The 70,192-nt window shown below is 55.3% G+C and overlaps 1 protein-coding gene across 1 annotated transcript; it reads right to left on the bottom strand.

The window, feature by feature from the left end:
- Positions 1-40,725: 40,725 nt before the first annotated feature.
- Positions 40,726-62,165, bottom strand: QRFPR (pyroglutamylated RFamide peptide receptor). The gene is made up of 7 exons (XM_054561987.1): positions 61,826-62,165; positions 56,011-56,169; positions 53,336-53,397; positions 48,297-48,532; positions 46,821-46,918; positions 45,780-46,098; positions 40,726-40,741 (listed from the first exon to the last, which is right to left on the bottom strand). The coding sequence occupies exons 1-7, from the start codon at positions 62,163-62,165 to the stop codon at positions 40,726-40,728; spliced, it is 1,230 nt and encodes a 409-aa protein (XP_054417962.1).
- Positions 62,166-70,192: the final 8,027 nt, after the last annotated feature.

Raw genomic sequence — 70,192 nt, 5'->3', positions numbered from 1 at the left:
ACCTGAGCAGCCTTCTGTCACCCAGAAATGTTCACGGGCGTGGCGGGCGGGACACAGAATCATTGCATGCTGTCGCCGTGGATACGGGATGTAACTCTAATACAGCTGCTCTTCGCCAACAAAGCAACTGTGAATTACACTCTGAGATCCCTCTTCTGACGTCACTTCTGGCTTCTACAGCATGTTCTTTGGAAAATGTTGGAAAAGACCTACATTTTCATGTTGAAGTTGGATGAGTAAGGTAAAGAAAGTAAAGCGAAGGAACAGCAGTGGCATAAAACTACCGCAGGGTGCAAAATCACAGAGCTGGCTTCCTTTTCCTGTTTGCAGGTGTTCAAAACCCCTTCTCTGTGCATCCACAGAAGCAGAGTAGGGGAGCGGTGAAGAGGGGCCGCGAAGCCAGAACTTCCTGCCTCTCTAGTGACCCTTGACCTTTCCATGCCTGTTTCTTCTTCGGGTGAGATGGGGATAATGACACCGGCTGCCTCGTTGGGGCTGAATTGCGACTCAAAATGGGGCACAGATGTTAAACATAAAAGTCATACAGCGGCGCTCGGCGCGCGGCGAATACCATATGCACGTTAACGGTATGAAATCGGTATGGGTATGACTTCCGAGGCCCCTTTTGACTCGAAGAGTCTACGATTCTAAGACTCCAAGTAAAGAAATAGGTGTTGGCCCTCAGGGAAGTCACCATCCTGCGAGAAGCCGGGGTGCCTCGGCGGCCCCGAATCCCGGGGTGTTTGTTTTCACGTCCCCAGCACGCGGCACGGGCCGGGGCACAGGGTCGCCTCGTAGTTTAAGGGTGGCGGAATGACAGCAGGGTGCCTGACTGTACAGAGAGAAGATGTTACCGTGGACATCCGGGGGCACCGACGGTCACGCGAGAGGACAATAAGCCGTCAAGCTGTGTGGCCCGCAGCTTGAAGGCGCGTCTCTGTTGTCACATGGAATCCCAGAATCAGCATGTCTGAGAGGCCGAGAGGGACTCGGAGGTCATACCTAGGCTGCCCCCCATACGCTAATGCTTGTTATTTACATTATTTTATTTTTGCCTTTTTTATAACCCCCCCCCCAAAAAAAAATCTGAAATCAGGAGGGCTTAAAATTTTACTTAAAGATGTTTTATAATTTTGTTTTCCTGGGGGAAGGCTAGCGTAACCCACATCGAATTTCTGGGAACCAAAGACTTCAGAAGTCAGAGCCCCCAACTGGCTCGCAGCTGAGGGGAAACCCACTTCTTTGTTCCCCTGGCTTGGTTTTCTCCTCCTGCTCCCCTCCCCCTCCCCTCTCCCCCAAGGCTTTCTTCCTGCGGAAGCAGCAGCTGTTGCTCTCTGGTTAACGTCACCAGGAGATGTCCCGGAGTCTCGAAGGAATTCCAGGACATCGGTGAAGATCATCCACCGTTTGATTGTTTGAGCAGAAGTTTACACAATCCACAGCTCCAAAGTCACCCAGCTTGAAAGGGTAAATATGCTTTTGGAAGTAAACCAAGTTCTGTGAGCTTTTCTCCATCCACAGTGACAGCTTTTAATACACTTGGATTTCTAACGTCAGGTTCAAGGGCTGGTGTGCATTACCAACCACAAATAGGTTTTACAGACCTTAGGACTGTCCCATTGAAAGTTGCCACGGCATTTTTCTACCCGGTGCATGTCCATCATGCAGGGCAAGGCTGCGCCGCAGCCCTGGAATGTGTCAAACCAGCAGTGGACCGAGGCAGGAGAAAGCCTCGCTCAAGGCAGAGGGAGCCGGAGGCTGACCAGTGCTTGTTTTAGAAAATGCCCTTCCCTTGGGGCGGACAGATTGAGAAGTCAGAACTTTACGAGAAACTGTTTCATCCCAAGATCCTCCTTTACTAAATTCACAATCAAATCTGTCTGCCCGGCTTGACACGCCGAGGAGGAAATGTGTTAGGTAAGTACTAAACCACAACGGAAATTATCACCCTTCTATCTCCACAGAACACATAATAAAGATCTGGGAAGGCAAGGAGAGGAGACGCACACGCCTCTGCTCACACACGCGTGAGGGCACGTACGCAGCCGCCTCACCGCCCCCTGCAGTGTCCTTCACACCTGCAACTTCACTATTTTGGTGCATGTGCCGTTCTTCTTCGCAAGACTGAAAGTTCTATGATTTTACGGGTTTCTGTTGTTCAATTCTCACTTGAGGACACTTTTTCGTTGATTTTATAGAGAGAGAGGAAGGTTGGGGGTGGGGAGACGCATCGGTGTGAGAGAGAAACGCCAGCCGGTTGCCTCCTGCACGCGCCCCAGCCGACCAGGTATCGAACGCACGCCCCCTGGTGATTGAGATGACGTTCCAACCAGCCGAGCCCCCAGCCAGGGTGCTCTTTCCCGTTTTGTCCACGGCGCCTGCCTGGCGCCTCGGGCTGTGCCTGTGTTATGCCAGATGCCCCACGGGTGGAAGAGGGGGGGTTACGGCCGCGCCTGCTCGTGCACAGAGCTATGCACCCCTCCTAGGGAATCTTACCCATGGGTTTCTCATCGCACCTTAGTTTAGTCTAGATTGCTTTTTATACAGGCTTGTAGGTTCAAAACGCTTTATCCCTGGAGCCCCCTATCAAAGTTCTTGTAGTTCAAAAAAAAAATTTTTTTTTAAATAAAAGAAAAAGGAATCCTCTTAGTCCAGAAACAGGGAAATTACAAGCAGCATGTCCTATTACACGGCTTACTAGGGAAAAGTAACCTAAACTTATAAGCGCCAAGCTAGGACTCCATCAAAATACTTCAGATAATGTCTATTAATATTAGGCAAATGCTCAAGGTTTTTAAAATACAGTGTCATTTTAAAAACTAAGCATATGTTCTAAGTTTTTATTCACGTATTTCCTCTAGCTAATCAGGTTCCTGTATCCAGCAGGTACTTAAGGCCCTTCAATCGCACGTGGCAGAAACTGAAGGAGGAAGTTACACACCTTTCCAGTTACAGTCCTGGCTCGAGGGAAATTGAGAAAGAGAAAGAGATTGTTGGCTACACATTTTGGGCTACACCAAAAGACAGAAATACCCCAAAGAACTGTTGTTGGTGTTTAATTGTTTTCCATTCCATATTTCTGAGAAAAGTGTCAGATCAGGGGACTTTCATCACCCATTTCCTTCTGAGAAGTCGTTGTGTATAAGAGTGATGAGGTAAAATTCTTTGCCATCTCAGGTTCTCTGTTGCTCGGTTACCCCAGGGCACCTGTGTGACTTCCGCATGAAGAACTTACACCTGGGGACCGAAGTAAGAACAGTTCCCCAGCCAGGGCTCGGGAGGCCGTGATTCTGCCGCCAGGGCTGCCTCTAAACGTGCTGGCCCTGCCTGTCGCCACCATCTGCGAAGCAAGGGAAGGCGGGGCTGCCCACTGAGGGCCCCCCGGCGCGGGTGTAGGGAAGCCGGCCCCCCAGGACAAGAGGCTCCGGGCTGTGGCACGCGGCGCGTGTGCCTGGGTTTCTGGACTGTGGCCAATTCATCCCCTGTAGAGGGCCTCGCCCCCAGCTGGGTCCCTCGTTCTGCAGCGAGGCACGCACGTGCCTGCCCAGGTCTCCGTGGAGCTCTGTGTGGGGACTGTTCTCGTACAGTGGGTACCCACTGAAAGCTTCCTTAAGGTCCCCCAAAGTGTAAAGTCCCCTTTCTGAGCATGTACATTGGAGAGATACTTGGAGTAAGAGTAGAAACATGGGTCCCCACCTGTCCCTGACTCTCAACAAGCTTTGTGACTTCTGGCAAATGATCGAAACGGGCTGAGCCCCGCTGTCCTCACCCACGAGGCCAGGACAGCACCCCCTGGGCTTGGGGGGAAGACGCAAAGGGTGAGTAAGGCTGCGTTCGGAAGCGCCTCTCCTTCGCCGGCGCTGCGAGGAGAGGGGCCTACAGCAGCCTGCTGGGCAGCGGGCTCCATAAAGGCAGTGGGATCTAAATCTTCAGCATTCGACACCCACTGGAAAGCCTGTAGAGAAAAGGATGTTTGTGGGACAGGAATGTTGTTGTGTGTGTCATTATTTATGGATGTTGATGGTTTTGCTGATAATCATGAGAATGTGAGATTTAGGGCACGCTGCTTGTTTTATGGGAACAGCGTCAGGGGAGAATATTCTGGCTTGAACCAAAATCTTAGAAACAGAAGCCATGTTAGAGACTGTACATTAAAAAGAATAACAATACTGATAATAAATATACCAACATAAATAATATGTACACTAATGTAGTCGTATTAAAATCTAACAATTGTGAAACTCTAAGTACCTGTGACTACATAGAAATCACCCTGGAAATTTAACCCCCAGCTGGCTGTCCCCAGATCAACGAACATAAATATATAAGGAACTAGGCTGTCTCAATATGACTCAAATGAAAATAAATGAAAGACATTTGATTATAGGACCAGTTTACAATGAGTGAGCTCAGCTCAGGGATTTGAAGAAATGCTTTCTGTCGGTCCTGAGAAGTTGAGATGAGGCTCGACCCACAACGCTGGATTTCAGATACAAAATCTGTCTTTCGGTCTTTTCATGTGAAGTTCAAGATCCTCTCAGGCTAATTTTATAGTCTCTACCTTAGTTTTATCTTAATCTTTATGGTTATAGATGGGACATTCTTCCCATTTTTAAACAAGCAGTAGAACAATCTCTGATTACATCTTAATCTTTTCTGATACACATTTAGAAAGGATTAAATCTGTCTACATTAAACACTTTAAAGTTGAGACTCTTCCTACTCATTTTTTTTCAATTATAAATCAAATTTGATCATGTTGGTACTGTTCCCATATTTTTATCTTCTTCTCTACAAGAAAAATTCAAAAGGGAAGCACTTTCTTCTGTCGTTTAGCTAAACAATTTTTTGCTTATTTTAACATTTACAGTTGTTTCACCTTTTGTAATTCAAGAACTGTAAGCTCTCTTCCCAGAAGACTTTTGAACAGCTTCTCCAAGGGAAGAGCGAGTGGGAACTGATCGTCTGTTCTCTGAGGTCGGAGGGGAAAGTGAACACGGCAGCCCACGGAAGCGTACAAGGGCGCTGCGTCCTGTCAGTGTGCGGCCTATCGGGACGTGATGTGTTCCGCCATCAGTACTCACTCACACCAGAAGGAAACAGCTCACCATATTTGCAGTGCAAGATGTTATTTAAAACAGAGAATTACACTGCTTAATATATTTTTATCCTGCAGAATTTACACATCAGATTAGCAAAAGAGTAATATAATTAAAGCTTGATTATTTATCACTCTCATCTCTGAACGGTGCCCTAACTGCCGCCTTGGGACTATCTCTCTGTCCTCCAAGGTTTTTACATCTTAGACCAACCAAGGGGGCTGTTCGTCGGGATGGTGCTTGGCAGCCACCAGGCTAATTTTTCACCCATATGTTGTTTTTATTTTAAAACCATGGGAAGAGTTCATCTTGGCAGTGTTTTCAAATAAAGTTAATTTTTTGCTTGCTGTGTGCAATTTCAGTAGACAGATTTCTTTAAAAAACATTCTTGCCTCTTTCTTAAAGACTTGAAGGCATACGTGTGGAAAGCACGTTCCTTTCACCCTAAGTCCTCATCCCCCGGGAAATGAGAGCAGCCGGGCCCAGACCATCACAGCCCCCACGGGCGTGGGGCGGGGGCAGCTGCGGGTTGGCTCCCTCGCGAAGTGCCCCCTCTCTCTGCCTCCGGGGAAGCGGAGCTCAGGGGCCGACAGCCAGTAATTCGCTGAGGGGGCGCCTCCCTGGGCAGGTTCGAAGGGAGCCATGGAAACGGGGCCTCGGGTTCACCCCCAGCAGGAAACACACGCTCACAAAGAACGCGGTGCCTCTTGGATCTCTCTCGCCCGGAGGGGCCAGCCCCCGGGTCAGGGACAGCAGGGGCCAGGGCGTGGTCCTGGAGGCTTCAGGCTCCCTTCACAGAGGGATTCCGTTTAAAACTCAATTTCACAGGTTTAAGAACTATCAGGTCCCCCTCATTCATACCTCCTCTATCTCAAAACTGGGAAGTGGCCAGGGGCTGCGAATCTCAGTGGAAGCCGGTGACACAGCGGTTGGGGCATGGGCTTCGGGGACAGAGGGAGCAGGAGCCCGCGGAGGTGGCGGTGGGGAGGAGGAACCAAGGGGGTGGGTTTCTTCTTATTTTCTGGACTTTAGACATGTATTATAGTTCTGGGGTTTGTTGGAGTTTTTTTTTAATAGCCTCAGAAAGTTGAGAACACAGCACCTGGAAACAGCCAGCCCACACTGACCCACCCACGAGGGCTTGCCTCTGGCCCACCCTCTCGAGGCCCCGGCAGACCCGAGTCCCCCACGCCCCACCCCGCGCCGCATGTCACGGCAGGAGGCTGTGGCCGAGCCAGAAGGGGCACCGGGCCGCAGGAGCGAAGCCCTGCCTTGCGCTCAGAGGCCCCTGCCCGTCGCCCCCGCCGCCCTCCCCAACGCCCCTCCCCCAGGGCGGCTGGCCGCAGCGCTGCCGGCCCACCTTGGGGACTTGGTTGTGTGAGCTCCTGTGGACACTGTGACTGTGTAAAGCATCCAGTGACTTTATATTTAGAAATACATTCTTTTAGGACATTGATACTTCCCATGGACATGGGGCCCCCGTCCCTAGGGGACAGGAGGAAGGAGACACAAGCCTCCCGCGTCCTACCCCGCCTCCTCCAAGCAGTCAGACGGGCGAGCCCCGGGGCCACCGAGAGCGCAGGGAAGCCGTCCCTGTGACTCACGCCGTCAGCAGTCACAGAACTGCCCGAGACCAATCAGCCAGCCGGCGAACACTCCCTCAGCTACACGCCTCCTTTCCAAAGCTTTTCATCTGATGGCACTAAGCGGCCACGCGGCAAACGCTATGCAAGTGTCAAAGGAGACCACGACACGGGGCTGCATTGTACAACACGAGTCCTGGCCCCTAGTGCACCCAGAACCCGCGAGGCCCTCCCTCAGTTGCTCCCATCACCCACCTCGCAGCCAGCCACCCGCGCAACTTTAGCCCGAGAGCTGGAGGCCCCGCACAGCGCAGCGAGGCCCCGCCGCCCGGGAAGCCCGCGGAACGAAAGCACGGCCCGGCCGGGCCACTCACCATGCTCCCCCTGGGGCCCCGCTTGGGCTGGGGGACGCGTCCTGCGCGGTCTGCGAGGGACATGGAGAGTATGCCTGGGTCTCTCAGTCAAACAGCAACTCCGTGGTTTAAGTAGAGACACATTTTGAAAGGTTAATCCACCCATACACAGGGAAACCCCTGCTCTGCAGCCCACGGGCGCTCAGGGCTCGCCCCCAAGCGCCCCAGGCAGCCCACGGTGAGAGGCTCGCCGCCGTGCGAAGCCACGGCAGAGGATTCCCTCTCCTGCTGCTGTAATGGAACGGCACACGGGGCCCCCAGGCAGCGGGGCTCCAGGGAAGGCACCTGCCTGCCCACTGAGCGGAAAAGTCCCGTCAGCCGACAGGGCGCCGCACGCAGCCGCCAGAGCAGGAGCGGCCCCGTTTACTGTAAGGACCAGGGGGCCACGCACTCATTTCTAGGAATGTTCCTCTGGTTTACCTTCCTATTTCTTTCCCCGAGAGAATTCGCACCCAGGTTAACATTTAAACCCTTGTCCTTTAAAGTAATTTAGAAATGAGCCCACCACCTTTAAGAAAGCGGTGGCTGAGTGTTTTCTTACTAAGAGGGGAAGTTATATTTATAGTCTCTGTTGCTTCGCTGACCTTATACGATAGGAATTATGTGTACTTTTCTCCTCATACTAGAAAATAGTCGAGAAAAATATTAGCAGCAGGAAACCTCCCCAAAGTGATAAAGAAATGTGTACCCGTTCAGGAACAAAATCATTTTTGATGAAGTTCCCATCAGCAATCATCAATGGCTGTTTTTACCACTTGTTTATATTGAAGTAGTCAGTTTTCAGGCAGGCGGGTGAGGTTAACAGCAAATAGCACGCTGGCGACAGCCGGGAGGAGATGGGGCGCCCGGGGGCCCCCATCGGCTGTCCTCTCAGCACGCGCTGGCTTTCCTTCAGGAGAACAGATCGGCTCGGTCCATCTGCGAGGACCCCGCTGCCACGGGCAGGCTTCGGGAAGTGGGCAAATCCCACAGGGAACGCACATGTTGACCTTCCTATGACCAAGTGTTCTAAACGTCCGTGCTGGGCAGGGCGGTCCTGAGCGTTTGGTTACAGTTTTCTCCACGCCATTTAGTATTGCCAAAAATGTCTCGGAAGACGAAACAATCCCTCGTGCACTGTAACTGCACAGGTGGTCACCCTAAGATATCAAGAACCTACAGGAAGCCGGGGTGGGGGACGGGGGGGCGGGGCCAGGGAACAGTCTCCCCAAGCTGAATATCAAAGCAATAACTGTATGTGATGCGGAGATACCAGGCTTTCAAGTCTCCTCGCAGGGGCTGAGCATGGCTTCTAAAAAGGCTTTTGAATTGAGGAAAGTTGACATTTCCTCTCTCAGCTTCTCTCCGCGGGAGAAGAACAATGTTTCGCAGAGGATGCCATCTGAGTGATAACAAAAGAGCAAAGAGAAACTCCCCCACCAGCAGCAGTGAGGTGGAATCCCGCTGCTAACTCACGTCTCCCTGTTCTGAAATTCATTTTACAATTACGGAGTGTCGTACAAATGCACAATGGAATTGTCGTCATCAAAACTTTGACGCGTCCCCATGCTGTGCGTGCAGACCGGTCCTGTCTCTGGCCACCCCCTCTTGACTTGCTGACGCTGTAAATTAAAGGGCGTGGAGACAGCAGGGGACTGTGTTTGGAGTCCGGTGGAGGTCAGGCAGGGAGCCCGTTCCCGTTAAAACTCTGGGGGAGCCGGTCGGACAGTGGGGCCAGCCGGTGGGAAATGGAACGAGGCGGCCTAAGAACGTTGGCGAGGGCAGAGTCGGTGAAACACAAGGACCGATCTCGCCCGCCTGCGCGCCCGCCCGCCTGGCGCAGTGCCGCGGAGCACGTCATGAACGGAAGGCCTCGTCGGTCCACAGAGCCCCCTGCCTACGGCTGCATCCCCGTGCGCGGCCGAGCCACGTGCACCAGCCATGGGGGGCGGGGGGGGGGGGATGCTGGCGACCTGCCCGCCAAACAGTTTTGACTGTCACCAAAGAGCATTTTGTTTAGTGATTTACCTTCAGGGAAAAATAAGGAAATGCGGTGAAAAAAATGTAATAAATCTCAAAGACTGCTGCCTAAAGCGATGGATCCAAAATTAATCTCACGTGGCTTGGCAGGCACACGTGGGCGAGGGAAAAGGAGAAAAGGCGAAAAGTGGACTGGCCCAGTGAGACAAAGCCACTGCGGTGGACCTTTCCTCCTTTATCGGGAAGTAGTATGGAGAGGGTTACAGAGGCCTCCCGCTCGGGGACCGGAGAGGGCGGATCCAGCCCGTCCCCAAGGGGAGCTGCCCTATCCCTCAGGAGCGAGGCTCCATGGACCTCAGGCCCTGGGCCTGGGTCTCACCGGCGTCCTGGGGAGACGCGCCACGTGCGGGCACCTCCGTGCTGCCTGGCTCGCGCCACACCTGCCTGCTCCGCCTCCGCCCACCAGCCCCCAGACCCAGACCGGGGTGCGGGGGCAGAGCAGGTCCAACGGAGACAGGAGTGTCCATGCTGGTTGGGGAAGTGCCTTTCAAGAGCTGCACCCCCCACAGATTTTCTACAAAACGTGGGGAAGCCAAGCCGGCCACCCCTGCCCCGCTCCCCCGGCCATGTCCGCGGGAGTTGCTCAGGTTAGAGTCTGTCTGCGGGTGAGCGCTTTCTGAGAGCTGGGGACAGCGGGTGGCCCTCCAGCCCGACGTTGGTCCTTCCTCTTTCCATGAGACAGTCACTCTGGAGAGTGTGCTCCCACGGCGCCCTGCGCACAACACCTGCAAGGTCACTTGCCTGTTGCACCAGCGGCCGCGGGAGGCGGTGCCCGGAAGCTGGGCGCACAGCGCGAAGCTCCGGACGGCCCGCCCCGCTGACGAGGAGCACAGCTTGGCGTGGACGCGGGCTTGCTGCCTCCTTTCGAAAATGGCTTTTTTTTTTTTAATCTCTGATTCAAACTCTCATAACAACGAGGACCATCGCTGATTTCACTATTCGATGATTCCATCTGGATGAAAATGGACAGAGATGGGATCATGTGTCATCATTCTGCAAAACTGAGACAATTTCATTAAACTCTGGAAACAGGTATACCTGTGCCATGATGGTTATATTTGAATTTTTGTCCCTTTTGCCCTAATAGAACTATCATTTCAAGGACTTGAGTAGCTTTATGCATTTCTGCTGAGTATCCTCATTGCTGTGTGTGACGAGCACACACTTAAAAACAAAAAACTCTAGCCTGGATTACAAAGGGCTAAACAGCACACGATTTAAACCATTAAAATATCACAGCTCTGCTTTTTCCTAAGGACTGGAACAAACTTTTGTTCTAAAAATTCTGTCGAAAAGAGGATTTATCAGACAAACAGTTGGGAGGGAGAAAGAGCACAAATCTCCTTTCTAAAGAGCATGAAAGGAGGGGTTCCCATCCCGGAGGAAGGTAAGTCGGAAACGCGGCTGTTGGGGACCGAAGTCCAGCCCTCGCTGCACGCCAGGCCTGAGGGCGCGGCGACCTGCGGAACACAGCCCGGGCGCCTCCGCGTCCCGGGGGACACTCCGCCCTCTGACTTCCGCCCTCGCTGAGTCCATGTCCTTTCCTGCTCTCAGTGCACAAGCATCTACGTTCTCGTCCAAATTCAGGAACCAAACCTGGTTTCAACATTAAGTTTGCTTTTGATGATGTCCATCTGATAGGAATTACCACCCAAAGAGCATTCACTCAGCAGTCAGGCATCTTGGACCCAATTCTACAGGACCAACACTGAGCGGGGCACACGTCCCCATCCGTGGAAGAGACGACGCCAAGTACTGGAAGCCCCCGCTTTCTATGTGAGGGGCCACTTTTCCCCTAGTGGTTTCTTCTGCTCAAGATCAAAAACAGAACAGTAACTTCTGACCTTCAGCTGTGGTCCCCACCCTCTCGGACCCTCCTTGCAGCCGCCGGCCTACGCCGGACCTTCCGATCTCAGCTCCCGACCGCAGCGTCGTGGGGCTTGTGTGCCGAGGGACAGGCCAGAGCTCTGGAGCTGCAAAAGCAGTCACTTAAACGGTTCGCCTACGGATGTTTAAGGAGAAGCCATTTACGGTGCTGGTGGGGCGGGCGCCTCACTTCCGCATCCCAAGGGACCCAGAAGATCACACAACTGTGCAATTTAACCTCCACCCCTTGAAACTCACAAGGATAATGTTCAAGCTGCACCGGAGATCACCTTACACACCAAGGGGAAAAGCCGCTGAAGTCCGTGCAGAGGAGTCTGATCTCAGACCAGCACGTTCACTGCCCACTTCCGTCCCTTCCAGCCTCGCCGCACACCCAAGCCATCAGGCCCCTCGAGCTCCCATTCCTTCGCCTAAAAATGCAATCGGGACAGGCAAGGCCTAAAAGTCCCATCTGGGTGGAAGATTCTAGAATTTGGTGTCACTCCCAAAGAGCAAACAGCGCATTCCCATATGTCCATTTTGCTTGGTTTCACAGTTTTCAAGATTCCTCATAGAGTGGAGGGAAAAATATCTCAAAATATGACTCACATTGTTCCACAGTGTGTCTTCGTGAGGTATGAACTTTTTCAGCTCTTCAACCAAAATATCAAAGACCTAGCAGAGCTGGGCTGCCAGCACAATTAAAAAATTACACTCCCCAAGGCCCGCTTCGCCGCCAGCGACTGCCGAGGCCTGGGACAGCCTGCTCCCGCCTCGCCCCGCCTCCGGCCCCTGTCCTGGGCAGGCGTTTGACAGCAACTGGAGTTTTTCACGCCGGAGAAAACGAGCTGTTTTACAAAGAGGCAGCAAGCCAGAAAGGTCACAGAAGCCAAGGGCCCAAAATAATTATTATTTGTATTAATTTTTAAATTGCAAATGTCAAACATAGGAGTCATGCAAAATTTAATAATATAAAACTAAGTTATAGGGAAATAAGAAATGGGCAAGTGAGTTCTGATGTTAGGCTGTGATCTCCCAAGTTAACACCACTTTTGGGTAATGTGGCATATAGGTTTCTACAGGGTTTTTTTTTCTCTATATACACTTAACACTTGGTGTCGTTAGGTGTACTATTCCGTTACTGGATCTGAAGCTACCAGCTGCTGCTATTGGTAATAATACTTCCGATCGGGAGAAGCTAAGGATACTTCTTGCAGCCCAATAAGTTACAGTATCTTCTTTATCCACGAAAAGGGAGGGAGATCATACAAAAGAACGTCAAAAATGCAAGAGGCTTTTAAGGTCATTCTCTCTGGTTTTTAAAACTGTGAATCCATGAGCCATGAACTAGGAAGAATAAACACACATGGACAGAGCCCTTTGCTGAAATTAAGCCAAGCTTATCATACAAATTAGTTTGGATAGTTTAATAGCTGAGAACTGTTGTTCTGCGGCTGCTCGTTAGCCAAACATGGGAACAGCTCACACACAGGAGCCTGACGGGCGCGATGACTGGGACCAGAGGCCACCCGCCGCGGCCGACCGCCTGTCAGGCGCCGGGAGCTTGACAGACAGCGCCTCCTGGCTGCTTCAAGCGAGGCCTCTGAACCAGCAGGAAACGCGCTCGAAAGGCACAACCCCAGACTGAATGCGTGAAAACCTGCGTTTTCCCAGGGTCTCCAGGGCAAGAGGGACCCTCACTCGTGGGCACTGAATTTGGGGACCTGGTGTTAACGCACGTGTGTCACCAGCAACGAAGGGATCGCGCACCCCTGCTCCCCGATGAAGCTCAGGCAGGCCACGGTGGCCTCCCGCACGCCTGACAACGGCCGGACGCGGCCCCAGCAGGACAAGGGGACACTGCAAAGGGGCTGGTGCGTCCAGGGTCGGCCCTGCCGAGCGCTGAGCCGGGGAGGGGACTGCCCTCCCCCAGCGGCCGAGGGGGGGGCGGGGCGCCGGGGTTGGGACGCGCGCACACCCCGCTCCTCCTGCACCGCAGGGTTGCCGTGGCGCCGCACCAACAGCCCGGACGTCGCAGGCCCACCCCCGCTCTGTCAGTGGCCTCCCCGTGTCCCTGGGAGGCGCAGTTCCCGCTGGCCCCGAGCCAGGTCTCCCCGGTGCGCAGCCCGCTCGCCGGACAGCCCTCGCGTCTCCTTCCCAGACCGGGGACCCCTGTCGGCGTTGGATCTGTGGCGTTGGCAGCAACCTTTGTTAACTCTCGTTCTATTTTTGTCTTTTGGAAAACATTAAAGGGCCTCGAATTCTCAGCCCGTAGCCCCACTTCTGAGGAAACAAACGCCAGGATTGGAGCAGGCCCTGGGCTTTGCTCTGCGGTCCCTCCGGCAGGCCTCATGCTGAAGTCACTCCTGGAAGTTCTGCCACGTGATACCCGGCCCCCCAGGGCCCTCACACCTGTGTCTGCAGAGCATGCCCAGCTGCCCCAGGGTGTGACTCGGGCCTGTCCCTGTCCCCAGCACAGCCAGAGGGTCCAGCAGCGGCCTGATCCCTGTCCTGGCTCCCCCACGGAGACAGCTGGGGCCCAGGCTCCCTGAGACCTGGGCTCCTTTCTCACGGGGATTGCCTTTTTTTCTCTTATAACAAGGCACCCTCTAAAAAAACCTTCCAAAGCAAGTCCATCTGGGCTGGATGAGTGGAAGGAAAGAGGCCTCACAGTGGGGTAACCACCCACTCCCTCGCACGGGCTGACCGTACTCTGCCCGCGAGCGCCCGAGGCGTCCCTGGAGATGCCCCAGAGCTGAGTTTGGATGGAGAAACGCAGCGAGGCGAGGCTTTGTGCAAACAGAGTTTACGATTCAAAGGTAACTTTTACTAAATAGGGATGCCTTCCTCACCCTGCCGTGGAAAGGGCTAGAACAGCGGGCCTCCCCCAGGCCACCGAGGGAGCCCCTGCTCAGTCCAGCTGGGGGGTCCACCAGCTCCCCGCAGCAGCCGAGCGACTGCAGGACAAGTCTGCTGGAGTCTGACAACCGGAGGCCTTTGTCCTGGGAAACCCATGGGACGTGGGCCCCTCGGGCCCTCCGAAAGCACTGGGGTGATCCTCGGAGGGGGGCTCATTTCTGGAGCTGAGGCCACAGTTGTGGATGAAGAGAAAGAGACGAGCCGCTGAGACCGGGGAAGGGAGCGCAGCCCGCGGCCAGGCCGCGCCGGTCGACCAGCAGCAGAGGCCCCAGCGGGCCGAGAGGCGCCGCGCGGGAGTGAAAGCCGGGGCCTGCCCGCGCCCCCACCAGCCCTGCCCGCCGGGCGCCTTGTCGGTGCGGCCGGGGCCTGAGAGTGGCAGGAGGCGTGTGAAATGCCATGCGGCGCTGCGACCTCTGCGTGCGTGTAGGTCCAAGCACAGTGCTCACAGACACGGACACACACATCAACACATTTCCACAAAACACGCCGAATGGGGACTGCTTGGTCTTTGACAGCGAGCCAGCGAATTTAAGATCTTTCATAAAGATACGAAAGCTGATTCACCCACATCGAAAAGAAAGAAAGAAACTCAGATCTCCGCTTGGCCTGGGAAGGGCTCCTGAGGCCAGGTGCGCTTTCTGCTCAGGCCGCTGTGAGCCACCGCCTGCCGCTGGACGATGGAGAGACAGAAGCAGTTCCTTTGAGGGAAGCCGTGAGCACGGCGGCCCAGGGCCCAGGGGAATTTCAAATGAAGCGCTGAAGGCAGCGTTCGGAATGACACGGCATCTTTATTTCTCAGTGGTACGGCTCAGTGAGGTATTTACAGGAACACAGGTTTTGAATAATAAAATGTGTGTGAATAAGGGCTTAATAATTTATTCCATTTGCTGATGCAAACTGATACAAAACCGTGTTGTTTTCATAAGAACTGCAAGCTGGGTTTTGAATATATGTGTTGGATTCCGGGTGGGGAGAGGGGGGGGGGGAAAGACCAACTGACTATTCAAAAGCTGCTGGTGGGTGCGGAAGCTGCGTGAGTGGGAGCCCCCGCCTGGCAGTGGAGCTTCCCCGGCAGCCTCCGGCCTCCCACGCAGATGGGAACCTCCCCCTCCTGCCCCAGCGTGCCCTTGCGTGGGAGTGTATCTTTTCTAGCTATCGCCACGGGCAGGGTAAAAACTACTTTTCTCAAAACTGCCTTCCTGGTTCCAGAGAGCTGAGGAGGACTGCTTCACCAGCTGCCTTGACTCAGAGTTGAAAGGCTTAGCTAGGAAGCATTCACAGGTTGCCTTGGGGCTAGAGTTTTCTCATTGTGCAAAGATTGCTTTCATTTCATTTCAGCTGCATCACAGCAGCGCTTCCAGGGTGAAACTAGTCCCCGAGCGTCGGGAGCACAGCCAGTGCAGACGTGGAGAGTTCCGGCGGCTGTCGCGGCCGTTCCCCTCCAAAAAAGCGCTTCAAAGGAAACGGTCCCGAAAAGTCGGCCTCAGTGTGAAAACACTCCAAAGAGTTTAGTTCATAAAGATTGTCAAAGTAACTGAAGACATCTATGGCAGAAAAGCACACCCACCCTCCCTCGCAGCTGCGCGTGAGCAAGGCGACATATCAAGGACAATTCCAGAACCGGGGGAGGGGACATGCCCGGCGCTGCCGAGGCCCCAGACCAACGCGTGAAAAAATTGTGGCAAGGGGCTGACTTTGGGGAAACTTTTCCACACAACTGCCTCTCTAGCCCTTCCACCTAGGCAGACAGTTTTACAAAGACCCCATAGGAGAAAGGGCCTGATAGTCATACATGAGGACACGTGTGTCCCGCCCCCTGCAGGTGAGGATGCGGCCCCAGCTGGTCCCCACAGCGCAACGGCCCCGGCGGAACATGAGCTGTGCCGCGCGTCCCACAAACAACCCCCGCCAGCCGGCCTTGCCTTCCCAGCGCACATGCTAAAAAGCTCCTAATATGCTCACCAGCTGGTTGAGTAAAACAAATGGCTACAGTTTTCAGAAGGCAGAGGACACAAAGGAGCTGAAGAAAAAAAAAAAATCCCGTGAACCAAATTAATAAGAGGAAGGAAATTGAAACCCTCCAGAAAAAATATTTTCAACAAATAATGTGCTCAAACAGATCATAGTCTATCACTTATTTGTATGCCCTAGCATATAGTATCACTTCTTCAATGACCTGTAAACAAGGTGCACAGAAGTTAAAATCCTGCCTTGATTGATTGATTGATCTTTCAATCGGAAAAATATGTGTTTTGTTTTTTCCGCTTTATCGAGGCATAGCTGACAAATAAAATTGTAATACGTTAATTTAATGTTTCATTTTCAGCTCTTGCCAATGTTGATCTTAGGGTCTATAAACTAGTTTATTAGCGCTGATCTTTATAGAAGTACCACATGTAAATATAGTATGAAACATATATCTGTGTAAGCAAAAGATAGGACTTGTGTGTGAGCGGCATTGTGTGTGGCTGTATTTGTCTGTGTCTTGTGTGTGTGAATGTATGTGCAAGCGGCAGTGTGTAGAAGTGTGTTGTGTGTGCGTGCATTGTGTGCATGGTGTTGTGTGTCTCTGTGCGGTTACGTGTGTGTACAATGCATATGTCTTCTGGAAAGGCATGATCCGGCGAGGCAGGGAAGGGCCGAGTGAGAGGGGGGAGAGCCAAGGCTGAGACAGAGGAGGTGGACGGGCCGCCGGGCGCTGCCTCGCGTATCCCAGGGCTCTGCATTCTTGGGAGCCTCCGGGGCGGGAGACGGACACAGCAGCAGACCACAGACGTAGCGCCAAAAAGGAGGCGGGACATCCGGGGACACGCTGCTCTGGCTTATCTGCCACCTGCCCCTCGTGTCCTTGTGATCCTCAGCAAACCTAAGCCTCCAGCGACCATCTCAGCCACGGAGGTTTCTCAGCACCAACCTCCAACTATTGAAAATGAGTCCTTTCAGGATAATCTTAAATATTCCTTTTGTGGCAGAAAAAAGTCCCTAGGGTATATTGTACAAAATCATATTTGAAAATCTCAAGGGACTTCCAGTCAAGATGGCGGCATAAGCAGACATGGCTCGCCTCTTCACACAACATCAAAATTACAACTAAAATACAGAACAGTCATCACTCAGGAACATCAGGAATCGAGCTGAATGGAAGTCTGACAACTACGGAGTTAAACAAACCACATCCATCCAGACTGGGAGGAGGGGTGCAGACATGGAATGGACTGGTTGCACCCACGTGGATAAAAATTCGGGAGGGATATCTTGGGAGCAAGGAGTCCCAGACCCACACCAGGCCCCCCAGGCCAGGGTTCCAGTGCCAGGAAGACAAGTCCCCACAACTTCTGACTGCGAAAACCAGCGGACACTGAGTAGGTGGAGGAGGCGGCTGGAGCCCCAAGCACTTCCTCTTGAAGAACCCACCCACAGACTCTGAGCTTTAGCACTAGGGTGGCAGCTTGAAGGACACCAGTGGTATAGAAAGAGGAAATAAGTGTCTGGAATCGAGGCAAGCAGAGGTCATTGTCGCTTTGTTAAACCCTCCCCCACAGAGCCTATGGGCTGGCACCATATCTGAGACGCCATCAACCTGGCTAACACTGTGTGACCCACCTTGGAGATCCCCAGAGGCTCCACCCCACCCAACTTACAGGCCCACCCAAGCTGCTTTTCCATACGAATGCCTGGTCTTGGCTCCCAAATCCTTTCAAACGAGCAGCAGCTGGCTGCGGTGAGCCCCAGCAGCCGCCAGATCGGAGTCACAGCTTGGCTCCACCTGGGAGTCTCCAAGCCCAGCACAGGCAGCAGCCACGTCAGATTGCTTTACAGCTCAGGCAGGGAGCCCCGGGCAAAACACAGGCAGGGGCTGGACTTGGCCTGGACTTGGCCTGCACCACCCAGGAAACCCCTGGGCTAGCGCACCCAGTGGACACCTACAGACCACGTCGGAGCACCGCCACCTTGCCCCTGCCCAGCTGATCCTCCATGGAGGGTGGAGGTTGGGGGTCAGTGGTCACAGCCAATCCTTGCAGCTGACTGGCCTGGGTAAATCCCTGTCATTGATCTACAACCAAGACCAACAGCAACCAAGACTCAACTACAAGAGGAGGGTATACTCAGCCCACATGAAGGGCACAGCTCGAGTACCAGTGTGAGTGATGCGGAGGCTGTGCCACTGGACCCTACAGGACACCTACTACATTAGGCCACACTACCAAGACATGGAGTCAAAGCAGCTCTCCCTAATATATAGAAACAAACACAAGGAGGCTGCCAAAACGAGGAGACACAGAGACATGGCCCAAATGAAAGAACAGATTGAAACCCCAGAAAAGGAGCTAAATGAAATGGAGATGAGCAATCTATCAGATGCAGAGTTCAAAACACTGGTTGTAAGGATGCTCAAGAAATGTAGCAGCATAAAAAAGACCCATCAGAAATGGAGGATACACTAATAGAAATAAAGAACAATTTACAGAGAAACAACAGGAGAGCGGATGAAGCTGAGAATTAAAGCAAAGATTTGGGACATAAGGAAGCAAAAGACAACCATGAAGAACAAGAAGAAAAAAGAAGAATCCAAAAAAATTAGGTAGTGTATTATATGCAGCCTCTGGGACAACTTCAAAAGGTCCAACAAACATTCACATCATGGAGGAGCCGGAAGGAGAAGAAAAAGAGCAAGAAATTGGAAGTCTATCTGAAAAAATAGTGCAAGAAAATGTCCCTAATTTGGTGAAGGAAATAGTTACGCAAGTCCAGGAAGCAGAGTCCCAATTATGATGGATGCCAAGAGGCCACTCCAAGACACATCGTTATTACAAGGCCAAAGGTTAGAGATAAAGAGACTCATAAAAGCAGCAAAGGAAAAGAAGTTAGTTACCAGATGGTTGCCAGGTTGCAGCGGGTGGGTGGGGGGAACGGGTAAAGAGGTGAGGGGATTAAGAAGTACAGATAGGTAGTTACAGAGTAGCCATGGGAAGGTAAAGTACAGTATAGGAAATGGAGCAGCCAAAGAGCTTACACGCATGACCCATGGACATGGACAAGGGTGGGGGGGTTGCCTGAGGGAGTGGGGGGAGCTGAATGGAGGGGGCAAAGGGGGAAAAATCGGGACAACTCTGATAGCACAATCAATGAAATATAATTAAAAAAAAGAAAATCTCAAACTGATTTAATTTGTTCATAAATAAATTATTGACGAAATATATTCCGTAAGCTAATTTTAATATCACAAAGTAAATTTTCATGTCTCCATTGGTTAAAACGACCCTTTCCTGGAATTGCCCCAGTCGACGCTGAACTTGGTGCCTGGTGCCTTGGCTTACGTATCGCTAACGTTTCATCGGGAACATGGCGAGTGTCTCTGAGAGATGCTCCCGCTTCGTCCATGTCTGTCAAAGGTGTGTTCTTATAATTAGGAAAGACACTCATCTTCTGAAATTTGTTTTTATTATTTAGGGGGAAAAAGGTAAAAGGATTTTGGAAAGTATCATAGACTTTTTGGTTTGTCTCTTCGTTTTCTTGAAGGTGACTCAAATTCATTCCTAATAAGTTAATGTAAATTCTTATCTGGTTTTAATGGAAGTTGGCATTATAAACAGATCACCTGGGTTATAAAAGATACCTTTACTTATGACAGTAAACCCTTGTTATGGCTATGTAGGTGGGGCGTTAAGACGTCAAGATTAAAATAGGACGTTGCATTATGTGAGATCTGTGAATTAGTTGCCCTTTCGACCGACACATAACAGGTGGCAAGAGTTTGGGAGGCTTAATCCAAATCCATCCGGGTCCCACCTTCAGTTTTGCGCCACCTGGTGGCAGCTATCGGTAGCGGTTGAACTGCGGGGTGATCGGAGAGACCCCGTGATCCCAGGCACCGCCTGTCTCCGGGCTGGGACTGGGGAAGCGGGCTCAGGAGGGTACTGAGGCTGCAGGGGGCGCTCTTCACTCACCACCTGCTTTGCTTGTCACTTCCAAGGTAGGAACCGTCTACCTCTTCTTTAGGAACATGATAGGAAGCAATTGTCAATAACTTCATACAGGAGTCTGCATTTTCTCGGTCCCATAGGGTGAAAAGATTTTGCTTTCATTTGAAACGTATGAAAAGTAACAGAGGACGAGAGCGAGACACCGGGGCACGGTCCCAGCGGATTCTTCCCGGCAGCCTCGGCTTTACCATCTGGGCGAGAGGCCCGGCCGGAGCACGCCGGGCCCTCGCACAGGGAACGTGGCTGCTTTCTCTTCGTGGGAAAGGCGTGTGTGAACACCGCTGCTCGCCGCCCGGGGACGCGCACTGAGCCTGCTCCCCGCCGCCTCCTGCGGCTCCCGGCGGGAGAGCCTGTCCTGGCGGTGGGCAGTCCAAAGCGCTACTCCCCTTGGAATACACCAAATCACAGAGAAAGTGAAAAGTACCCACAGCCTCACCTCAGCCCCAAAATCGTGATTTTTTTAAAGAAATACATCAATGTGTTTCAAAATTGAAATCGTATTAAGAATACTCAAATGAAAATTAAAAAGCCTTTCTTCCCTTCACCAAACAGCCAGTATTAACTATTAAGTTTCTTTCGCATTCTTTCAGCTGCGTGTGTCTACCACCACGGCTCTGCGTTTTGCTTTTTGCCCAGGATTTGTCCGGGAAATCTTTCTGAATTCATCCATGCACACAGACGTCCACCTCATTAAAAAATTACCGGGAGAAAATCATTCATTGTTTTGGCCTCGTTTCTGCCCAAAAGCGGAGCCTGCGATGGAGGCTTCTGTGCAGCAGTTTGTTGGAGGTGACTCCAGGGGCCCTGAATGAGGGGACAGGGAGCCTGGTGCCCGCCTCCCAACCAGGGCTCCCGCCTCCCAGTCTTCACACCTGTGTGGTCTGCAGGTCACACTCAGGGCCTGTCTGTGTCGCTGAGAGCTTCCAGCACCGCCGTGACGCTGCGGGGACACCGTGGCTCCCTGCTGCCCCTCTGCCCCCAGGCCGGGGCCACACCAGCTGCCGGGAGGGGAGCGGCCGTCCCCGCAGCCCTGGCTGCTGTGCGGCCGCGTCCTAGGGAAAGGCCCTGAGGCTGTGCCTGCCGGCGCAGCGGCTCTGATGCGCTGACAGAGGAAACTGCGAGGGTGGGTGCTGTGGTTTCAGGTCCCCGAGCTTGGAGGGCACTGGCTGCACAGCGTGGGCCACTCGCATGGGGAGGACAGTCGGAGAGGCAGGAAGCCCAGGTGACAGGGACGTGCTGGCTGCTGCCACCGCGGGGACCGGCACTCCCTCCCCCGGCCAGGCAGCAGCAGGCGGGGCGGAGGCCCCCGGTGTGGCCGTCCACGGCCGCCCCGCACCCTTCCTTTCCGCACGTTGGCGCTGCACCTCCCGTGTTTAACACGGCAATGCTCGGGGGGGGGGGGGGTGTAAAATATTGACACTGGATGCATGCACCACAATTAACTTTTTACCTTCTGTAACAAAGTCAAGGTTTTATCATTAATGTGTGTATTGCTTCAGTCCCTATGAATGTGTAAATTAATTGTTTTAACTAAGAACGTTATCTTCCTTTTCAGTTTGCAATCCACTACGTTAATAAAGGGCCGTGTGTTCTCACGGGCAGGACCGGAAGGGAGCGGGGCCGAGCCCAGGGTCCACGCTGTCGGCCCCCACTTCTCAGGCCCCTGGAGCTGATCAAACAAGAGAAACTGAGATGATTCACCACTTCCTCCTGCACCTCAGCAATTGCCACTGAGCTCAACTGCAAGAAACGTGGAAAGGTTTCTAGTATTTTTCGTCTAGCTTGACCTGTGCTCTTCTCTTTGATTACCCGACCGATCGGAATTGCCTTTCCATTTTCTGCGGCCGCCCTCGTCCCCTGACGGCGGCGGCATCCCACCTGCGCAGGGAAGACCCGGCTCCGCCCAGACGGCCCGGTGGCCTCCGCGAGTCTTTTCTGAAACTGGATGGAGAACCGGCAGGCGGCAGAAGAGCCGTTGAACACAAGGCAGTGAGTCACCTTCTGAGGAAGGGCCGGGCGCTCGGCTGGGGGGGCGGGGGCAGGGGCGGGGAGGACTCGTCTGGGGAGCGCACAGGAAGCTACTGACAGCGGCTTTTGAGTCAGAAGGGAGGAGATGCAGACTTGATTGAGCTCGTATCTAGTTGCACCCCTATGCAGACTTTAGTTTGTGTGTGTAAACATGCATGTGTGTGAAACATATGGTTATAAACATGTATGTGTGGAACACATGTGTGCAAAAACATGTATGTGTAAACACATATGGGTGTGACGCCTGTGTGAGTATAAAACATGTATATGTGCAAAACACATATGGGTGTAAAATGTGTATGTGTGTGAAACATATGGGTGTGAAATGTGTATATATGTAAAACGTGTGTATGAGCGCGTTTACCCCTCTGTGCTCTATGTTTTGTTCTCGTTGCAACCCCCACCCCACCCTGCTCCGAGCACTGAGTACTGATTCACCGCCGCCCACTGTTCTGAAAATGAGGATGTGCTAGGTCAGGAATTTTCTTAAAAATATCCTTCACTAGACATTCCCTCCAGTCAGTGGGGCCATCTCTCAGTGCACGGAGCTCAGACAATGCTCACTCGGGGGAAGAAAAGGATCATGGATGCTCACAACACGTGTGCTGTGTGCTAGGCGCCGTTGACACTGTTTTAGCTCGTCCACAAGCAGGTGTTCTGCATCGCTCTGGAAAATGCGGAAATGGTAACGGGGCTTAGTTATGTTGAGCGACTCCTCCGATGTCCCCTGGAGAAGGCCGGCGGGCCCGGGGCCGGGCCTGTCCGAGCCCTCGACCATAACACCGCCACCACGCCCGACTCTGCCTCCCTCGCCTTTGCCAAGGCCCGGCGCCTCGAAAAATGAGATACTTAAGGAGCCCTGGAGGGCCGTTCAGTCCCCCATTATCTTGCTTCATTTCGGTTTGCGCCGGGGCCCTCCGGGAACCCGGGTGCTGAGTAGCATCAGTGACCCAGGCGGGGGCCACTGCGCCGCCCTGACTCAGACGCGGATCCTCGCCCCATTTCCAGAGACGTGTCCGTGGGTTCAAATGTTTAGAAATATTTTCTGCAAACAGAGAGGCCTCAAATAATCTCTGCGGAGCTGGGGATCCATTCAAGGTCTTTATCTGACAGCCTTCCTTTGTGGGCGGGCCAGAGGGTCTTGGGAAAATGTGAGCAAAGTCTGCCAAATAAAACTATTCCAGCCGTGAGAGTGGAGAAGGATTTGGGGCCTCTTGCCCCTGTTCCCATCCTCAGGGGGAAAGAGGGGCTGAAACGGCTGGAGGAGGCAGGGTGACACCCTTCCCCTACAGGCGTCGCTGCGTCGCTCAGCTGGGCCCCACGCGTGGAGGGGAAATGGTATTCCTGGCCGTGCCAGGCAGGTTAGCTTGTTGGCGTTAGTCTTGGCTGTACTGTCAGAAGATGGTATTCCCACACTTCACATGTGCTCTGATGGAACCGTAATAGTCCTGTTTTAGCTCCTGGAAGAGAAAGAACCCAGCTCCCAAGAGGGACCAGGGGGAAGGAAACCTTCTCGCCGTTGTCGGCAGGAAGGGCTGCCTTGAAAAGAAATCCTGATCAGCTCCAGCCCTTGCGCTCTCGGTCAATCCACGATTTTTTAAAGATCTGTTTGGAACATCAAAGAAATAGAAAGTGACCGCTGCTCATTCCGGTCGGAGAGGCCAGGGGAGAGAGCGGCCAGGGCAACAACAGGGGAGTCAGGTCAGCTGAACGCGGCCATGACTCCTTCAGGTTCCACGCAAGACTCTCCCGTCCCCGTCTGGGCTGAGCGAGATAAAGCAAATATCCTGGGAGTAGAACAGCCGCGTGGGGACCCCGAGAGTCCCGGAAAGAGAGTAGTGTAGACAAGGCTGCCGGAGAGGAGCGGTGGCCTTGGGTGGAGGGGCACAGCCAACGCGACCCCATGGCCGGAAGCCGGGACCATGATCCCCAGCCCTCACTCGCTCACCTCCCTGTATCTCCGTCCGCAGTGGTGACGCGGCGACTGGGCGGGACTCGCACGCAGATCGGACTCAGGGTAAGTCAGGGCCCCGCTCGGCTGCCGACCCTGCGTCTCAGGCTGTACGTGTGGCCCGTGGCGGGGTCCTCACTGGCCTGGGTTCCCCCCAGGTGCCACCTCCCGTCTGTACAACTCACAGCGGGTGGGGGCGGCGGAAGCCATCCTTCAGCTTGAGTCCCCCCTCTGGCGCTGGCACCCGGGGCTGGCACTCTGACCCCCCGCCGGCTGCGCACCGCAACTGAGAGCAGGCCCGCCTGCCGGGCTGACCGAGGCGAGGGCCCGCGCGGCCTGTCTGTGCTCGGCGCTGCGCCGCCCGCCTCCGGTCTGCCTCCAACCACGGCAGGGCGGGTGCGCGGCCCTCGCTGGGGGGCACTGCCCCCCGGCCCGCTCGCTGGGCTGCTGTGCACCTCCTCACAGTGACAGTTGGGGAGGGGGGCAAGGGAGGGAAGAGCACATTCTCATTCTAGAAACACAATGATTTGGGCTTAAAGAGTTCAGGAGACGACACGGTGTGTTGTTCCGTGTTTACGCTGCCAAGTTCTGGCTGGTGAACCCTACGTCGCCGTGAAAGCACCACCAAAAAGGGGCACCTGCCCTGTTCGCTTCTCTTCGCACTTTGAACCCTGCAGGGAAGGGGTTTTCCCCCAAAAAAATTAAAATAAAAAGTATCGTTTCTCTCTGAAGAGGAGACCTTAATAGGGATCATAAGACATCACAAATGTGCCCGGACAGACACGCGCCTGCTCCCTGGCTAGAGGCCTCGCCGGGAAACGAACGTCAGCCTGTGCCTCTTGGCTGTGCCTGGGGGAGACGCCGGAGTCCCCAGAGCTTGTGGGCCCTGTGAGCCGGAGGGTTTCCAGGACGGGGGTGCGGGGTGTGGGGGGACGCAGACGCGCCGTGTGTACTCCACGTCGGGGCACGGCTGCCGCGGCGGCTCATCGTGTGACGGGGCAGCCTGGCCGGGCCGCGGGGCCTGGGGGGGGGGGGGGCGAACGCTGCCCGGATGCGGCTGCGAGGGTGTTTGTGGGTAAGAGCGACAGGGACTGCGTGGGGCTCAGACTGAAGTGGCCCGCGCTCCCCTGATGTGGGGGCGTTCACATCTGCGTGGTTGTGCCATGCGCGCCGGCTCCTGCGTCCAGTCTCCACACGGGACAGTCCTGTCGCCTCCCAAATCCCTTGAGTAGCCCTTTGAAACCACAGCCACCTCCCCCGGCCCCCTGCCTCCCCTGTCCCTAACCCTGAAACTGACATCTGTTCTTCTCAAATGTTTTGTTGAGTCAAGAGCGATCATGGGGACCCCTGAGCATCCAGCTCTTGGCAGTGAGTCCTCAGTCAACAGACCTCCCCGGGAGCCCTCCCCGGGGTCCTGTGTGGAGGTGACTTAGGCAACCGGGGGCGGTGCCGCTTCCTCCTGTGGTTGCGTTCACATGAGGGTCACCAAAGGGCACGGGGCTTCAGGGGGCGGGCCACAGAGTAGTGAGCGCTCGGGCCCTCTCTAGATACTGAGATACATAGACAGACAGACGGGGGGGAGGTGTGCGTGCGTGTGTGGGTGTGGGTGTCGGTCTGAGTCTGTCTCTGTCTGTCTGTCCTTGCCTGTGTCTCTGTCTATCACAGATTGACGCCTTCTCTTTCCAGAATGCATGGACTTCGGTTATCCTTTAAAGAGACAGGCAAAGCCGAAAGGCAAGGTGAATCAGAAGACGCTGTAAAAAGGCGAGAAGGGAGGGACGTGGAGGCGAGCCAGCAACGCAGCCTGCAGGGAGCACCTGCGCGCGGGGGTGGCCGACGCTGGCTTTAACGTCCGCGGTTTACAAAAGCAGGAAAGAGCCAAGATGGGACCCAGCACGTGTCCAGACAGCCAGGCCCGGGAGCGCGTCTGCTGGGCAGAGGAGGCCAGACGCGTGTCCCCAGGGCCTCGTTCGGAAGAGACTCCGGTGCGGTGCACAGTTTCTCCGCGGCAAGCAGCTCCCTGACTGCCAGGCTGGCTCCAGGAGATTGGCCGACGGCACTCCGTTCGTCTCTGACCTGTCCCGTAGCGCGCTCCTGGCTGAGGTGCACCGAGGAAGGAACTGGCGTAGAAGCCCCCAAAAGCCAGGGGAGTGTGGCTTGAACACAGATTAAAACCCACGTGGGCCCTACACTTGGGAGTTGCCAGCTCTAAATAAGCTACTTAAGAGTTAGGTCTCAGGCTACGCAACTGTACCTGCTTTGACAATAATCCATAGAATCTTAATATGTAGACACAGCTTTTATTTCTTAAACTCGGCAATATTTATAGTCATAAGAAATAAAATTTTCTGAAAACACACTTCACTGCAAGTTGCATAAGAACAAACCCTTGCTATTTAATATGCAGACCACATGGCACTCTAAGTAGCAGAAAATGAGATACTTTTATCTCTTATTACATGTATTCCTTAAACCCAGCTGCGTAAATGAAATGGCATGTTACTAACCCAGCTTATTTTTAAAAATCATAATTAAAGAAATGGTAGAAACCAACTTCCCTGGCGGAAAAAAATGCATGAAGTTTCACAGGAGGCTGAACGAAGCTGTGAGAGTGGGTCTGCCCGTGCGGAGGAAGCATCTGGCAAACCCTCACCTGCTGCAGAGCAGCCCACCGACTTCCTGAGAAGCGCACGGTTGGAGCGCACACTGAGCGGATGCCCTTGCCTGCTGGGGGCCTGGGGACAGGCTCCATGCTCTGTGGCAGGAACACGGCCTCAGGCCCCTCCTCCCATGGCCCGTCTCCCGGGGTCCGGCTCGGTCCTCTCCCGGCCTGGCAACCGCGTGTGCCGCGGGAGTCCCTGTGCAGGGCAGGAATTTCTAAAGGACCAGTGTTCGCCCCAGCCTCCTTTCATTCAAACCCCAAGTTCTGTCTCTTTGTGTGGCTATTTCATTGAGAGTCCCCCCAGAATTTTGCCTTTCTTCGACTTGAGTTCAGAGAGCGACCCCCTGCGTGGCTGGGAAGGGAGTTGGTGGAAGACGCCCACGCCCCCCCCCAAGCCCCCCCGCACCCGCGCCTCACACACGTGGCTGGCACCGCCCACCTGCCCCGAGCAGGACGCTGCTCGGCCTAAGTGACCACGAGGAGCAGCTGGCGGATGGGCGGGGCTCACCTGCAGGCAGAGCGGTCAGCGAGGCACGGCGCCCTCTCTTGCCGCAGCCTTGGCACAGCTCCCGGTCGGCCGCCCCCTGCAGTCGCCTCAGGTCCAGGAGTTTTCAGCTGCGCCTCCTTCCCATGGCTGGGACGTCCCTTCAGGCTTTGCAGCCGCCCGCCGCAGTGCGATGCAACGCTTCAGCATCACACACCTGCGGTCAGTGTGACCGTCTTCTCGTGTCCCTTGGCCTGGGCGCCGCAGTGGGGCGCGGGAGCGGCCGGCTTCTCCGGCGCCTTCCAGCTGGGCTGCACCCGCCCGCCCCTCCTTGGGTGTGTTGCTGGTGGGAGGCAGCGGTGGCGGGGGGGGGGTGGAGAAGGTCTCCCAGAGCCCGGCAGGCGCAGCCGGAGGGGCCAGCAGGTCCCGGGGAGCCAGGCACAGCCAGACGCCCCAGGAGCACGTTGTGAGCTTCCTCAGCGGGCCTCCTGTGATCCCCGCTTCTGAAACGGGGATCGGCTCTGGGCCAGCTTCACACGAGGCCAAGTAGACGCTTCCCTCCGTTGACTCAGCGGTCGCTGTCCTGAAAGATCCGAGTGTGTGAACACGGTGCCTGAAATCCTGGGTGCACGCGTGGGCCACGGAAGTTAGGCTCGGGGCTCGAAGAGATCGAGGTGAACACATGGGGCCCACCAGCGGGCCTTCGAGGGTGGCGGGGCGGCGGACCGGCCTCTGTTGTGTGGGGCTGGCCTGTGCGTGGCGGGTGTCCAGCCTCACCCCCCCAATAAGTGTCAGAGGTAGCGCGCCCCCCATCGCTGCCAGAGCCAGTCACCCCTCAAGTTCCCAGAGAGCCGCACTGGGGGTTGGTGTGCCCTTATGGAGACCCCTACAGCGGTTACTTTTTGAGCTTGAGGTCACATAATCAGCACCTGTCCTCGACTCTGAGCCTTTTGCTGAATCGCGAAGAGAGCAGCCCTGAGAGGCCACCAAGGGCGGGGGCTCCGCTACAACCGCGGGGACTGTGCGCTGCCCCGGGAGAGAAATTCTTGCAAAACCGTGTGTGGTCAAACTTCCGCAAATGAGGAGCCTCGGGTCAGCTCACGGTTTACCTGAGGTCCTGCAGCTCCTGAAACGGTGTCAGGATGTGCATCACGCCGGCGCGGCTCTAAAGCCCAAGGAGACCCCCGGGGAGAACGACAGGGCCAACAGGCTGCCCCGTGACAGCCTGGCACAGCGCAGGCCCGGGGAGCATGGGGCTGCGCCGTCCCTTCTAGAAACGTGGGGGCTGGGAGCTGGGCTCTGGTGGGTCCCACTTCTCTTGGCTGTGAGCCTCCCCTTGCCCCACCCCCAGCCCTGGGCACAAGGCCTGCCCCGTCGTCTGGGGCCCCCCAGGATACACAGGGTTTGGGGACAGCACCTTCGACACGCTGTGCAGCCTTCCTTCTTGAAATGGCTCCCTTCCTCTCTTATGTGGTAACATCTTGTCAGTCATCTTTGTTTTCACGGTTTATCTCAGACCCTGGCACACAAGAGGATGTAGCGACTGGATGATTTCATTTTGTCACTAAATATATTGAGCAAAAGAGCACGGATGGGTTTAAAGAGTCTAACTGAGCCAGGTAAACCCTCCGCTGCAAACAGAAGAACGACTTGTGACTCAGGGAGTCGAGTTCGTAAGGAGAGCGGGCCTTTGAAAGCCTGAGAAGAGGGAACCCCAGGCGAAGACCGGGCGGCGCACCGGGCTTCCGCGAGCAGGGGAAGGCTCGGCAGCGGTTCCGCACGGACTCGGGCGGCAGGCGGGAGGGGCGGGGCGGGGCAGGGGTTCCCTAAGGGGCTGTTGGGAGGAGGACTCCGCAAATGAAACAGCCCAGAGACCGTGCTTGTGACGACATTTTGTGAAGTCCTTTAAATGGGGAAGTAGCTACTTTTTAAACAAAAATCAGTCTCCTGGAAAAATACCAAAGAGGGACATTGGTTATAAATTTCTATAGATAATGCAATAAACAAAAATATCTCTGAATGACTGTGTAGTGTTTATTTATAAGATAAAATAGCTTTAACCCAATAGAATGTATTCAACAGTCCATACTATATGTTCATTTAAATGCAATGACCAATGTTTACTCGAACACTTTTTTATAAGTACTGATTATAATTTCTGCTCTCTTCCCCCACGTGATTATTGCCTATGTTTCATTAAGCTAAAATGTATTTATGCAAGATGGGGTAAAGATTAGTGAATCAAAAAGAAAGTAAAGAACTGAGGCGTCAAATGCCTCTCAATTCTGTGCTCCTCACAAGACGGCGCTCTGCCGCCCGCGACGGCAAAGGAGGGAGGGAATGGGGGATTCGTGGCCCTCACCCTCTGGGTGAGGGTTTCAGTGCTTTTACCCCGCCGTCCTTGAGCCTGAAAAAGTTTCTCCGCACGGTGAGGTCCTCACTCCCAGGAAGACCTCAAAATAAGAGTTCAGATTACCTGACAAAGTCCCATTTTCCTGCGGGGTTCAGTGTTTACCTTTCCTGATGGAAAAACAAAAAAGCTACCGCGACCTTCCTAGACGCCCCCCCACCCGGTTCCCAGGCGGGGCTCGCTCGCTGCCGCTGCCGGCGCCTTCCCTCCCCGGCCCGCGTTCACTCCTCCGACGGGACGGGCGTGGGGGCCGCGTCTCGCCCGTCCCGCCCCACCCCGCCCCCGAGCCCGCTTTGGTCGGGGCTGCGCGCCGGGACCCGGCCTTCTCCTCCGCACACTCCTGTCCCCAGGCCTGTTCCCCCCCACCCCTGGGCCTCCAGCTCCCACCCCTTTGCCGAGGATACCGAGACCCTCCCCCCGGCCCCCCAGCCCCAGCTCAGGGTGGTCACATAGTCACAGCCAACGAGACGGAGCCGCACGGGGCTCCGCAGACCCTGCAGCGGGGCTGCGGTCTCGCCTCCTCCGCGGACGGCTGTGTGGCCTTTGGAAAGCTGCTCCAAGCCTCTGTGCTTAGTGTCCTCGACTGTGAGGTGACAATATTAGGATTGCTGTGAGGGTTCGGGACTTTTACCATGTATTTTATCGCGCGAGAAGCACCAGCGAGCACGGAGAGCGCGCCGTTATTTCTCAGGCACCGTCAACGCCTCCCACGCCCCCTTGCTCCTGGCCTACAGTTCACTCGAGCTCTCGGGGCAGCCCCGGGGCCCAGGCCGCGCGGCCCAAGCTTCGCTGCCCCTGAGCCCCTGCGACACAAGCACCCAGGCGCGTGTCACCTGCTGGATCCGGGCGGTGGTCTGATCCGTGGCCGGGGCCGCACGTTCACCTAGTCCCGGGCAGACGGGCTGGCGCCTCCCAGGTCTCCTCGGCGCCGCTCCAGGCCCCAGGCCGCGCCGCCGCGGGGCTCCCAGCGTCCTGCGCGCTCAAGGGCTGCTGCTGCAGGAACGCACCCTGTCCTGGGGGCCCGGGTCCCCATCCCTCCGGTGTCCGGCTGGCCCCCAGGCCACGTCTGCAGACAGTCCGCGTTCTCAGGCAGCAAACGCGGGCAGAGCGCCGAGGGCCAACCCGTCCTGAGCCAACCTTGTGCAAGAGTCAGCCCAGGCTGTGACCTTGGGCCATCTGCTTACATCACCCCACTTCCCCTAAGGATACAAAGAGGTGCTCGTGCGCCCTCAGCTTCCAGTTAGGGCCACCTCCTTCCACCACGGCCGGTTTCCCTAACTCCAAACTGCAAAGAGTGGGGTGGGGCGGGGGCTTTCTCTGTCCTCTCCTTCCCAGAAGGTCTCTGGGCCCCGCATGCAAATTCACCTGCCCCTCCCTTAAGCTCTGCACTCCCGGGGGAGTGGGGGAGGCAGGGCTGCTTGTGAAAATCCCAGAATCTGAACCACACCCTCGGAGGGCGAGGCGCCCCGGGCCACTCCGAGGACCCTCCCTCTCCCCCCAGAGCCTCCATCAGAGGCCCCTGCTCCTGGGGACCCGGCCCGGCTGGATCAGAGAGCTATGTAGGAGGGGACCCCAGGCCTCCGCGGGGTATTTTTAACAGCCACCTTTCAGAGCACAGGAGGGTTCCAAGTCTCTCGTGCTCTCATTTCATCTCTGATGCATCACAAAAGCCCAAGAACTAGAAGCCTATAAAGTGCGAAAAAGCAAGAAATACCATCCTACTAGGACAAGCTAAACCCAGCAGGCACTGCTCCTGCTTTCTGTGCGGACTGGGCGACATTCTCCTGTAACGGGTGCCTCTGTTCTGGGATTTAAATGAGCTGGGATGCGCACGGAAGAGACCTGTGGGGGAAGCGTGCGGGCAGGGGGCGGGGTCCTCAGCAGGAAGGGACGCTGGAGCACACTTCTTGTCACTCAGGAGAACTGTTTTTCATATACCGCTTGCCTCTGTCACACTGCACAGAAACACGGGACTTCCTGCGTCTCCACCGAGCGCCCCGAGGCCCCGCGGCGTCTCCCTGCCTGCAAGCCCGCCCTGCTCCCACCGGGGGCCCTGCCGACCCCCACCCGCCGGCCCGGCCAGGCGGTACACCCCGGCTTTCAGCAACCCCCGCTGCGCCCACTGGCAGGGGGCAGACCCTCCGCAGCAGGGGCCTGCGGTCCCCCGAGGCTTGCTGGGGGCCGGCCGGCCGAGGGCATGCACCCTCTCCCTACAGGGTGGGGCGGGCGTCCCCCGAGACTTGCCGGGTGACATCTCCAGGGCGTGCTGACCTTCAGGTCCTTGTCTAAAATTTTGTTTTATCCAAACATCACTCCTTCAGGCAGTTCTCACTTGAGTGAGGCGGGTTGGGGGGGCCACGAGGCCACGGGTGGTGATGAAGCACAGGCCTGTGTGGCCTTCGTTTCTGCGTCTGGTTACTACGCGACGGAGGGGGTCGCGTCCTGGGGTGCTCACGTTCGTTCAGAAGGCATCAGGAGAGGACGGCCGGGAACCGCCTGGTCACCGCCCCTCACCGGGGCTCCGCCGCACGTGAAACCGCGTGGGTGAAGTGCCACGTGCGCTCCCTCCTTCCCCTGTCCCGGCGAATAACCCGCCATCCTCTCAGCGAGGCACCACGGGCAACGCCCCTTGCTGGGGTGTGCCGTCTGGGGTGACCGTCCCCTCGCCTGCCCCTCGAGAGCCCAAAAGCCTGCGGGGTCTCCTCAGCCCCCGCTGCCCAATCTGGGGCCCCAATCCCTAGCTTCAGGCTCCCTGCTGCTTCCGTGAGTTCACGGCTCCTTGAGTTTGCCTGGAAAAGCAAAGTCCAAGAGCCTCTGTTCCTGTCTTCGCAGCCACTGTCCGCAGTCCGCAAGCCCGTCTTCTTCTTGTCCTCTGGTCAGACTTACACCCAGAACTCCCTGCGCTTCTGGGACTGTCGACAGCTGAGCGAGAGAAGTTGGGCCGTGGAGGTTCCTGGGTACCCTAGGGCACCTGGGAAACCCCGGAACTAAAGCTCAGCTTTTCACACTCTCTCCGCACTGCCGTCCCCCGCAGTGGCCTCCTCTGTCCTGGCACATAGGCCCTTATGCGGGGTGGGGGGGACCCACGCGGCCACCTGCCTCTGAGTGAAAGGCTTCAATGGCAAAGGCTCCGCCGGAGATGCCCGCTTCCTCTCGCTGCTGCATCCCCCCTCTGCGTCTCATTAGGGCCAAAGTGCCCCTCAGCCGGGCTGTGGCCCCGCAGCACAGGCTGGGCCCTTGGACGTGCGTGGTGACCTGGCACAGGGTCTTCGTTTCGGTTTGAAAATGTTTTCCGCAGCGCTGGATGCTGGGCCTGCAAACCCACGCACCCTGGGCATCTCCCCGCTGACCGACTGCTACCGCTCCGCACCGGCTCCTGGTTCGCTTCAGGCCACGATGCCCCGGGCCCTCACGTCCCCGCTGTGGTCACAGTGGACACGCGGGTGGGCCTGCAGCTGGGGCCAGAGCCCAGGACAGCTGCGCAGTGCGAGCTGACGTGGAACCCCCTGCGCGAAGCGGGGTCCCAGGCCGGCTCGATCTCCTGACAGGGGCACCGCTCCGTGGCCCCGTCCTGTGGGGACGCTTATTCCCCTCCTCCGCAGGGTTTACCGTCTATGGAACAGGCTGTACTTGTCTGACCAACATCAAAGGCCACCACCTGACTGTGAGCAAACGGTACTGTTTGCCGGGGCTGACAAAGGTCTATGGGCACTTCACAAGGAGATAAGGCATCTCAAGCGGTCTCGTGACCTCCCCCAGTTCCTAGGAGGGTTAGGGTCAGAGTGATCCTACATCCCAGTTACCTGGGGACAGTCCCACGCGGCTCCAATCCTGCCCCGCATGCTGCTGCAGGGCGGCCACCTCCTTCCAGGTTGGCCTTAATGAATGGCCTGGTCATTTGTCTTTCTAAAGCACACCTGGCCTGTGACAGAAAAAAATAAATTCACGAGGTGAGCCTTGCTGAATGGCCTTCATTTCTCATAGAAAAAAAGTGAAACTTCGGACAGTGGAGGATTCGTTCAAAGTAACAGACCGTTCAGTGGAACCTGTGCGTGAGGACGGGGCTCAGGGGTCCTCCGGCTGGCACACAAGTGCGGCCCGCCCGGGCCGCGGCCTTACGCACCCCCAGGAGCCGGTCGTCCGGGGGGTCTGTGCCGGAGGGAGCTCTTCAGGGTTCATGCTCCGCCAGGGAGCTGCACAGTCACCCACAAATAACGAAGTTAGTAGCCAGTTCCACCTTTGTCAAAAAAGTTGGCCACTCCATTGAAAAGGCAAATTTAGAGCCTTGGTCTCAACAGAGGACAAATCGAGTCTGTAGGTGAGTCCGGGACTCTGTTTCACTGATGTAACTGAGTGGTTGCGGGGAGCTCGTCATGCTTTGGGAAGAGACGGCTCTCCATCAGGGCCCATGTTTTCTTCACCATGGAATTCTGGGGCCGCCAGCGTCGGGACAGACGCGGCTCTTGCTGTGTTGGAGAAACGTTGACACCTAATATTGATAACAGTCGTAACAGTGAGAGCCGATGGAGTTCCCTGAAAGTGGGCCATCACCCTGGACGCCTCAGGCGCAGCACGGGACCCCCAGCACGGCCTCCGCTGTGCCCCAGGGACACTGCGGGGCCACAGTGGTGGCACGTCCCATCTGCCTCCCATGAGAAGTGCTGTGGCTTTCTCACACCCATGGGACACCCTAGGGATCCGCCCCAGTGCTGAGAGGTGCGCTCCCCAGTGTGGCGACTGCCTGTGGAGGCGCTGACTGGCCGGTGTCCGCCGGGCGGTGGAGCGGTGGAAGGACAAGAGGCGGGACAGAGCCAAGGCTCTTTTTCTTATAAACCCTTAAGATGGCAGCAGAGGGGAGGCTGCTCACAGTTTTGTGAAGCTCAATCTGATGCCTGAAATAACAGTCAGAGGAAAATTGTGTGTAAAGAGAAGTATCTGCCAAGGCAGGGACCCAGGGTGTAAGGAGGTGGGGGGCGTGGCTGGCAACCCTCGGAAACCCTGCGGGGCCTGAGGCCCCCCCGACATGGCGCGTCTGGGCTTTCCTTCTAAAGGAACAAGGTGGCTTCCACAGCGATGGCTTTTGTCTGTTGGTAAAAGATGCATGTCAAAGGTGTCCACGTTTTCTCTCAAGAGTAAAACATAAAAAAAATCTTTTAGTATCTGAAGAAAATGAGCCAATAACCTCTAAATATCTACTGAAAATTTATCTCGCTTATAATTCTTGCTTGCCTGGAATTTTGTTTCCTATAAAACGAAGAAATTAAATATTTTCCCCCGTATCATCCAAAAACAACAGGGGAGGAAAAAAATGTGATGGGCTCTACTAAGGGTCCAGGATGTGGTAAAGGTAGGAAAGAGGGTCCGAAGCTGACCTTCTCCACCCACCTGGAGGCGGTCCCCCAGTTGTCCCCACAAAAGACTGGCCTCGTCCTGCTGAGGATGAGGGACCCATCTAGGTTGTCACCTGTGGGCGAGCGAGGGGTGCCACCTGAGAGACTAGAACAGTGGCATCAGAAAAAAACTCCTCTCCACGTGGACGGCATCATATGCAATGGGGAAGGACAGGAGAACCGACCCTTTTGACCAGCTCCTACCCCATGGGGTCCTCCATTTTCCAAAGTATGGCGGTGACAAAGACTAGCGCCAGCCTGACCCGGCGCGGGATAATTTCGGCAGCTCTGACCCAGGGGAGTCGCTCCGTAGGCCAGGTGTGGAGCAGGCGCCTGAGCGTCTGAAGCGGGGCCACAAGTTGGTCACCGTAAGCCCCGGCTCCTCACAACCTGACCGCGCCCAACTGAGCAGCTGAATGTTTTGAGCAACACTTCAGACTGAGTGAGTCCAGCGAATACCTTCTACCCTGAAACCCCAGGGATCCTCTCCACCGTGTACTGGGGTGGCCGGCCACTTGTCCCCTCACCAAAGCACAAAGCAGCCGGCGGGCAGCCCGCTCCCTGCTCTCGGCCTTGGTCCCCTGGGCTCCGTGGATGAGGAATGGGAGGAGGGTGCAGGGATCTCACTTAGAAAACCGAAGCCCGGTCCATGTCTTCTTTAGGCCCCAAGCTCGGCTAAGCTCTAAGTAAACTTCGGAATTAAGGAGGAACGCTAGAGGCAGTCTCTCAGTTGACTAAAATTCAACTCAAATTCTTTGTAAAGAAGATGATCACTTCGATTTTATGTGTGAAAAACATCTGGCTCTCAGAGGCAAACTGACTTGCTGAGCCAGGAATTTTACGCAGGTCTGTACTTCTACTAAAACGCATCCTTCCAACCGTACAAATGTAGGGCCGTTTAGAGGGTGGCTTTCAGGCTTGGCGGTGACTTTGGCACAGAGGAACCATGGCCAATCGCTTTTTTATCACCTCGTCAACAGAACAGGGATAAAGGCTCTTGTGTCACCTAAAGGTTGGGATGTGGCAGGTCGTCTTCCTGAGCCCAAAAGCTGACATCACGGGTCACCTCTCCCCGCACTTGGCTCCTCAGCCCTAATTATCTAACGGGCCAATAACTGAAAACTTATGCTATTAAAAGTGCCCCCAAAGGGCTCTAAAGGACGAATAAATCGGGGGCTGTCATCTCCTGGAAGCTCAAAAAAACGCTTTTAGGTCACGCTGACCCCAACAGAAGAGAGCGCAGGTGAGCAGCAAAGGCGCACTCATTCCTGATCGCGCAGGTTTCACGCAGCTGGAGGGGTCTCATGAAAGTGAGTCTCCTTTCAAATGCGGAGGCCGGTCTGAAGTGGGCTCAGGGCTTGCCCCCTCTCCAATGCCCTTAGGTTCCCCTCCCTTTCTGCCCAGGAGGTGCGTGGGTCTCAAGTAATGTTTGGTAGAGTCTCGCCAAGTATACGCACTTATCATACTCGCTTTTCAGGAGGAAATTCAGTTTGTAGCTGAAGAAACCATTCTGGTGTCCGTCGATAAGTAATCTTTGTACAGCTCGTACGGCTATGAAATGGTGAAATAGTAAAAAAATAATACAACATGAGAGGTGGACATTGTGGGCTGGGAAAGATGTGTATTCGACATGAACTCTCACTTTGGAAAGAGAGCTCCTTTGCAGTTAGAAACAAACCTAGAAGTTTTTCGCTCCCAATTTGAAAGTAAGCAGTAAAATGGATATTCTTCTTGCTACGAGTAATGGTCTTGCAGGGAGGGAGGAGGCCACGCCTGCCGGATGAGCTGTGGGCAGGAGGACCAAGCCGGGCTGGCCTCAGGGCCCGCATGCCGCGCCTCGGGGCAGCGGCCGGGCCCGGAGGCGCGCTTCTGCCAACGCCGCGCTGAAGGCGGCTTTCCATCCGCTTACCAGGGGCGAGAACTTCGCACTCTCTCCAGCTGGTGTCGGGGACACTTGGCAGGTCAACATCTCACCGCCCCACTGCGCACCCGAAACTAATACAAAATGATGCTGAATATAAACTGTAATTTTAAGTGTTTAAAAAAGAAAATTTAAAAATACATAGAAGCTATGCTACCAGAAAAACAAAAAAGAGTTCTCTTCCAACACAGACGTCATAAGAAATAAGCAGTAGAGATAACAGAAGAGAATCTGAACTACTACTAAAAGTCCCAAATTAAGTGGTGAATCCACAAGCCTCAGAAGAAATAAATGGTACAGGAAGCAGAAGAGAACCTGAAATACTATAAAAACATAAAATACAGTGGTGGAGCCAAAGGAGACATATGATAAAGTAGCCGATAGGGAGAAGCTTAGAGATGGTCCAGAAGTTGTACAGAATAGTTAGCAGGTAAGGCTTCCAATAACCATGAAATAAGGGAAAGGAAGTAGAGGGAAAGGAAGCACAGACAGAAGGAAGGGGGGGGGCGGGGGGCGGGGTAGAGGGGAGGGGTTACTATAGAGAAGTAGAATCTATAAAAAAAGAAACATTCTGGAAATGCAAAACACAGGATCTGAAATTGACACCTTTTGATGGGTTGAAGAACAGCCTGGACAGACAAGACAGGATTTGTAAACTCAAAACGGGCCCGTCGACGGAATTCCAGAAACAGACGGTTTAAAAAAAAGGGAACAAAATAAAACATGTAAGACACATGAGACACGACTAAAATGTCTACCATACGTGGCACTGGAGCCCCAAGGGGAGGGAGGAGAGAGAGAAAAAAACTAGGACCAAAGAACTATTGGAAGAAATAATGTCCAAAGGCTTTCCAAATCTGGTGGAAAATAACCACATATTTAAGAAATTCAGTGGCCCTCACACAAGATAAATACATAAAAAATTGCAGCTCTTATTTTTATAAAAACTAATAAAAAAATTTAAAACAGACAGGAAAAACACATTATCTTCCACAAAATAACAGAAGTACCAATGAGCAAAACTATATGCCAGGAGACAAGATGAAAGAATCGAAAAAGAAAAACAAAACCACCTAAGGAAGGATTCTACACAGAATGAAAATACCCTCCCTAAAACAAAGACGAAATGAAGACTTTATCAGATAACCAAAGCTGAGGGAATTGTTGCTAATAGATCTGCAATACAAGACATAAAAGGATGTTTTTCACTTCAAAGGATAATGACCCCAGATGGAGAAGAAGAAAAAAAATGGAAGCACAGAAACAGAAGTTCAAGAGCATCCGACCTCCGGGGGAGGAGGCCACGGGGCGGCCGCGCCAGAAGGACGGAGGCGAGCGCAGCAACGGAGCGCAGCTCCCGCGGGCTCATTGCAGCCTCTCAGGCCCAGAGAGCGGAGGCCGGTCACGGCCGCGGTTTCACATCCTTAGGGTGGCCTCTAAAATAATGATATAAAATCGTATAACAGAAATAGTGCAGAGAGGGACTGAAATCCAATAATAAAAACGTGATTTATTAATGCAAAAAGAGTAGTACCCTTAGCAAACACTCAAAAGGAGTGTGACTGTTTTTAACCCACGTGTGAACATGGGAAGGCAGCGCTTCCATTCCGGGTTTTCCCGCGTTTCTTCCCACGCTGTTAGAAGCGGCCCCCACCTCGGGGCGGCCTCCACGCCCTTTCCCGCTCCGAACCAGTGTGACCACAAGCGCGGACCCCTGTCCTCCACCAGCCGATCTGACTTGCACTCCGGTGCGCCCTGGAGGGAGTCGCGCGCCTGCTCAGGTCGCCTGACGGTTACGTCGTAAGGCCTGCGACACCAGGACACGCCTGTGCCCCGCCCGCCCAAGGGCCCAAGCGGCCCGCAGGCAGAATCGGGCCCGCGCCGAGGCGATCGCTGCTCTCCAGACGTGCACCCCGTTCCTCTGCTTGGCGCCCTCGGAAGGTGAGCAAGATCTCTCAAGACGGGAAGAGGGACGGAGAGGGCAGGCGACGTCCCGATCGAGGGCTCCTCGGGTTTAGATCCCAGGGTCTCAAAACCCACGTGGCCACTTGTTCCCGCGGAGCCCTTGGACTCAGGTCCTCTTCTGTAAATGCAGTGATTTCGAAACGGTACCCGGGTCCCAGAGGGTGGCCGTATTCTTGCTGATGGCTCCCATCAGCGTCCTTATTCCTTCCCCACAGGACAGGCTTCCCAAACCTACCCAGGACTTCAGACTCTCGAGTGTTGCCCCAGGCCCAGCAGCGCCGTCACCTCTGCGCCGTCACCTCGGGGCGGGGCGGGGGGGGGGCAGGGGCGGGGGGGGCGTGACATTGCTGTTAGAAGATTTAAAAAACCACCCTTTTAAGCTCTGCTGGACTTTTTCCTTTTTTTTTTTTTTTTTTTTTTTTTTTTTTGCACAGACACAAGTCTCTACCCTCTACCCGCTGGAAGCGCGCTCACACGATCGCCCCGTTTTCCTGGAAGCGCAGAGCAGATCGCACTGCTGGGGGGACAGCGGGTGTCCCTCGCAGGGCAGCCCCCGCATCGTGGTGGGAGAACCCGCGCCGAGCGCGTCTGCGTGGCGGCCTACGTTCCCATCGGCCTGCGCGTGAACTGACGCAGCCACAGGCTGCCACCACAAGGTGACAACTCTACGTCCCGGTGACGCGGCTGCGGCCTGCGCCCGGTCGGCCGCGGGGAGCCGGGGGTCAGCGGTGCCGGAGGCGGCGCTCCTCCGCGGCGGCGAGCCCGGCCTTCGGCGGCGCAGGCGGACGAGCCTCGCAGCCCACCTCCCTCTGCCCCCTGGCCCGCGTTCGTGTTCCCCTTTAGTTTTGCCTCCTCGAGAAGCCTTCGAGGGGATGGGTGGTCCGTAAAGCTGAAGTCAGCAAGGGGCGCCGTGTTTCGTTCCCAGGGCCGGGCAGGGCGTCTGCGCGGGTCGAGGGGCCGGAGCTGGCCTGACCTGCCCGTTCCCGGGCGCCCTCCCAGGCCGCCCCCCACGGGCTGCGGCGGCCTCGAGAGCCGGTGGCCGCTCCCACCGGGCCAGGGGAGCCCTGGGAGGAGCGAACAGGCCCTGAGCGGGGCGGCCCCAGCGTCTGCGCCGAACGTCCTCGCTGCGCCTTCCCTCTCGTGACGGACCCACGGCGGATGGCGACCCCCAGCGTGTTTTCCCCTCTGCTTTCCCGACAGTGCAGACAACTGGCCAACATCCGCCCGCGGGGCTCTGACCCAACCCTGTGCGCGAGTGGCAGGCGCTCCCGGACCGGACGCTTTCGCACCCGGCCTGCCACGGTGCGGCAATGGCGCCACCTACAGAGCACTGTGTGAAAAGCACCCGGGCCTGGGGGAGGGAAGCCCGCCCACAGGGGACCGAGGGACCAGTGCCACTGTTCTGAAGTGCAGCACCTGTCTTCTCTGTACGCCGTTGGTAAGGCAGTGCCATCTTTGCATTTCAAGGGCAGCCCTGTATTTTCCGCTATCCATGGTTTATTGTGTTTAAAAATTTGAAAAAGAAGGCATACAAAAGTAGAGGAAGAGGACATTGGGCAGGAGCATCCACATCCAGTAGAGCCCGGATCATGACTCGCAGGGTGGGGGCCGCACCCCCCGGGCTGTGGCTGCAGACGCGGCTGCCAGTCACCTGGTCTCCAAGCAGCAGCTACTGAGAATGGGTCCTGCAAGCTCCGCGGAGGGCCTCCCCCTCCGGCCCTCGCCCAAATGCTGGGGGCCCCCAGAACTGCTCCTTCCCCTCTAAGGGACCAGAGGGCACCCTGCCGCCTTCAGCCCGGCCCTCCCTCCGCGCCATCCGCGGCCTGCGCTGACCGCCTGAAATGGGCCAACGGAGGGGCGGGACCGGTGCCCCTGGGTCCTGTCCGGGCCCCCTGCACAGGCCGCGGGCCGGGGGCAGGGCCTCCTCCTGAGATTGGTCCGCCCAGGCCCAGCCCTTCGGGGGCCAAGGCGGACAGTCGTATTTTTCCTCACATCCGGAGGTGACGCAGGAAACATCACACTAAGGTGTTTTCACTTCCTTTTCTCCCTGCCTCAGTAAATAGGCGCATCTTTAAAGTGATTCAGCCACAAACTCTTCGGCTTTTCGTGGTCTAGGCACTCATGGACAAAGGACGCGCAAGGTAAGGCTGTGCCGCGTGACCGTGGAAACAAAGCCTTAATCAGTCTTAGGAACTAGCATGTCTCCTGCTGGAGTCTGAAGCCTCACTGAGACTGTTTGTGGAAGCGCACTCTCACCAAGGCCAGAGCCCCCGAGGAGGGCGACACCCCCTCCCCCTGCGGGGAGGGGAGAGGAGGGGAAGGGGGCACGCAGAGGCTGGGCACCTCGAATTGTCGCCTGGGACCACGGTAATCAGCCCCCAGTCTCACCCGGTCACAAAAGCCTGCCCTGCGGGTGCGGTCTGGGCCACAGCTGCCACCTGCGGCCCCGCCCGCATCCAGCCGCGCCCTCAGGGCCTGACGGCGCCGACGCCGGGGCGGCCTTCGCAGCCGCAGCCACACACTCCTGTCCCAGTCGGTCCCCACCCCCCATCTCCTTCCTCCTGTTTGCCGGTCGTTTCTTCATTACTAAAAGAAGCCAGCTGTTACATTTTCAGGAAAGTCCCTCTTACGTAGCATTCTTTGTGGGTTCGCTCACCTTCTCTGCTGACCGGATCCGAGTCTCCCAGAGCACCCTCCTCAGGCTCAGGCATCGCTGGGAAATGTGAGGCCGCGCTGCCTCGGCCGGCCTGCCTGCTCGCTCAGCGACCCTTGTGGCCCCGCCGCCCCGCCCCGGACGCACCCCCCCACAGCTGACTGTCCCGGACACAGCTGGATCCTCCAGCACCGCTCCCGCTCCCGCAAAGGCCTCTGTGTGAAAGCCGTCCCCCTGGACGGCTCCCCGGGTCTCCCTAACCACCCCCGGGAGTCCTTGCTGCACAGCTTTCCTAGCCGAAACCTTCCTTCGTCCCGAGGCAAGTGGCCCGCCTCGCCTAGTCCGAGGGCTTCCCATTCCAGCCGTCACTTTCAAAGTTCCCCTTGGCCCCTCAGGGCCTTCTCTACACTTCCAGGGCGACGTTTGTGTCTCTGACACCTCCTTTGCTGTTTAATGTTCATTATATTTTTATACAGATAGTCTGCCTTCATGAGAAAAATTATCAAGGGCAGAAATCATAATGCTTACTGCAGCATCTTAGAGTTCACACTTCACAAGGCTGCGTTTTAAAATGTGAAATATTTTCCAGGTACATTGGTGTATTCGTCTTTGCCCATTTTATAAAGTCTAGCTTCATTGTGTTCTTGAAGCTTTAGGAGTGACTATTAGCAGTTATGGCCTTTATTCTGTTGCAGTATGTTCCCTCTCTACCCACTTTGTAAGAGTTTTTATTGTAAATGGATGTTGAATCTTGTCCAACGCTCCTCTTCACCTGTTGAGATGGTCACGTGGTTTCTGCCTTTCGTTGTATTAACGGGCTGCCCCGCGGTGACTGAGCGGCAGGTGCTGAGCCAGCCTGGCGTCCCTGGAACAAACCCCCTCAACCACACTACACGGTCCCTTCAATGCACTGCTGAGTCAGTTCGCTAAAGTTTTGTTTGGGACTATGGCATCCATGATCCTCAAGGATATTGGCCTGTAGTTTGTTTGTTTTTTGGTGCCCCTATCTGGGTTTTGCATCTGGGTCATGCCGGCCTCATAACATAGGTTTGGAAGTAGTCCCTTCTTTTCAATCTTGGGGGAGATTTGGGAAGGACAGGCATCAAATCTTCCTTGAAAGTGTGGTAGAACTCACCTGTGACTGGGCTCCTGGAGTTTGGTCTCTTGGGATGTTTTTGATCACTGATTCAATCTGCTTACTAGTAATCCATCTGCTCAAGTCTTGGAAAATTGTATGTTTCTGGGAATTTATCCATTCCTTCCAGGTTGTCCAAATTGTTGGCACATGATTGTTCATACTAGTCTCTTATAATCCTTTGAATTTCTTTGGTATAAGTTGCCACTTTTCCCCTTTCCTTTCTGATCTTCTTTGGGTCCTCCCTTTTCTTCAGTCTAGCTAAATTTTGTCAATTCTGTCTTTCCTTTCAAAGCACCAGCTCTCAGCTTCCGTGATCTTTTCGCTTGTCTTTTTGCCTCTATTTCATTTCTTTGTACTCAGATCGTTACTGTTTCCTTCCTCCTACTACTTTTGGGCTTTGCCCTGTTTCGCGTTCCTGTGGGTGTCAGGTTAAGTGGCTTATTTGTGATTGCTCCCTTCTCTCGAGGCAGGCCTCGATCCCTGCAGCCTTCCCTCCTAGAACGGCCGCGGCGGCCTCCCACCGGCTGCGGGGTGCAGTCCTCTGTCTCGGCCTCGGCACGGGTGCACGAGGAGCGGGGCACACCCAGGCAGCGGCCGCTTAGGGGGCTGCGCACATGGCCCTGGGAGAGGCCCAGCAGGCCCTGCCGCAGGTGCCGTGAGAGTAGCAAAGGCGCCTCCTCCTCGTGTGGTCTAAGCCCTTTCCAACCTGCTGCTTTTGCGCTGGGTCCTGGGCGAGCAGGTCTCATCTCAAACCCTTTAAGGACAGATCTCTGTCCCCCACATCCCCACGTTTCTCCTGGCCCTGCTGGTTTTCAAAGCCAAATGTTGGGGGACTCACCCTCCAGTGCAGGCCCCAAGGTTGGGGTGTCCAAGGTGGGGCACAGACCCCTCACTCTCAGGGAGTAGCTTCATATTTGTGAGATCCCTCCCAATTGGGGGACGCCACGCAGGAGTGGGGTGTGCGACGAGGCCACTGCTCAGCCTCTCCCGTCCGCCCTGATGCGGCCCTTTGCTCACACGGTGCCCAGCAGCTGACTGGCTCGTTTCCCTTCTTGTTCCGAGGGAGCCGCCCTACAAGCAGCTGCAGGTTTGCTGCGCCCGTGGGAGGAGGTGAGCACGGGGGACTTCCTGCACTGCCATCTGCCACCGTCCCTCAGCCCCTTTGTGGTGTTTGAACCCTCTCAGGCAGGTGGAGGTTAGAAAGCAAAACTGCTACACTTGAAACGCCTACTCCCTCCAGAGAAGTGATGTAACTGTAGGTTTCTCGGGTGTTTTCCCCCCTTGAAATCCCCTCTATTAAAATTGCCTTTGGCGGTTTGTTAAAAATTGATCTTAGAGAGTTCCTTTCTACCTAGGTTTTCCTGCGCTCGCACAGCTTTGTAACTGTAGCAGCCGCGGAGGAGCCAGGCTGGGTGCCCGGGGCTGAGCGTGACGGAGCGGCCGCTCGCTGACCCCTGCCCCCCAACCCAGTCCAGCTCCTGAAACACTATACGTGGGGGGGGCGGTAGGGGGGAGAAAAGCTTCCCCAGGCTGTCTGGCCATTTAGCAGTAAACACTGAAATTATGATCTAATATCTAAATGCCCCCTAATCAAGCTTTGCAGAGGTTAAAACTCTCACCTTGATAATTAAGTGGTTAGCAACAGTGCTGACCCATTTGTTTTCCATTAGGCCATATCTGGAGCATGCACGCACCACATCTAGGAAGAGCCACACGGGTAGTTGCTGACCAAATAAGAATCCCCGAAGTCAGTGAACCTGGTTCACTTTTAACGGCTTCACGAGGGGGCGGCCACCTCTGTGCGGCGACAGGGCACCCCGTGTCCCCGGAGGACGGTGCCCGGAAACAACCCCCATGCGCCCGCGCCCGCGCCCACAGACACCGAGCCGCTGGCCGCCTCCCGGCTCTGTCTGTTTCCCTGTGTCCGCACGGCACACGCTGTTCTACCCGTGTTTTCCTTCACTCGTGCTCACGTTAACGCACGTAAAATAAAATGTCTCTCTCTCTCTTGCAAGATCTCAACGGCCTGAGCTCTCTGGTTCCCCAGCCTTGACGCTGAGCCACTGGAAGTCCCCAAGCTGCCCCCTCGCTGTCACCTGGCCACGGGGCCAGCGCAGGAAGACGAGGATGAAGAGACGCCGTGGCCACGAGGCCGCCTCCGCATGGGGATCTCGGCTGCTGACGGGGAAGCAGCCGGCGCCGGGCCCATGGCGTTTGGGGGGAAGCGGGGAGACTGAGAGGTGGGGCGTCAGGGCGAAGGGGGCTTGGGTGGGCCGCGGGAGTGGGCAGCCCTGCGGGTCTGCCCGAGCCCCTCGCGGGGACCGGCCTGGGGCGCAATGGAGGCCACGGGCCCGCGCGGAGCTGGTTCTCTCTCACCTACAAACTGCACAGACAGCCCTTCTCCGCAGCAGGAAGCCTCATGCCCCTGGTGAAAAAGACGGGCCTAAAAATACAGATATATTGCAATGGAGGGGTTTAAATGGGCCTCACTCAGCAGAGAACCGTCCTCCTTGTGCGCAGAGAAGCCAGCACAGCGCAGGCCCGAGGGGGAGTTGGGCAGGGCTGAGGACGCATGTCAGGGAGGCAGAGGGGACCGAGGGAGGCTGAGCCTGGAGGCGCCGCGAGAGGGCCCGGGGCCCGGGCACGGGCTCCACAGCCTGCCCCGCGGCAGGACGGCAGCCTGTGGCACTGAGGGGACATGCCAGCGGCTCCTGGCAGGACCGTGAGAGGCTCCAACCCGGGGTCTGCCTCTAAGTCTCCGTTGTCTGTCACCTGCTGTGTCCCCGTCCCCTTCGACATCGTGACTGTTGGACAGGCCTTGTCTGCAAAACATGGTATCACCGGGTGTGAAGTTTCCACAGGGTCCCAGAAGCTCCATTAACAGCGTGTGACTCTTCCTCAGGGACGAAGACATTTTTATTTTCTCATCCGATTTGACAACATGGAAAAAGCCCCATCACACTGAGTGGATGGGGAAAAGCTACTGGCCAAGTGCGTGCAACACTTTAAAATCCATGCTTACGGTCTGCGCTATGAGGGTGGCTCACTCATTTTTCAAAATCGTGTTTTCATGTACAATGTCATATATTTTTATGGAAAAAATGACTTAAGTTTCCCTCTTGACAGCATTTGAAGAGTTAAAATAAAGTCTTTGACAGTTGCTCAAAATGCTTTTCTCTTCTTCAGATTAAGCTGTGAATGGCACTCATGACGGAGCTGCTGTTGTGACGAACGCCGGCATCTCAGATGTTCAGAGGCGGGCGGGGCAGCTGTCCCTGGGGACGCCTCCCCTGCTTGGGCCAGTCGCACAGCCTGACCTCGATGTTGCCGTCGCTGAACGCCTCTCCCTTGGTCTCCTGGATGGGGCTCTCCCTGCGGCAACCCACGGCGCCCTTCCGCGTCCTCGCCGGGCCCGGGGGCCCGCGCCTCGGCGCGGAGGGGCGGGCTTCTCTTGCTACACAGTGGCAAACTGCGGAGAAGAAGTTCTTCTTGAAGTTCTCGTTCATGAAGGCGTACACGATGGGGTTGCAGATGGAGTTGGAGAACCCGATGATCTGCACTATGGCAAAGATCATCTTGACGGTGGCCTCGTCGTGTTCCTTTTCGAAATCGCCTGAAATAGAGAGACAGGCTTGAGAGCGCGTACTTGTGTTAAGGATCCTAAAATAAAAGTTCTGTTTCCCGTCCGTCTTTCCCCGACACTCGGACACGGGGGGAAAGGTGTGAGAAGTCCTCCAGACCATCTTGGGGGGGCCCATGTCATCTAAAGGGAAGTCAGCTCTGCGCGTCGCCCTCCTTCTCGGGGCCCCAGGCTGATGGGCGCAGCCTGGGCCCAGCCTGGCCCAGGGTGTCCCCGCCTTTCAGCTGGATTCCAAGCTGCAGGTAAACCGGGAACAATGGTTGCTCCTTGGATGTTCACTGGTGTTTTAGAAACAGTCACCTGAGAACCACGTGACATCTGAGACTATTTGAGAGACTTCACCAGGGGGTGGAAATCCCAGGTGTGACTGAATTCCGGTGGCTCACATCAGGGTCCCAAAGAGGGGACACGTAGCCTATCCCTCCCTCCCACAGTGAATAACTCGCGGGGGGGGGGGAACAGAAGGCGCCACAGGGAGGGAGAATCTCAGAATCTCTCCTTGGTCTTCTGTAATCGCAACAGATTTGGCCATAGTCATACAGAAGTATCTACCATGTAACGGTCTCGTGGTCTTGAAGCCATGAAATATTTGATACTTGATTACCCAAGTGAAAGCAACGAGTGTCGGTGATGCACGGCCCGCGCAGCAGGAAGCAAAGCGACACTTCTGTCACGGGGGAGAGGCGAGCACTCACTGTATTCGAGCACCATGTGGACAGTGTGGAAAGGCGCCCAGCACACGGCGAAGAGGGCCACCACCGTCACCATCATCAGCACAGCCCGCTTCTTCTTCCTGGGCCCACAAGGACACATTGTATCGGTTAACCTCCCCGAGGAGCTACGAAACAAAGTCTGAGCCCAGACGGCTCAGCCCTGGCGCCGTCCATGCTAACGACGTCGGGACGGGTTAGATGTGGGCTCTTTGTCATCTTTCCTGTCGCTCTGCCCCGCACCCGGGTATTTCACATCATAAACACCCTGCCACGCGTGCTCCTTGCGGGTCTAGCCTCCGGCTGCATGTTGGGCGCGTGTTATGTCATTAATCTCCCCAACGAGCCTTTGACAGAGGCAGAAACTGGGGCACAGGGAAGGTTAAGTGACTCGCCAAGCCGGCCTGACAAGGGGATCGTTGGGATGGAAACTCAGGCAATCTGACTAAGACCTCTAAGCTCTCATCCACTTTATATCAAAATAGAGAGAGAGAGAGAGCAGTCATCCCTGTGATACGAACATATCAATATCCATGAACTCGGGGAAGGCCTAAGATACCATTGAAATGTAGACCGTTGTTATATCTCTCATAGAACACGATTCACCAGGATTTCAAACTCATTTCCTCTGTTACTCCTGCGAAGGAGATAACCACACGCCAGGAGTCTGCATGGTGCTTTACATTTATAAAAAGCCATAGCCATTATTTCTAATTTCAGCGTGGGACCCCTTTCTTCCAGGAAGCAGGAAGTTCTAAGATGCCGAGCACCCCAAACCCGGGGAGGGACGATGTCTTCATACAAACCGGGCACTAGAGGGCGCTGCACACTCGAAGAACTGCTAAAATCTCATCAAACCACCAAACTTAGCAGGTTTTGTTTCTCTTTGTTTTCAACAGCCATTTGATGTAGATTATAAAACGAACCATATGCACTGCAAGTACCATAGCAGTTAAGTTGCATTTTACATTTTCTGTTAATGCATGCCATCAGAAAACACTGCCCGGAGGTAAAAATAAAGCGTATCAATAATTAAATAGCACGCCACAGTTTCCAAAGGATTTCCCTGCATATCGTCTGCCTATTTCAGCGTCCTGCTGGGCTCCCCGGGAGCAGGGCTGGGAGGGAGGAGGCTCACCCACATCGTGGGGCCAGTGGGTGGCAGAGAGGGGCAGGTCCACAGCTCTCCCTGCTGTCCCGAGCCAACACGCAGGTGAAAACAGAACGCCTACCTTCCGAGACAGGTGCTGCCTGTCACGGTGGAATCAGGAGCTGGTGAGCCTGCTCTTGTTTCCTGCCACACACAGAAGCTCAGAAGTTTAGCCAGCTCCCGCTGTCCCCGTGAATGTCACAGGTTCCCGCCTGAGCCACCCAGGAATTCTGAGACCGTGGGCAGCTGGCCCTTCCAGCACAACTCACTAAGAATGCTTTCGGCCGAGACGCACATCCCCTGGCACCGACCTGGCCACCTTGGACATTTCCTTCCCGTGCATGGTGCCAAGCACCGAGCTGTCCGCCACCCTCTTCTTGATCCAGAGTTCACAGCCGATCCTGCTGTACAGGCTGAGCATCACCACCAGGGGCAGGAGGAAGAGGATGACGAGGATGAAGGTGGTGTAGACCTTCTGGTGCACGGGGCTGGCCCACTCCTCCAAGCAGCACACGTGTTGCTTCTCATACAGGAAGTCGTACTTAATCTTTGAAAGGAGAACGACCCATGAGAAGGCCGCCGCCGCCGGCTGTGCCGGCGGCCGGGCGCCACGGGAATGCGGCGGGGCAGCCACGCGCCTCCAACGGCAGGGTGGCTTCCCCACATCACGGCTCCTATCCTTCAGAGTTTTGCACCCTCTTTTCTATTTCAAATGGAATTGAGGTCCAGCACCTGTTCACTTGTCATCTTTCTCAACGTTTTACACTCTGGCTGTGAGTCCTCAGTGAGGTGCAGGCGCAATTCAAGGACCAGACTATGAGGGAAAATGATGTTTTGAGTGGCGTGCCAACCACTCTAACGCCCCCTCGGTGGGCCCCCTCCGTCGTTGGGGAGACAGAGTTTGACAAGGCCGACTGAGAACCAACGTCTGGACGTCGCCAGAGCCGTTTCAGGCCGCCCTGAACAGACGCTCCGGCTGCGCGCACAGATGTTAGAAAGGCAGCCGGTAGCTTTTGGAGTCTAAGGTGAATGAGAAAGCGGTTTTCAAACTATTGCTCATCTCTAAATATTCAGACTCCACTGTAAGGCTCTGAGGTGTTTATTTTAGAGAAAGTCAATGTCTGTTTACTAATACCATTCTAACAGTCACGTGTTCAACTGTATTATGACACTATTCATAAAAATAGCAAATGCTAATGAGAGACAAACTAAACCTGTAACATATATTCAAAAGTCATTTCTCTGCTTAATAGGAATAAACGTTGGAGAATTTATCAAAACTACTGTTGTTTTACTCAAAAGATGTCCAGATGAAAAATGTTTACATCTTAGCCGTATTTCTGCCTGCATTCCCCGCAAATTTTATTGCCGATCTTCCGTGCCCAGTGAATGGGGAGAAGCTTGTTTGTATACTCACCGAAGATGACCTTCAGGTTCCGATCTAGGTGTTATTTACAAAGACAACGAACGCGGAATGAAAACGCTGGGTGAGTCATAATTTCAAGACCCAGACTCCCCGGAAACAGAACACAGAGGTGAAATGCGTTTCGACTCCATGGAGACAGAGCCGCCAGGGCCACCAAGCACCGGCCCCGCAGACGGACGCCTCCTGGCAGCGCCCAGGGGGCCAGCCCGGAGCAGGTGCGGTTGTCCGGGCACAACAGAGACCCCCAAGAGCACACGCCGGCTGTTGGTGAACGCCAGCGTCAGCCCTTCTGCTGGGGTGGCCAAAAAATTCATTCAGTGGCTCTTGCAGCACTTAGTTTTCTTTAACGGTATTTGAAATAATTCTGTTAGATTGTATCGTGACAGCTGTCATCTCAGCAGGCGTTTAAAAAAAGACTGACCAGAACTGGTAAATTTTTGTGCAGCCGATATGATCGTGAAGGTGGAAGAAAATATGCAATATGTTTAGTTTTACGCTTTATCATTTCAAGAAAGGTAAAAACACAACTGAAACGCAAAAAGAAAGGTCTGTGCAGGGTGTGGAGAAGGGGCTGTGACTCATGGCACGTGTCAGAAGGGGTCTGCAGTTTCTTGGTCCTGTTGACATTTGGGCCCCATAATTCTCTGCTGTGGGACGGCCTCACGCGTTGGAAGACGGTTAGGAGCGCCCGGCCTCTCCCCATCGGAAGCCAACAGCAGGAGACAGCCGACACGCTCAAAATGCCCAAATCACGAAGTTATTGGCGAGCACGAAGGGTCACGTCAAGGAACATGAAGGACCCACGGACAAAGACAATGGCAGGGAGGATTAACTGTGGGAGGCAGGGTGGGTAGAGCAGGGAAAAGTAACAGGGGGAAAATGGGGACAACCACAATTGGACAATTTTTTAAAATGTTTTAATGTGTCTTTTATTTTATGGAAATAACATAATGGAATTTTTGGCCAACCCAGTACTTCCTTCCAAACACCCTTCTCCAAACCCCACCGCCTCAGAGTGGGGCCCGGGGTCGCGCCCCGGCGGGCCTGCTCCCCACTTCCTCTCCCATGGTCCTCTCCCCTGACCCCCACCCGGCCCCCGAGCACCCACGAAAGACACGCTTCCAACACTGGTGCCAGGGGAGCCACCGAGGCCAAGGCCCTGCGGGGCCCCGGGAGCAAGGGCTTTGTGCCCTTCCCGCGGTCAAACATGCTTCTAGTCCGGGCGAAGCTTGACGTTCACACAGAAGGCAGTTTGACAGGTGCTGGCTGGGATGTGGGGCTTTCAGTTGCATAGGGGACGGGGTGGAAGTGACGGCCACTTTAGTCAAACCGCCTGGCTCCTTCCACCCCTGAAAATCGTTGACTGTTTCGGTCCTGAGAGCGAGCCCCGTGGGAGCAGAGCGGAGAGGATGTAGCAGTGCCGGCCCGGCCGCTGGTGCGCCCTCCACGCAGGCGGCCATGGGGCTCGGCCCTGAGCGCACGCAGCGTCCCCACCGGACCTGAGGGGCGACGAGGAGGCTGCAGGCTGCATATAAATACGTTGATTTGATTTGGAAAGTGAAGTCCTGCTTTTCCTGACAGCAAGCAAATCCGATGTGGGCGACCTATCTGACAGGGAGGACTGGTTTTGCCAATTAGGCCGGATGCATGGTCTCTAAACTAAATGAGCTACACCTGTTTACGTTATAGTTCGAGCATATGCTGAAATAATTTTATTTAAAAAAGAAACAAATCTCCTAGAGTTTGTGGGTGTGAAAGGGACCCCGTGGCGGGCCGGGGCAGCCCGCTGGCTGAGCGGGAGGAAGAGAAACAGGTGGGGAGCAGAGACGGGGCGGGGGGGGGGGGCAGTGCGCAACCCCAGCCCCAGGACGCCGGGGGGAGGCGGCGCTCGAATGCATTGAGGAGTCACACGACTTGACTGTCCCCGTGGACTGGACACTTCAGTAACAAAACCAACTCTGCTCTTGTGGCTGGGACATCAGCGACCGGAGGATCCTATCGCCCGAGTGACCAGAGCGGTCACGGGGCTGCTCCCCAACAGCGCGTTCCCGGGGGCGAGCGAGGGACGGAGCGACAGCGCCCTCTGCGCCCATGGAGCCCGCGGAGCCCAGCCTATTCCGCGGAAGACGGACGTTCCAAACCGAGCCACGTTCTCCTGCGCCGCGGCGCGCAGGGACACACAGACAGACAGACATGGGACCGCTCTCCTACACCACATACAAAAATTACCTCGAAATGGGTTAAAGAATTAAAGGAAAGGCCCTGTAAGTATAAAACTCCTACAAGAAAACATGGGAAGTACGCTGTCTGACATCAGCCTGAGTAATATCTTTGTGCACACATCCCTTCAAGCAAGGGAAACAAATTTTTTTAAAAAATCAAATGGAGCTACATCAGACTAAAAAGCTTTTGCGCAGCGAAGGAAGCCATCAACAGTATGAAAGGACAACCTACCGACTGGGAGAATGTAGTGGCAAATGACACAGCCAATAAGGAGTTGAGATCAAAATAGAAAAGGAATTGATACAACTCAGTAACAAAAAAAATTAACAATCTGATCAAAAAATGGGCAGAGGAAACGAAAAGACATTTCTCCCAAGAAGGCACACAGGCGGCCAACAGACAAATGAAAAGATGCCTAACATCACTACTCGTCAGAGAAATGCAAATCAAAACCACAAAGAGGTACCACCTCACACCAGTCAGAACGGCCACCATCAATGAATCAACGAACAACGCGCTGGCGAGGACGCGGAGAGAGGGAGCCCGCGCGCCCTGCTGGCGGGGACGCAGGCCGGGGCAGGGCCTGTGGGAAGCGCTGGGGAGGGTCCTCCAGATACTACACATAGAACTACCACAGGACCCAGCGATTTCACTTCCGGCTGTTTCCTCGAAGAAAAGGGCACTAATCTGAAAGGCATACGTGCACCCCTACATCCACTGCAGCATTATTCACAGTCGCCAAGGTACGGGAGCCACCAAGGTGTCCCTCGGCAGGTCAGTGGGCAAAGAAGATGTGGGGTGCACGTGCCACGGAATATTACACAGCAGTAAAAAAGAGTGAAACCTTGCCATCTGCAACAACATGGATGGATTTAGAGGGCATTTTGCTGAGTGAAGTAACACTAGGCAAAGAAAGACAAGTACCGCATGGTTTCACTTGCCTTTGCAACCAAAAAACAAAACAAAACCCAAACAAACAAAACAGAAACAGACTCATAGATACAGAGACCATAGGCATGGTTACCAGCAGGGAGGGGTGGGGGGAAGGGCAGAAACGGTGAAGGGGAATGGAGTCAACAACGTTGCGGTAAGTTCGCAGATGACAGGCGGCACCTAGAACTAGTGGGGTGACTGCGTTGTAAGGACTCAGTACTGTACCCCTGAACCTGGACTACCCAGTCTTAGACTGTATACCAACTATATTTTTAAAAATAAAAATAAATAAATAACGTCGCATTCTAAGTTGCCCCAGCCGAGGGCGCACAGGCTAGCCTCGCCGAAGGACCTTGCGTGCCTCGGTTGATTTCCAAAGGCACAAAGGATACACAATTTTAAAAATTTTTATGTGATTTAAAAATGAAAAAAATTGGGGAGCGACCACTGGCCTCTCACAACGTAACTCGACACTGCAGGACACCCGGAAAGCCGTGTTCAGCTGCCAGGAAGACGCAGAAGGTGCTGCCGGTGAAGTGCTTTACAGTCTCACCGACACAAGATCAAGGAAGAGCTAGATAAAACCGCCGGGGGGGCGGGGGGAAACAACCTGAAAACACATTGTGCAGGTCCCCCAGAAGCTCTCCACCGAATGACTGGGAACACCCACGGCGGCGGCGGAGCTCTCGCATGAAAGACACCGGCTGCAACCGAGCGGGCGGGCAGCATTTCCCACTGTCCAATGGTCAGTCCCTGCCCCGAACCTACCTCGAGCCGTTGCACGTGCCACAGGGGGGCTCCAACGATGACCGCCACCAGCCAGACCGCACCTGTGAAAACGTCCCCGTCCTCAGAGTGCGGCCCGCCTCGGCGAGATACAGGTGCTTCATGCCCTAGACTGCTCTACCTGGCGCCCCCACCCCCACCCGGGAGGCGGGAGGGGGTCTCCTCCCACGTGCTCACCTCCACCGGCTCACTGCCCTCCACACCGCTGCCCGAAGAGTCTTCCGGAAAAAAACCCCGCATTTTAAGTGGTTAAACGTCTTTCCTAGCGTCCCACTGGCTCTAAGGGAAACCCAGCTCCCCGGCATGGCCCCCAGGGCTCTCCGCGGCCCCGCTGGCCCCTCTCGTCTCTCATGTCGGGCGGCCCTGCCCACCCGAGCCCTCCACTGAGACTCGGCGGGCTGGGTCTCCGCCCCACACCCCGGCAGGCAGGCGCTGTGCTGCCCCATGCGCGCCCGCTGCCACCCGGGCCGGCACCGAAGCACCCCCCCACCCTCTCTATCTGGGGGCTCATGTTCCAGCACTTGGCTCGAGTCCCCTTCTCCAGGAAAGCGCTGAAGGCCGCCGCCCCTGCCAGGTAGACTGACCACCTGGGATTCCCCGGGACGCTCCTGAATGAATGAAAATCCGAAACAGGATCTAGATCGCCCTCTAAAATTTCTGCTTAGAATTGAAAGGACCTTCACCTCAACCATCATAAGAGGGCCATTCTTTTCTTATTTACATAACAAACCGGGCGTCAGAAGCCAGAGAGCTGTGGAGAGGACCGCTTTACAGATGGGCCCTTACAAGGAGCAGCAGACAAACTTAACAGCCTGAGGAGCCCAGAGCCAAGGGCCCCCGACCTCGGCTTCGAGGGAAGATTCCCCGCGGGAGCTCCCCAGGCTGCAGGGCCCCTGGGAACACTGCATGTTGTCTTAGGGTTCAAGGACTGAGGCTCCCTTAGGCCTTGCGGGTGTTTACTCAAAAGACACACAGGAACCAGCAGGGTTCCAGACAGGCCTGAGGCTCACACCCCTCCCCCCCCAACATGGCCCCGCCCATCTGTCCTAGTCCCCTCCTCATCTTATCATGTCACCGGGTATCCAACCATTTTTCTACTCTTCAGTGGAATTTTGGGAGGACTTGATTCTTTTTTTTTTTTTTAAGATTTTATTTGTTTATTTTTAGAGAGAGGGGAAGGGAGGGAGAAAGAGAGGAAGAGGAACATCAATGTGTGGTTGCCTTGCATGCGCCTCCCACGGAGGACCTGGCCTGCAACCCAGGCCTGTGTCTGGACTGGGAACCGAACGGGTGACCCTGCGGTTCACCGGCCGGTGCTCAATCCGCTGAGCCACACTGGCCAGGGCGGGACCTGAGTCTCATTGGCTTGGTTCGATGCCAGTCCTCCTGGGCCACGCCTGCTTGGGGACGGAGACCTAAGCCCAGGCGCACACAGTCCCACTGGCAGGGGGCGCCGGGCGTGTCCGACCGGCTGCTTCACTGTGTCCCAGAGCTGGACGGGACATCAAGCGGCCCTGCCCAGAAGCCCCCTGGAGGAGGAGCTACTTGACTTAAAAACCTTTCTGTCCTGTGACTTTTCTGAGTAAAACCGCCAGGTCTACCTCTCACCAGCTTTGCTTTCTGACGTGGAGGCTCCCTCTCCTCCTCTTCCCTTTTGAAATAACCCCCTTCCACCAGGCACGTCCTCTCTCCTCACCCTCCCTGCACCCACCCGCTGCATCTAAATGTTCTGAGGGTGGAAGCGTATCAATAATTAAAAGCCAAGAAGTCTTCGAATGCTTTGTAGGAAGGAGGCAACATAAAACTACTGAAAACGAAGCACTTTCCCCATTGGTTTGTCTATTCATTTCAAACTACTTAAAACGAGCGTGGCACTGCAGAGCCTTCGGGAGCTCTTTCTGTCCTGTCTCCCCACGCTGGCTAAGTCCCCACAGCGGCCGGAGGGGCCTGCTCGCTGCTCTCCAGCGAGATGTTAGGAGAGAGTGTTCTCCTCGCTGATTGCGCGCATCGCTCCCTGAGGCTCCGATTACCTGGCCGGCACACACTCAGACGGCCGAGGGGCCCATTACGGCTTACAAACAGCTCAGTGGTAATTCTCGAGCAGGCTTCCTCCGCAGGGCCGCACTCGGCTCTCAGGCGTGTGGCGTGTGTCACGAGGCCCCTGCACCGGCCTGCCTGGCTCAGGGACGCCACGAGCACGGGGAAGTGCTGGGATGCATCTTTGTCGGGCATCGCTCGCACCCAGCACCCCGTGTTCCCATGCGCCCGTGGCCTTCCAGGCAGGGCCCCTGTTCTCTGCTTTTCTGAAAGCCCCTTTCCTGGCTCCTGTGAAAATCCCCTGCTGTAACAAAGGCATCTCCACGGCCTCCAAGGTCAGGACAGCAGTTCCCTGTTCTAATGGATGTTGCTAAAGCCTCTGAGGGGCTGGCCGCGGTCCCCGGGAGCCAGGCTTCTAAGGTGGAGGCTTAAACCAAAGGACATCGGAAATGAGAGATGGGGTTGCTGGGGGTGCCCAGGGAGAGATGGGGTGGGGGTGGGGGTGGGGTGGGCGGGAGGACCGAAGCCCTCTCGCTGCACCCCCCCACCGCACCCACGGCGGGGGGAGGAGCTGCCCCGACACCCGGTTCGCATGGCGCGGCCGCCGCGCAGGCCCTCACCCAGCATGGCGGCAGCCCTCCGGCGGGTGTAGCGCCACTTCATCCTGAAAGGGTGCACGAGCCCGTGGTGCCTCTCCACGGCGATGCAAGTCATGGTCAGGGTCTCGGTGACGACAGCGGTGCACTGCACGAAGGGCACCATCTTGCAGACGAAGGCACCTGCAGCGGCAAAGAGGTCAGACGCCGAAAGGAAGGAGGGCTCTGTCTGCCCCTTGGCGACAATCGCGGTTCCCTCACGCCTGCCATCACACAAAGGATGCAAAGGATGGAGGCAGCTCGCACTGGCTGACAGCTCCCTCCCCCTGATGGATGCTGGGTTCCTAAACTGTATGTAACTACAGGCAAAGGGGCGGTCACAGGGCACGTGAGTCTCCGGCCTTTGAACACAGGCAGGAAAAAACCCATGCGAACTCTGCTTGGCCCGCCGGCCGCCTGGGCTCCACCGACACAGTAGCCTCCGGTTCCTCCCCTGGTCCCCGGTCAGATTGTAACAAAGGAGCGGTTTGCCCGCGTTTCCTCTTTTACCCTTCATTCTCCTCTCGCTTCCCGTCCGGGACCTTCCATCTGGGTCAGGTCGTCGTCACTGTCCCCCTCCCCGAATCCGCCTTCTCTAAGGCCAAGGTCTCACACCGGCGGCCCCGGGCAAGAAGTGGCCTGCAGACACGGCTGATGGAACAGTTTTTTAAATAGTTGAGTTCACTGGCAGCACCCCGCCCGTCTGGCGTCGTCACCATCTGTGTCCGCGGGCCCTGGCCTCACGTCTCTGCTCTCGGGTCCGCTGTGCTCATTGTTTCCAAATGAATTATCCTGAGCTGTCGGCGTGATCGCCAGCTCAGGGACACGGATGCTGGCAGAGACCACGGAGGTCACGCGGTCCAAGCTGCCACCAGGCAGAAGTCCGCTCTTCCCCTTCTCTTGCACGCGCCCTGCCCGGCCCTGCAGATGCTGCACTGAAGCCTTTGCTCAGACGTCACCTCCTCGGTCAGGCCGACCTGCCGGACACCCCTCTGGGCGACGGCAGCCTGTCCCCTCCCCCCATTCCTCCTCTCTCTTAGTCTCCCCATCTCCCCCATTCTTCCACCTGCCAGCGCCCTGTCTCATTTACTGGTGCGTCTACTGTCTTGTTCCCAGACACTCTCCCCACGCCCACGCCACCGCCGCACTCCCAGAGCCAGGACGTTTCTGCTCAGCCTCCACAGGAGGCCCAGCGGCTCGCTGCCACGCTCGCTCAGCAAACGCGCTTCACTGAAGACGAGCAGGGGGCTGGGAGGCTCTTAGCCCCTCCGGGAGCCTCCCCTCCTCTTTGGAGAGGATTTCAGGACTCAGCAGCTGCCTCCTCTGAACAGTGACTCTTCCCAGAGTTGAAGGGAGCCTTCACGTCCCTGCCGAGACCCCCCAGTCGCCCCGGCTGCTCCTCCATGGTCCAGACGGAACCCCTGTCCCCATGCTCAGCGTGTGGTCTGGCTGAGGCAGGACCTATAGGACCACCCTGTCTCCCTGGGCCTGAACACCCGTTTCTGGGATTCTACCAGAAAATTAAGGCGCTCTTGTGCTAGAGCTTTCAAATGCTCGGTTTCCGTTGAACTTGAAATCAACTTGAAATGAACTGGGTCTATCTAGTAGATAACTTCCCTTAATCCACGATTCCTGCGACTGAAGGGAAAATGCATTTAGATATTGCTCTCCTAGCTCTTGCTTCTGGTCCGTCTTGGAAGCTCCAAAAGGCGACCCAAGAGCCAGTCGCGCCCCTCCCCCCACCGCCATGGTGGGTTCCAGCTCCCCAAATACCAACCCTGTTCAGAGTTCAGTCCCCTTCTTGTCTGGCCAAATACTTTAGATGCTAAGTACAGGAGTTGACTTTCCACTCTAATATACTCCGCTGTTTGACTATCGCAAATGAATTAGCTTCAAATCCTATTTGGGATGCAGTATTTGCATCAATGAACATGTGAATAAATTTTCTACCTGGATATTTCTCCTTTTTTTGAAATTTTGATCAGAATTTCTTCTATTCTTTCAACCAAATTGTTTATTAAAAGAAAAATAAAAGCTGGACAGGTCAAGCCCTGGCCAGGTGGCTCCGTTGGATGGAGCATTGTCCTGTGCACCAAAAAGCTGGACAGGTCAAGGTTAAATAAACACCAGAAGACACTTTCCGTGGAATGGGCATGGCTCCATTATCAACACATTTCAGGCGTGAGTGTCCGAACAAGTAGGTGTTACTATCGCGGTGCTCCCTCACTGTGGTGCTACCCGCCTCCCCCCCGATAGCACAGGACATTGGTCACCAGATTTCCGGGTGCCAGGGCACACGGTGGCCCTGACTCATCCGACCTCTGTGTCAGGGGCTCTGAACCTCAATGTCATCATTTGTGAAAAGGGATGAGTAATGCCCACTTGTCATGCGAGGGCTTCATACCATGACGTTAAGCCCCCAGTGTGTTCAATAAAAGGCGGCTTCTTCTAAAAATCATGAGGCAGCTGGATCCAAAGGGCTGGGGTAAATTCGGCACCTTTGAAGTGGATGGATTGATTGGGGCCCTGTGGCCCCCTGCAGGGCACTGCATGCTATACCTGTGTCCCCAGCAAAGATTCTGCAGCCCCAAGGGGCCCAGGGACTTGCTGAGGTCCGACAGCTGTGTGTGGACAAAAGGAGGACATGGGCCCAGGCCCCCGACCCCAGCTCTTCCTGTTACGTCAGCCCCGCCTGCCTCAATGCCCCCGTGCCCCGGGGCCGCTCTCTGACCCACGTGCTCACCATCCAGCCGCTGAGGAGCGCACTTACGAGTTCTGCACCCCGCGCAGCTCTATAGCCTGTCGCCTTATCCTCTGGGTGAATCAGACAGCGTTTGCCCAGCTCGCTACTCCTGACCAGTTTTCTAAGACACCACCAACCGAGTCTCCAAGTTCCCTCCAAGTCCCGGCATGTAATTAATTCACCTACGCTGAAGATTTCAGCAAATCTACGCTGAAGATTTGAGTTCCTTTCAAAGTAGACAGATGCTCTTTTGCTGCTTACGAATTTATCGTGATCTTTATTTCCATTCTAAACTTCTTTGCTTTGCCCTTTTTAATTCGGAGATCATTTTTCAAGGTCTAGAAATGTGATGCAAAATAGGCAGGGAGGGCTGTCTCTGCCCTTTATTAAATGTCTACCGTTTTTAGCTCTTATCGCTGGTCACCCCCCAGCCGGCTCCTTCTGTGCTGCGGCACGCAGCACGCTCCCAGGGTGGCCTGTACAGGTCCAAGCCATTCTGCAAGAATATGTCCTTTGTGACATTTTTTTCCCACAAAGGGCCATTTTAAACTGGGGTAACCCTAGCGTTCTGTGGGTAGGGCGCCGTTTTCTGGGACCGCCCTTCCCTTTCTTCCCTCTGGGGTCACCTGGTTTTGAACCAGAGCCGTGCCTCTCAGAGCCTGGCCGGGAGGCCTGGCACTTGTGTTCCGACGGCCAAAGCTCACGCCAGCTCTGCTGTTCTCTTCCAAGTGCACCCTTTGGTTACTTTATAAGAAGAACCTCTGGCTGTACGTTTGTGCCAGAAAAGAAGAGTGAAAATTATTCTTTTCTGCTGTTTCTTCGACTTTCCATTATCCTAATAGTTAGAACACTGTTTTAGAAAAATAATTGAATTGCTTTTTATTCTCCACTAATGGCAATAGACTTTAAAAAACAGAATGAAATGAGCCCAGGTTAAACATTTGGGCAAGAAAGGAGAAAGCAATGTGGTTTCAGTACATTTAAAGTGTTAAAATAAGTCACTGTCAAGTAATAAAGAAGGGATTTTTTTTTTCTGTATACTAGGGAAGAAACGTAGAAGATCAGGTTAGATATTAGGAAAAAATTCTTGAATATGAAGGTTATTGAGCAAAAAAAAAAAATGCATTATCAAGTGTCCTTCCCCAGAAATAAAAAAATTTGTGGGATAGTTATGTAATTTTTGCACTCAGTTGTTTACCAAATCTCTAATAACCTAAAATTAGTATAAAGGAATGTCAAAAATAGCAAAATGGCCAAGCACATTAACTGTAAAATGCCACTGTGCTCAGCAGAGAGGATCTATTACATAAATTCTGCTGCGGCCGCCTCTCAAGAACACGCCCTAGTCCTCTGGGCCCACGGCGCCTTTTGTTCTCCGAGTGCCTACATAATCAACGCCGGGGAGACCGCCCACAGGCTAGCCCCATGGGACGCTTCGTAATTTTACTTCCAAACCGCTGTTGCTGATGAGCTGCCCTCTCCCAAGTTCTTTGGTTCTTTTAGACATCTCTGCTTCCAGGAGACCGTTCTCCGCCATAGCTTCCCTCATTCCCACTCACAGATTTCTGAAAAGCCCCATAATCCTGTTGATTTCTACATTAGTTTCACTATATTTAAATGTTCCAGGAACCCTAAGGTTTCTGAAATGGTACAGAAAAGGGAAAATCATTGTAACGAGTGGAACTGTCTACCCGCTAATCAATAAAACAGACCCCAAGAGGCCCCAGTCTAACCCTTCTGCTCTGCAGTCTCTGGGTTCCCAGTAGACGCCCCACTTTGCTCAGCAAGGTTGTCCTTTAAACACGGAGCTTAATCACCCCGCGGGACAGCTGCGCTTCCTAACCCTGCCTTCGCAAACACGGAGGCTGCACACAAACTTTATGGAGTCAACCGCACTGGGCAACTTGAAAATCCTCCAGTACAACGATTTCATTGCGCACCTCAGACAGTCTCTCATCCAGAAATCCAGTCACAGCTCTCCACGTCGTCTGCCATTTTCAAGGCCATGTTACCAACACGAGTGTTTTCAGCATTTGGGGGAGTGTTTCATCATTGATGAGATGGGGATCAAAGATTTAGCATCCCGACCCGTCAGCCACAAACCTGGGGCAAATCCCTGGGAAAAGCAGGGCCAGGAAGGGACAGCGAAGGCCTCCGGTCGCGGCGGTGGGCTGGAGGGGTCGCCCTCGGGGGGTGGGATGAGCCCCAACGAGCGAAGGGCTGGCAGGGGCAGGGCCTGGGGGCGCGGACCCACTTCTCTCACACTCTCCCCCGTCTCCAGCCACCTTGTCAGGATTTCGTGTGGCCGCAGGAAGGCCCCCACCCCGCAGTGCGGGCGCAGCCAACCGCTCCCCTCCAGGCTCAGCACAGGCCCCGCGGGCGCGGCAGCGGCGGGACCGGGCGCCAGCGGCCTCTGGAAGGACTGGCCCCTTCGGGAAGCCGGGCCCGTGTCTCCGCACCCTCCCCGCATTGCAGGGCTCTGATCCCAGCGCCTTCCCCTCCCCCAGCGGCTCCCGGCCTCCGTCGGCAGGGCCCAGCTTCGGGGTCCTTCCTCCTGCCTCGCCCTGCTAAACCACCTTCCCCTTTTAATGACAAGTCCAATACAGTCTTCTCTGCAAATGTATCGTATTTGACTTTTAAAAAGTTTTAAGTCCGGACGTGGGCTTGGGCAGCAAATGGGCGTCCGCAAGCGACTCAGGCACCTGCGGGAGCAAGCCCGGAGGTCGGGAATGTGGGGATATTTTTATCTTTTATCAAAAATAAGAACAAATCTTAGTAACTGTGAAAAGGGCGCTGAACTGCCAGCAGAGCGACACCCTCCTCACCTCTCCGCCCTGGATCTTTCGCACGTGCCCCCCACCCGCGTCTCTAAGCGACCTGGAAAAGAAGAGCCGACACAATCACCTGCGGCAGAAACTTCTGTGCAGGTGACGCGTGAGGAAGTTCTGAGACAGGCCGACTCCTTGGCTAGACAGAAAGGTCAGGAGGTCAGAGCAGCTGAGTGCGCGTGGGAGCGGGGGTCCCCCGGACGGCAGGACCTGGGGACAGCGGACTCACCCCCCAGCCAGGTGTCCGAGACGTTCTGCAGCATGGTGACCGGGATGCAGAAGAAGGCGATGAGCAGGTCGCTGAGCGCCAGGGAGCAGATGAAGATGTTGGTGGCGGTGCGCATGGCCTTGCGGCGGGCCACCACGTAGACCACCAGCGCGTTGCCGAAGAGCGCCAGCGCGAAGAGCAGCCCGCCGGTCAGCGCCAAGGCCAGCTTGGCGCGCGCCGGCAGCTCCGGGGCGGACACCAGCGGCCGCAGCCCGTACTGCGCGATGAAGCGCTCGCGGGTCAGGTTGTGGTCGCGCAGCAGCCGGGAGAAGAGCTCAGGGGTGATGTTGAGCGACTGCATCGCGCCGCGCGGGTCCGGGGCTGGGCAGCGCGGGCTCCACCGGCGCCGGGCAGGTGCGGAGGAAGAAGGGCCGCCCGCGGAAGTGCGGCCGCTCCGCGCTCCTCCCGCGCCGGGAGGGCGCCGCCCCCAGCTCCGGACTCCGCGCGCGCCCCGCTCAGCTCCGCGGCCCAGCCCCGCACTGTCCGGCGGCGACGGTGGGGCCGCCCCTCGCCGCGGGCCGCCGCCTCGCACCCCGGGAGGGAGGCAGTCCCTCCGGCCGGGCCGCTGCGCCCCCCGCGGTCCCCAGTCCTGGGTTGGGTGGAGCTGAGTGCCGGCGTTTTCCACCCTCTCTTGGTTTCTCCTCTTAGGAAGTAACGCGGGCCACATCTGTTCTCGTTATTTAAAAAATACTTACAACACGGAAAGGCCCCAAGTGTCCCTCGCCTAGTTTCTCCCATCGATTCCACCGCCTTTGGCTCCGCTGCAGGACAAGCCCTGGAACTTTGACACAGGTCTGTGCGCGTGCGTGAGGTTTCATCCCGGGTGAAGATTCCCGGCATCACCCCCCAAATCAGGGCGGAATCTCTTCTGTCACCAGGAAGCCCCTCCCTCTGCCCCTGCCCCTTCCCAGCCACTCGCCTGTGCTCCGGTTCCAGTTACGGCCGGTTGCGTACCCGTTACCGCACGGTGGCTGACCTTTACGTCCGTACTTTTCTTTTCCCTCACTCAGTACACTGCCCTTCAGACCCATCCAAGCAGTTAGGTCCAAGCACAGCTGTTACCATCGTCACTGCTATTCGCTGGGGAGGAACCGCGGCGTCCTCCGCCATTCCCCGAGAGCGGGGCGCGCTGCGTGTTTCCAGTTCGCACCGGCTGTGAAGAAGACTGACCGGGATTTCGAGTAGAAGACATACGTTTCCATTTCTCTGGGAACTGCCAAGAAGTTTGGTTGTTCAGTCTGTGGTTTGTGTATTTAGGTTTTTAAGAAATTACCAAATTACTTTCCAGAGCAGCGGCACCATTTTGCATTTCCACCGGCGATGTAGGAGATTGTTTCTGCACATCCTTGCCAGCATTTGATGTTGTCATTCTTTTTTTTTTTTTAATTTTAGCTGTTGTAAGTGTGTAGTGATCTCTCACAGCACCCTAGCTTCCGTGTGCCCACTGGCAATGCCGTTGAACGCCCTCCTGTGTGCTCGCCTGGCATTCCCGGCATCTTGAGTCTATTTTGTCCATATTCTACTTGAATTGTTTGGTTTATTTGCTGCTGCGTTTTGAGGGTTCCTGTTATATGCTAGATACTAATCCATCAAATAAATGGTTTGCACATATTTTCTTGTGTCTTACCTTTTTATCCTCTTAACAGGGTCTCACAGATCAACGTTTTAATTTCGATGAAGTCCTATTTAACAACTTTTCCCTTTATTGATTATACTTTTGATGTCCGGTGTAACCTTCCCAAGTCCCAAGGCCCCCACCTTTGCTCCTGTGTCTCCTTCTAAAAGTGCTGCAGTTGGACATTTGACCGTTTGCGCTCTCTGTGCTGCCCCGCTGACCGGTGTGTCTGTCCTCCAACCCACGCCATCTCGAACACCGCAGCTGAAATCAGCTGGCGAGCTTTCTCCCACACGATGCTTCTCTTTCAAAAGCAGACATTCTCGGGCCTGTGCCCTCAGTACGAATTTTACAATAAATGTGTCCATGTCTACAAATAGTCTTGCTGGGATTGTCATAAGAACGGATGTCTTCGCTGTGCTGAGCCTTCCAATCTGTGAATATAATTAGATCTTCTTTGAATTCTCTCATCGGCGTTTTATAGTTTTCAGCAGGCGAGTCCTATTTTTTTTTTAGATTTGCCCTTAAGTGGCTCTTTTTATTTATTCTTTTTATTTTTATTTTTTTAGCATTTGTGCATGGTATTGTATTTCTAGTGTTGAGGTCCATGTGTTCATTGCCTGTATGTAGAATGTGATTTATTTTGTACGTTGATCGTTAAACCTACAATGTGGCTGAATTCACTTACTAGTTTTAGGAGAAGTTTGGGGGAGTGTGGGGGGTAGATTTCTTGGGAGTTTCCTCTATAGACAAGCCTATCATTGGAGAAGACGGCAGCTTCCCACACCCTCAGGGGCGCCCCCTGGTGGTCCGGGCCCCTGGCGGGGGCGGGGGGGGCGGGGGGCGGGGCCTGGGTACAGCTCGGCCTCCTGGCAGCTCACTGTCAGGGGCTGCAAACCATCGCCTGGCCAGGGACGGCCCATCACTTGTTTCTGAGAGCCCATGAGCAAAGAATGGGTTTTACATTGTCAAATGGTTGGAAAATAGCCCTGGCTGGTGTGGCTCAGTGGATTGAGCACCAGCCTGCGAACCAAATGGTCGCGGGTTGTATTCCCGATGTGGGGCACAGGCCTGGGCTGCGGGCCAGGTCCCCAGTGAGGGGTGAGTGAGAGGCAACTACACGTTGATGATTCTCTCCCTCTCTTTTTCCCTCCCTTTCCCTCTGTCTAAAAATAAATAAATAATATTTTTAAAAAATGATTGAAAAATAATTCTAAAAAGACTGTATTTCATGACATATAACAATTGTATGAAATTCAAATTTTCGGGTCTATAAAAATGAAAAGTTTGACAGGCGCACGCCACGCCCATTTGTCTCCATTGTGTCTACAGCTGCTTCCTGCTGCAGCGAAGAGTCTCGTCTCTGCGACAGGGACTGGGTGGCCCTTTGCAGGAAAAGCTTGCCAACCCCTGATCTTGTCAGAGAGGCAGGTGGACACCAGTGTCCATCGCCAAAGCCAGGCGGCACGGGCCACATCCATACGCAGGAAGGCAAGTCCTCGACACGCAAGCCTAGCCAGGCCCACAAGGGCTGCACCGAGACAGCAGGGTGGACCGGGCTCAGACGGAAGGGCGCGGATGAGAGAAAGGCCGCTTCCTCCACACAGAGGCGGAAACGACTTTGCTGGACGTTGGGACTGCAGGATCGGCACTGATACTGTTGCCCGTACTCATGACTAGAGGCGTTCGGGGAAGAGGGTCCCTTGTCCAAAGGAAGCAGGCTGACCGAGTGAAGGCGAGCACTGAGGAGTGCCCGCCCCAGGGGGCAGGAACGTGGGAGAACGGAGCTGCGTAAACGTTAGCCAAGAGCAAGCAGTGCTTATACGGGGCGCTCTCGGGTTCCCCCCGAGTGTGCAGGAATCGCATCCTCTTGGCAAAAATTACAAAACTGTCAGAGGTGGGGGCTTAGCTGGACATTGACGGAAGGAAAAACAGTATGTGGTCAATGTTTTCTTTACTTGGCTGAGAATTTTGTCACTCAGGAGGAAGGAGGAAGGATCTGGCAGGACTGGAGTCCTGTGTTTAATTCTGACCAGCGTGGAAAGAGCTGGCGGCAAGGTGGGAGTCACGGAGAGTTTGAGAAGATTTTCGTTGTCTGCTCTGAGTGCGAGGTGAGGTCGGGGGGCGCTACCTTCCATCAGATGGGGGCTCTTGGCTTCCAGAAAGCAAGCGAACGAGGCTTATACGGCTCCTCTGACCTCTTGGCCTGAGTTTCTGAAACAGAAACTGACTAAGGAGGGTTGAGAGGCTCTCGAATTTAAATTTCTCAAAACACAGTCGCAGAATGTCATAAGGAGGACAAGACAAAGCAGGCACTGAGGACAACAGGGAGCATGGAGTCCTCACGCTTCCCCGTTCACAGCGGCACTGTCCACAGTGGCCGGGAGGTGGGAACAACTCACACGTCCATCGGGGGATGCGCAGACCCGCAAAACGTGCTCAGGACAGACTGTGGACTGCTGCTCAGCCTCGCGGAGGAAGGCAGCGCTGACACAGGCCGCGGCGTAGGTGAGCCCCGAGGGACATCATGCTCGGCGAAATCAACCAGTCGGAGAAAGACAAGTGCAGCGGGGCTCCCGCGCCTGAGGCTCCTCGAGTCGTGGGGTTCACAGGGACGGGAAGTAGAAAGCGGTTGCCAGGGGCTGCAGGGAGCAGGGCGAGGGGAGTTGCTATTTGACCGGTGTGGAGTTTCAGGTTTGCAAGATGAAGAGTTCTGCACAACCACAGGAATGTAGTTACTGCCGAACTGTGCCCTGAAAAATGGCTAAGAAGGTAAGATTTCTGTGACGTTATATTTTAGCACAACTTTTTTTAAAAAAGGAAAAGACTGCGATAATAGTATCTGGGAAGCATGCTTTATAGGTGTTATTTTATTTCATTTTCACATGGACTATCTTGGCAGGTGCTTTCATTGTCCTTTTTATACAAAGGAAAAAGGGAGACAGAATATGATGAAACTCGCTCAGGGTTACACAGCTAAAAACTGTGAGCTTGTTTCTCAAAATTCCAGGAAGGCAGACTCTTATGCCCACGCTGGTTTTTGTTACAAAGCAAAGAGGTATAAACCTATGGAACAAAACGTCGGGGTGGGGAGCGGGGGGCAGGGAGGCGCGCAGTGGGTGGAATTGTGGAGGCCTGAGGCTGACAACACAGGAAGCCGGGCGGGCGCCCAGACCTGCAAAGCTGGGCTGCAGGGAGCCACAGGGAGCCCCGGGCTTCCTGACAACTAGGGAACTGGGGCCCAAGGGGCAGTCTCAAGGAGCATGGCTGGCCGCACGACCTGGAAAAGAAAGGCAGCAGATGACCTGTCCGAGGAGGGAGGCCTCGAGCCGGCGCTGGACTCCGGGAGGAACGCAGCACCTTCGTTTGGACAGAGGAAACATCGGCGCGCGCGCAGTGCGAGACGTGTCCAACGGCAGCGAGCATCTGGCCCACGGCCGCGGGCCGCGCGCCGCCAGCGGGGTCCCGTCCAAGCCGTCGTTCCGCAGAGCGAGCTCCAGGGAGAGCGGGAAGAGCCCAGCGCAGGTGCGCCGCCCTCCCGGTGAAGCTGGAGCCGCACCCGTCTCGTAGTAAAGCCCAGCCCCGAAGCTCTGCGGCAGCCTCCGGCCTGGAGCCTGCGGGACGCACCTCCGCGCTGAGCTCAGCGAGGAGCGTCTGCGGGTGGCTGAGACGCAGGCACGTGTGCCGGGGCCCACGGGCCGACCGGGCAGTGGATTTGTCACGAGCGCTATGGGGCTCAGCCGCGCTGTCTACCGCTCAATTCGGACCAGGTCAGCGACAGGCGGAGCGACGCGAAGCTTGGCGATTGGCTTTCCCAACGCGGCGGAAGAGCCACCACTGGAGGCCTGGAGGAGCGCAGAAGGCCCACGAAAACGGTGTCGGCTCCATGGGCCAACTGTCAGCTGTCCCGGGAAGGACAGTGAGGGTTTCCACCGCGCGTGGGAGGCCAGCAAAAGGCCCGAGGGGCTTGCTGAAGAGAGGGCGGTTATCGGCCCGGGTTTCCGGGAGAACACGTTTTGTGAAAACGCCGCATTTTTAAAAAGCGTTGCTTGGCTGAGGACAGAAGGCTGCCACCGGGACAACCTGTCCGCCCCCACCCCCATCCCTGCTGACTCTCTCCGCCTGCTGGAGCTTCCGTTTCCCTGGCTCCAACCACGGGATTCCAGCACCTGCTTAATGTTAACGGTTCGACTGTGAGCAATCTTGCGCAAATTGTTTAGCACGCGGCCCAGCAAAAAGCAGTTGATACACAGTAGCGATTACAATTTTCTTCTGCCAAAACCGCCAGCGTGGGTTTCAGCGTGGGTTTCAAGGCATGTTATGAGTTTAACACTCAAAGTCCTCAGGAAATATTATGTTTGTTCAGCTTCCTGTTTCGTCCCTGTACGCGGTCGCTGGGGAGAAACTCTCTATGTTGAGTCTCCTGAGGTTCATTCTTTCCAACACAAGCGTTGCTTAAGGATTCGAGCCCAAGAATGATGCTGTAGCTGAGGATCAGCGAGGCCTTCAGGGTCTTCTAGAGTCTTGCATGTTTCAGTTTTAACTTCCCGAGGGTTCGCTGACTTGTCCACAAGCTGTTTTAATAAAACTAAGATTTCGCACGTCCTATTGCTGCACGAGTAAGGTATGACTCAGGTTAGCAGGTGTGAGGATGTAGGTGCATAGTAAATGGGCAGATGGCCGGGGGTCAACAGGGGTGATCTGGCTGCTGGAAGAACAGATTTTTAAAGTTACTTTGGTTTGGTTATAAGCATTTTCTATTTTTTCCTACAATGAATACATCTACCGTACTTGTTTTTAAAGTTGACTTTGTACTCACAAAGTACAACGTTAATTTGGGAATTTTTAATCACAACTCATAAAAGGGTCAGAACTTTGTTTCAAAATCATAAAGTCTTCAAATTGCGTATCATGTAAGCGAACGGCCTCATTGCGGTCAACACACAAAGATCAAGCAGCGCGCCACGCGCGGCGGGCACGCGGTGCAGCAGAGGGGTCGCCACCATAGAAGTGGACGCCTGCAGCCTGCAAGACCTTCGGGACCGATGTTGCCCCGTACATGTAAGGAGAAGAAGGAAAGCAGCCTGTCCTCGACTGGACGTCACGGACCAGAACATGACAAAGGGAAGCCAAGAGGACCTACAGTCCCAGTGGGCGTTCCCGTCAGAGGACAAGGGACGACCCGGGAGGCCAGGCCTGGGAGGGGCCGGGACCAGGCGCAGGAGGCAATGTTTGCCCTGGGTTTTCAAGGCTCGGTAGAATTTTAAAACAAAGGGAGTTGGGGGGCAGGGCAGAACCGCAACTGGCAACAGGGAAGCGTAAGGCATTTATCTAAAACGCAGGGAACACGTAAGGAAACGCAGGCAAAAGGCTAGGAAGGTAGGATCCCCTCTCTCCGTGGTAACAAGCGATACCTCCTTGTGTAGGATATTTAAGCCGCTCGTGGTAAAGGGGCTGGACCAACGTGTTCCCAGCTTAGCCTTGCCTGTTCGCCAGGGGTCCTTGGCTAAAATCGCTCAAGTGCTCTGGGCCCCACGGAGCATTGTTTCTGTTCATCCACACACGCAGAACGCCTGGCACGGTGTCTGGTGCATAATAACCCACAACCTCGTTTTTGCCTGGCTGGATCTGGCATCTTGTCAGTGCATCACCTGCCAAGCCGAGCAGCCCAAATTTCGGGCACGCCTTGACCTTCAGTGCCTTTGCTCTGGAGTAGCAGAAGTCCAGTGGAAATGCGGAGAAGTAAGGAATCTCTCTCTCTCCCCCGCCCCCAAGAAAAGGTAGTGTAGCAATGCCCTTACCCTAATGCCACGCACCTCCGACCTTAGGGAATTGCTTGTTGGTGGAGGTTCTGACTACCATATCCTCTCTTTTGTAAAACGGGAATAAGGCCTACTTCTCAGGGTTGATGGAACGAGAAAATTGCGTACATGTATTTTTATATCATTTACCAGGGGCCTTAGCGCACAGCAAGCGTTCCAGCACGGCCGGGACCCCGACAGCGATCACTGCGCTGTCCGTCAGCTGGCGAAGGGGCGTTACCCCAGCGCCCCTGCGCGCCCCCCGTGAGGCCGCGCGGGGAGGAGGGGAGCCTCCGCGCTGGAGGGCGTCCAGACGCCCCGCCCTGTGAGCACCCGACCCCTCCAGACTTTCGGCCGGAAGGCTGAAACCGAGGTGTCGGCCTTCGGGGAGAATCCTCCCTCACCTGCGTTTTGTTTTCTTTCAAGAGTCCACATAGCAGTGAGACCGTTGCGTGTGCGTCTTTCCCGCCTGACGTTTCGCCCAGCCTGCCCCCCTCGAGGCCAGCCATGCTGCCGCAGGCGGCAGGGCTCCCGTTCTAAGCGACAGTGTTTCCCTGTACGTGGTCTGTGCGCCGCGTTGTCTTCATCCACTCACTTGTCAGGGGACACTTAGCTTGTCCCCGAGTCTCGGCCACTGAGGATAACGCTGCCGCGAAGCCAGGGTGCAGGCATCTTTCCCAGACAGTGCTTTTGTGTTCTTCAAATAAATACCCAGACGCCCAATGGCGGGGCTCGGTGGCGGCTCTGTGTCTAATTTTTTGAGAAGCCTCCCAACTGTGTTCCATCGTGGCTGCACCAATTTCCTTTCCTGCCCAAAAAAGCACCAGGGTTCCGCTCTCCACATCACGCCAGCATTTATTTCTTCTCTTTGGACGCCAGCCACCCGGACAGGTGGGAGGTGACATCTCACTG

This window comes from Pteronotus mesoamericanus, unplaced genomic scaffold, assembly GCF_021234165.1.
Source record: "Pteronotus mesoamericanus isolate MK-2021 breed Mesoamerican mustached bat unplaced genomic scaffold, CSHL_Meso_final contig_163, whole genome shotgun sequence".
In the NCBI taxonomy this organism is placed as follows: Eukaryota; Metazoa; Chordata; class Mammalia; order Chiroptera; family Mormoopidae; genus Pteronotus; species Pteronotus mesoamericanus.
Note: the sequence above shows the minus strand (reverse complement) of the source record. Positions and strands in the feature narration are given on the sequence as shown.

What these genes read in the sequence shown, in the direction of transcription:
- QRFPR (XM_054561987.1), bottom strand. Translation starts at nt 62,165, where the DNA reads ATGCAGTCGCTCAACATCACCCCTGAGCTCTTCTCCCGGCTGCTGCGC. An exon ending in GAGGGCTGCCGCCATGCTGG is followed by an intron (nt 53,398 to 56,010) that starts GTGAGGGCCTGC and finishes ACGTTTTCACAG; the next exon opens with GTGCGGTCTGGCTGGTGGCG. An exon ending in GAAATGTCCAAGGTGGCCAG is followed by an intron (nt 46,919 to 48,296) that starts GTCGGTGCCAGG and finishes TTGTGGGCCCAG; the next exon opens with GAAGAAGAAGCGGGCTGTGC.